We start from the raw sequence: 72,089 nt of genomic DNA, 5'->3' as shown, positions 1-72,089 counted from the left end.
GCTAACGTTGCACTTGCACAAGCAGCTCTTTTCCTCCTACCTCCCGCACTCTGTCCTCTGCTCGCTCATTAATTAGCACAGCCTTAGTAATCAGGGTGAACATGACACCACAGATGAGGGACAAGCCCAGTTCCTGCTCTCCACAAGAGACCCACAGGAGGTCAGTGCACAACACGCCAGCAGAACAAAGCTCCCCGTTTGTCCAAGTCACCGTTCCCATCCCTTCACTACATGCCCACTCCTCGAGCAACCCGAACAGCCCCAGAGCCCTGGCTCAGGGCACCCAGACACCACGGCCACGGGGCAGGATGAGGCCATCTGCAGCATCCCAGGGGAGCTGCTGCTGGCCGAGCAGAGCAGCCCGGGCTGGCAAGTGATGCCAGCTGCCCCCAGCTGCCCCCAGCTCCCACCTTTCAGAGACAGCAGAGCCCCTGCTGCTGCCACTTAGCCCATCTCCCATTTCCCAGGACCTCTGCTTTTCATCTGCAGTTAACACCAACAGAAATCACCTGCTCAAAGACACAGCTAGGCCTGTGCCCCACCTCGTTGATATACACTTTCTTCAAGGATCTTCAGAATTTAATTTTGTTCTTCACTCAAAGCCATGTAGACGTGGTCCTGGGAGATTCATTACCAGCTGAGATGGAGCCTTTACTGCACCCTGCCCTGCAAAATGTGGGTGAAGAACTTTGTTTTCAGTCCTGGCCCGACACCCAGGCTTGCTGGTGACACCTCACAAAGATGCAGAGCAGTGTTTGTTAGGATTATATTCTGGGGAATTGTCTCTATTTTTGTTTACTCATGCTTTTTAAACTCAAAAAGCCTTTTGAAATTTTAATATGATTCTCTGTTAATCACTGTTAGTTTTTTTCCCATCACCAGATATAAACATTTGTCTCTCTAGATAATGCATTTCTAAGCTTTTTCCTTCCTGTTGGCGTTTTCCAGGATTAGTTTCTATGGCATTCATGGTGGCACAAGGGCAGCACAGCCTCCCACACCATGGGGCACAATGTGTATGCCCCTCACACCAGCCCACAGTGGTTCTCGCCCCCCCATTTCTTACCCTTTGCTTCTCCATCCTGGGTCTACAACAGCCTTCATCTTCCATGCCTCAGAGCTCCTGGCACCTAAATGGAAACCCTCGTCTCATGTAGGTTTCTAAGCACACACACTTTAACATAGCAGGAGCTCACGGTAACACCAGTTTTCCAGCAGTGCCCTATGGCAGGGAGCATCCCCAGCTGGCGAGCAGCGGAGCTGCCCCCCGGTCCCCATGCCTACAAGCTGCAGGCACTGCTGCTCAAAGGCAGAGTGTTATAAGGATTTTTGGCTAATTAACACCCCCCAGCCACACGTAGGGTGTTTGTGCCAGGGGACAGAGGTGTCCACCCCTTCCTACGCATTCCGTGCTTGAAAGCAGATGGCATGACAGTGCCCAAAGACATTGCAATTTAAATATTTTTCCATTATTAATTTATGCTTTCATGCCCGCAGCACCCCATGCCATCTCAATAAAAGTATTTTAGATAACAGGAAGCTCAGAATTTCCTCAACAGATCTCTAGTGATTCAGTCTCTTAATGCCAGCATTTGCTTCACACTTCTGGCTTGGGTAAGTGTCATTTTGTCCAACACAGCACCTGCTGCCTTGTCAGATGGCCCTAAAATGGAAGAAGGAAGAAATATCACTTAAATGATAAAGTAATAAACTATAGTCTGTGCTGATTAGTTGTTGGGAGATTATATTTTTCAAATTTAGTAACGCTGAAAAAAATATCTACATCAGCATTAGGAAAACAGCAAGCAGAACCACAACTGGGGAAAAAAAAAAAAAAAAAAAAGTTCATGATAAGCAACACTATACTGACTGTTATTTAAGCAATGGTTTGTGCTTTGATTTCTCTTTTCCCATAAGCATAAAGACATGAATCAGTAAGAGGGAGCCTTAGCAGCACACTGAAAGCAGTGGGGTGTGGGAACGCCCCACGACATCCCACCCCATCCGCAGTGCATTAAGCTCTGTTCATCACAGACTGAAAATCTCCATCTTTGGTAAAATTCTGTGGTTGCATCCAGACTTGGTCCTGTCCCTGGAACCAGGCTCTGCATTTTCAGCTCTAACAAAGATTTGGCAAGTTCTCATCTTCCCAAACCCTGCTTCCTCAATCCGGTAGCTGCCATCCCAGCCCATCCTCTGTGCCCGTCACAGAACTAAAGGCTTCTCTTTCCACAGCAATCAATACCGAACATTTCATCATTTCATCAGTGCATACGTGCTGGTGTTCCTTTTTTTGGTCAAAATCATTACCTCTGTACTTCCACAGCTCAGAAATAACAGGAACTCTATGCTGGTTTGGTGTTTTTTCTTCGATTTCAAAATTACTTCTAAATTGTGACCTTGAATACCTAGATTTTGCCTAAAGCAAGGTTTTATGGCCATGTTATCAACTCCAGAAAATAAAACCCTCACATTATAAAATGTAACAGACCTTTAATTAACCATAATGATAGTTCTGGGTACCATTATCACACGTTTTAGCTACAATAAAAAGCTTTTAAGAGAGCCGACAGTAAGTTCAGCCCATATTTCTCTCTCCTTCCCCATGCCCAGACGTACGGAAGGAGGCAAGCTCTCAGCTCCCTCCACAAAAAGGAAAATTCGGAAACATCTCAGACAGCTGAGCAGTTGGGCTCTGAGTGCTCCATTAGACTTGCTCCTGCGCCGGGGGAAATGAGGGGCAGCTCCAAGGCTGGCGCTCCCGTGAGCCACGTGGCTTGAGGAAGGGCAGCCCCAGGCGAGCTCTCCTCCCCTCCACATCTTGGTTCTGTTTCCTCGTTAAGATTTTGCAGTAATTCCAGGCTTTATTTCATGTTCCTTGGAAAAATAGGTTGGGTAACAAGTCACAGCTCACGTCACCCTAGTTGCAGCAGACAAACCTCTTGAGAAACCCTTTTACTGGAAACCATTCCAACTTCCAAATGTCAGATTTTCACATAATGGGAGGAGGGAATTCCTTGCCACTGGCTTTCAGACTTTTCAGCTCCCAGGTTTGCAAGCCAGCCACAGAGCAGTTGGTTTCCCTCCTTCCTACACAAGTCTCGTAAGAGCACATTGGAAAGCATCAACCACGCAGCCAGGTTCCCACCTGAGAACACAGCACCCACCACACGCCGTGAAGGGTCTTCCCTTCACAAAAAAGCAAAGGCTGGCTGGGGTTGGAAGGGGTCACTGGCCCAATCCCATTCCTTGGGTTGGAGGAAATGGGCAGAAGAAACGCCCTCAGAATACATCCTGCAGAGAATAACACTTTTATCCACTGACATTTAAGAATATCAAACCATTATTTCTTCTGATTTCAGCCAACTCCATCTCAGGGTGCTGGGTAGCATCCCATCCATACCCACCTGTGTTATTTTCCAGGCACAGCATGCAGTGTCATGGTGACCTTCAAAACAGGAAGCAAATCTAACAGTTTGCCCCCAAAGGCAAAGCATTTTCTGATTTTTTTTTTGTTCTATCATCAAGATGGTTAGTCTGCAAATTATAATTTGTATCAACATTTTTGCCAGTTGCAATTACATGGCATGAAATGTATTTACATGCTGGTTTTACTGAAATTGCAGATCAGTCTCAGCTTTTAATTGGACGCAGTAAATTTAATGAATAAAAACTGAGAATCTGTCGTGGTTTAACCCGGCTGGCAGCTAAACACCACGCAGCCGTTCGCTCACCCTCCCCCCTCCCTCTCTGGGACGGGGGAGAGAAATGGAAAGTGAAGCCCGTGAGTTGAGATAAAGACAGTTTAATAAGACAGGAAAATAATAATAATAATAATAATAATACAATGATGATAATAGTACTACTAATAATAATATGTACAAACAAGTGATGCACAATGCAATTGCTCACCACCCGCTGACCGATGCCCAGCCTAACCCCGAGCAGTCCGGCCCCCTCCCCCCGGCTAGCCACCCCTATATATTGTTTAGCATGACGTCAGATGGTATGGAATACCCCTTTGGCTAGTTTGGGTCACCTGTCCTGGGTCTGTCCCCTCCCAGCTCTTACTGCACCCCCAGCCTGCCTGTTGGCAGGACAGAGCAAGAAGCTGAGATGTCCTTGGCTTGGTATAAGCACTGCTCTGCAACAATTAAAACATCGGGGTGTTATCAGCACTCTTCTCATCCTAAGCCAAAACACAGCATTCCACCAGCTACTAGGAAGAAAATTAATTCTTTTCTAACTGAAACCAGGACAGAATCACAACAGCAATATCTAGCACACAAAACTCAGTGTGCTATGGAAAGAGGAAGCACTGGGAAGGACTCTGTTGATGAAAATTTAACTGTGTGCAGTTAGAGCAGCACAGGACAGAGGAAGATCCAGTAATGTAAAACAACCTTTTAGTTTTGTGTCTCATTATCTGCACTTAGGAGCCGGCCCTCAGCTGGTCCACTGCTCTGCGGAGTTATCCTGGGTGGCTGATAAGTATCCCAGGTTTGGGGTCTCTGCCCCATGGACCTGCTTGCCCTGCTGCATGGCTCTGGGGGCTGCATTTTGCTGAGGCCATCCTCCACACATTGGTACTAGTGCAGGGTTTAAAACAAACATTTAATGGCCAAGCCCATTAAATCTATTTTTGGTTCTATTTGAGTTCTTAAGTTAGTTTGTCCCATTGGTGAGAAATCTTCCCAAAGAAATAATCTAAAATGAATGAGGGAGAGGGAAGAAAGCCAAGAAGTCATCTGGTCCTCTCTGTCCCACGCTTCCCTGAATCCTCCATCAGAGGAGGAGGCACATGGGACTCTTCTTACAGGTTTTTCCATACAGATTTTCTCCAAGATTTCTACATTCCTAAAATATAGTCAAATCTTTCAGTAAATGAATTCTAGCTGACAATGCTTTAACTTCTACTAAAAGTTGCCACAGAAGTCACACTGACTTTAAAAAGCATATCTTGTCCTTGTATCTGCACTTTCTGTGATTTTTGTGTTAAATAAAGGAAGCTTACCTTTGCCTCTGATAAAAAAAAAAAAAAAAGCGCAGCGAGAAACTACTTGTTCTCAATGATGTTAGAGATGTCTTTCACACCCTTATTGTTTATTTTTTATTTTTTTTAATAGAAAGGAAATATTCTGGCTTAGAAAACTGCTGCATATCTTGCTTCGATTTTCCTAAGCCACTCTATAGCAAGTAATACTGATTATTTATGTACTCTCCCACTCAGCTAGACAAACAATCTACACAATATCCAGGTAGGCAGTAGCTAGTAGGATTTTAGCCTGTACTGTTTTGGTGCTCCCCAAACGTAACAGCCCCATCCTGTGCCATGTAACAGCTTCACTGCAGTGCAGGACAGAGGTTGTGTTGTTACCCTGAGCCAGAGCTGCGTCGGAGCTAACCTCTCAGTAGCTATTATTGCTGTCATTAGAGTAAGCAACATCAGCAATAATTTATTTTCTTCATCAACCGCTTCCAAAATAGAAAGAATGAGATTAGATTTTTAGCACTCCGAGATTGTTTCAGTGTCAACAAGGAGAAAACCCCTGCTAGTCTTGAAATCAATGTTTTCATTCTCTAGCAACCCCGGCATCTTAGTCGGGGGAAATAACAGAGGTGTTAATATAAAATACAGTACTTGACCAGAAGGAAAGCATTTCAATATTATGTAGAAAAGTCTCTCAAAGGGCACACTGTGATAAAATATATATATATGGTTAAAAATGAATTGTGCTTTAATATGTTAACCAGAAACAGAAAAATCAATAACAGCAGTATAAGTTTGCAACCAAGAGAAAAAGACATGGCTGGGTGAATGTTCAGAGTGCTCCACTTGCTGCTCAGAGTGCTTCATTAGATATTTTTGTACGCTTGACTTAAATAGATATAAGATACAGGATTTGAAATTGATAGGAAGGACCCAGAGCTCTGATCAGCTTTGCTTAGCCCACGTATAGCTACACCACATTACTTCTGATAGTAAACGGTGTACCAGATGAGAAGCACTTTTGTTTGTATCCTTTTTTAATTTATTTTGATGCCACCTCATGTAAGCTCTTTAAAGAACTGGACATGTTTTGATGTTGTGTTTTATGCCTTTTTTTTAAAAGCCAATTAAAGAATTTGTAAATATTTCTGCTTTAAATTCAGAACATCAGTAAAGGCACTCAGCTTTCCCAGGGGACACTTAAGGTATATCACTGTAAGTGGCAAGCAGATTAATTGCCTTTCAACTTGTTGAGCCCTGTCACCCTAGGCAAAGAAATGTCTTCTCCTTGGGAACTATTGCCCATTCTCCTGCTTTCTCCAGCCCTCAGCTCGCTGGGTTCTCATTAGTGGTGTGCTCTCATATTCACCTCTCTGCGTTTCGTTGCCTTCCCCTACCCCTCGCTCTTTAACAGGGCTACTCGAGATGAATGCTAGCAGAGCAGCAGGATCTAAATTTGCCTTTGACTTTTGAACCCAGACTATAGTTAACGCATTCCATCAGAAAACAGACATAGATTTTTCTTGATATCCAACACATTGTTATTTTTTAAACAGGCTGAGAGTGCGTTGTATGAAGTCAGTTCTCCAAAGACGCCAACAGGAAAATAAAGACGGCGTTACTTTTCCATGGGTTAGGCAGGGAAGAGCCAATTCCTTTGTGACAGAATGGAAGGCTGTTTCCAAACCTTGCAGAATATAAAGAATGAAGAAAATATTTCTTCTAATTGAATAGCACGAGTGCCAGGCAATACAGAGACAGCCCAAAATAAATTCCTGCTAAGCAAGGTCATCGATTCTGACTCCAGAGAAAGCCAAATACTTGGAGAAGCCGCATGAAAGGTGGAGCCAATTTTCTTGTAAATGGTCATAAAACCAGGCCTCAAAGGTAAAGAACCCCCCTGGAAACAATTATTCCATGGTGCTTGATTCCACAGAGAGGCACAGCAATACCTGCTAGCTGGAAAGGGCAGGCCAACAAGGTGGAACAATCACGACTACGTTATTTGCTGAGTATCTTAGAAGTATGCAAGAGAGAGGGGTGACAAATTAACAATACTTGTACTTCAAGGCAAGGCCATTGCTTCCTTACTCCCAGCATTTTCTATTACCTTAGTTTTCCTCGGCTAAAGTAAGTGTTCTCCAAAAGCACTAATAAGAGACACGGTAACTTTCTTTATGCTGCTGTCATCCACTTTCAAAAGACTTGTTAAAGATTAAGCATTCTCCAACCATCTTTGCCTAGGAGCAAAAAGAGACTGTACTGATATTCTCTTTGATAACTTAAATGATCTTGATACGTTAAATCTGTTAAAAAAAAAAAAAAAGACAGAAGTTAACTGAGCACCAATTGCTGCAATGAAAGAAGAAGTTGCAGTGAGTTAGAGGAGGAGGGACAAGGTAAACTTTCTGGAAGTTATTGGGCTGGCTCTGAGTCAGTGATTTATTCTGTATTTTTTGGATTTTTACCAATATGAGTGGCAGCTTACACTGCCTGAAGACCTGCCCCTCATACTTAATGTGCATTACTATCTTTAAAATCTTTAAAGTGCTTGCTTCTCTGGTAGAGCAGAGGGCTACTCTTGCATGTCTCTGCTATTAAGAACTAAACAGTTTTTGTTTTCTTTTTTTTTGTTGTTGTTGTTTTTTAGAAGTAACTTTTTGCACTATGTGAAAACTTATTTTCCACTTTACTACTGACACAAATAATTCATTAGGACACAGCTAGGTCAATACATGATCCTCTGATGTCTGGCTGAAGTAGGTCTTTTCCTCCAGCACTTTTCCAGCCTTAAAATGCTCATGATGCAATGAATTTCCATAGAATTCAATGGTGAAGGCAAGCATTAGAAAAAGCAAAATGTCAGAAGGCCGTCAGTGAGCTTTTCTGTAATCAACAGCATATGCCAAAGCCAGGTTTTGCAGGGAAAATGATAAATAAACATCCCAGAAGCAGCTGAGGCGCCATAGGAAATAAAAGGCCAAGACTCGAGGAACGCTATAGTTTAAATACCCTTATGAAACAATGCTATGTTTTTTTAATGGTTTGGAGAAAAATATTCGTAATGAACAGCTATAAAACATTTAAGGAGGCACAAGGGAAGAAAGAGCATCACATGAAATGGACTGGATGAGGAGGAAATAATTACTGCTGCAATAACACGCCGTGTTCCAAAGCATCTTCCAGGTCTATTCATTCAGTGCGGCGTTTTCTTCTTTCTACTTGTCATTTGTACTTTTTTCTTCCTTTTTATCATATCACCTATATTATCATAACCCTCTGTGATACATGACTTGGTTTTACAAAAGTCTAGCTAACTAAATTAAAGAACGAATTACTATAGTATTTAACTATCCCTTCAGTAAGCCTTCTGGGCAATTAGGAAATAATGATCGTAAGTTGAATACTTGTCTAAGTACCATCCATCTCAAGAACTGCAGATTCAGCTACTAGGGTTAGATTTTTAAAAATACATTTTCTTATCTCTTAAAGGAGAAGGAAGCATCCAATTTCTAATGGAAATTCCCCAAGGTTACCCTACCTTCTTTTAGGAGAGGACTCTTCTCCAAACTGTTGTTCAGCTGATGTGCAGCTGTTCTGGGGTAATCAATGTGAGCAACCACTGCCCACAGCCTGACATGCTCCTCCTCTTCACAGTGTAAACTCCCCACAGAATGGATTAGATGCATCTCTCTGCCGCAGAAGCTACTTACTAAAACCTTTCATTCTCTGTTATTTACTCATGTTACTGACAATTATTCCTACCAATTACATGTCATGTTGACATCATGCACTGAGCAACAAGATATACATAAATATCTGCACATAAATAGCCTTTCATTTCCCTGAGGTAAAGTCAAACCATTGCAAGGAGACTCTAGATAACCTGGCCATGAATGACAAACACATCAACGTACCTGATTAACACTGAGGTCAACCTTCAGTATTTCCAACAAGGCAGCAGTTTTACAGCTGAAGGTGTCCCCCAGCAGCACAGCACCAGTAACACAACTTCAGTCCTTTGCTCACACCTACCAGGAGAAGAGATCCTGAACCACCGTACTTTAGTCTGTTGCAAATTCATTTCATTGCTGCTTTCTCTACAATTGCTTTTCTCCCCAGAGAAGTGAAGTTGCTGGTCAGAAGCAGTATCAACTCAAACCAAACTCTTCTTGATCCAAGCTTTCCTTTCTGAGTGAATTTGTCCAGCTGGGTGACATCTTTCCCAATTGTCCGTACAGTAGGAACAATAAAAATTAACTGATGTCAGCAAATGTGTACTCTGTAGTACTTCACCTCTACTTCTACAGTTTTACCCAGTTTAATAAATTGGGAGAAAAAATCATACAAAGACAACTCAATAATCCCTGACGGTGATCCAGACCTACAAAGTCTAAAGCAAACTGAAAATGATTTTATATACATTGGCAACAGCACAGTATATTCTGAGGATGGTTCTTACACTTGCATGTACAAATAATTATTGAAGAACCCAGATACGATGGTCACACAGAATTCAGTAATGAATTTTTACTTTGAAATGTATTAAGGAAAAATGTAAACCCCATTTATAGAATACCAAGGATCCCAAACTTTGTCTGCCTTTCACAGCCATATTACCAAAGTTCTTTGCTGCACACATCTTGACACTATCCATAGACTTATGAATCAAACTTAATTAGCATTTATTCTAAGAAGGAACAGGTGCTTTTCAACATATCACTTCAAGACCTCCCACGCTACAGAATTTGATGTAGGAAGAGTTAGATTTATTATGTGCTCAGGAATTATTCCACTATATTAACTACCAGTATCAAGTGATCTCGTTGGAGACTATTCTCATACAAGCACTTTAGCATCTGCATGATGCAACATATCCCATGCCCTTAGAGAGGTAAATAATTGATAGGAAACGACTCATTTTTCATCTTTGCAGCTTTTTCAAATCCTTTTTTAATGTACATCGGAGTATTCCTAGGACACCACAGTGCTAAAGGAGGCAACTTTTGTTCAGGCAACTTGCTAATCAGCACTGTAGCAAAAACTATATCACACCTTGGGTGTTTTGATGAGTGTTTAGCAACATGGTCAAAGCTAGTTTTATTATTAAAGTATTTTCCAGAATTACTATGTGCATTGTCAAAGCAGGAAGCTGAATATTGGGTACGTACACCAAATCAGGAAATTACATGCAAATCTCTTTGATGAGGGTAAGTCTACTGTTAACTAGGACACAGCATGAGTACCAGCATACAACGTACTGCAAAGGCAGGTCCTCTGATTAGGGGAAATATTGAGGTTTCAAAAGGTTTTCAGAGGTTTTTAAGAAAAAAAAAAAATGTGTATAGTCACAAAAATCAGGAGCTGGAAAGGTTTTCTTCTCTTCCTTTCCCATTGCATGGCTTCTTGGCATTCTTCTAATGTTTGGCTACTATGCAGTAAGTATTTGCAAAAATAAATAAGTAAATAAAAAGTAAAGAAAAATAGGTGAGAAAAGCAAAAGAAGTGAGAGGAGATTGCAGACCACATAACAGAAACAGAAGGAAGTGACTGATCAAATTTCCTCTGTAGTAATTTTCGTGAAGAAAGTATAGTGTTGTATAAAGGATCAACCAGACTATCTGCACTTCTGATCAACCTGCCCTTCAGAGAGACTACAAAAAAAAAATCATGCCATTAGCAATTCACTCTGTGCTCTGTAGGAAACCTAATTACACACACGGCTCTAAAGAAAGCTCTCTCCACCCATCATAACCAACGAGCACTGAATCTCCTCCTTGCACGCCGCACTTTCCAGAAAATGATGCATGTGGCATGATTTACAGTACATCCAGAGTGACTTCCCGTGGCCCTTTGAAATGCACATAAATCATACATCTCAGCTCTTTTTCCTCTTTTCTTGCTTCAACAATAAATCTACTCCTATAAAGTTCATAAAATCTAGTTGGGGGGAGGGAGGGAGGGAAAAGGGCACCTGCATCACCAAAGTGTTGGCTTCCTGAATGATAATTAGCGGCCTTGTTTGCATCCTAACACGCGCCTTGCCGGATACCTCGGTCTGATGCAGCTTTCACATTTCTGGTTCTCATCACCCTGCTCCTTTTCCTAATTCTCCCATTTCAGACTTTTTCCTGAGCCTCCCCTGGTGCTGTGCAGCAGATGGCAGGCCAATGAAGAGCCCCAGATCTCAGGTTCCCAGGAGGAACATTGCTTCTGCACGGCCCTTGACACCAAGGTTTTGAATTGCTAAGGGGCTGAGACACCTCAGCAATCTCCCCTGCCCAAGAGCTGCATGTTTCTGAGCAGAATGGATGCAGAAGGAGCCAAACCCCTTCTGGCAGGCCCCCAGCCCCTCCTGTCTGGTCCTACTGCTAAGTTGCAGCAACGCTCTCCCTCCTACAGCCCTTCCTGAGGAGGAGGATGTATGTGCAGACAGGGGCAAGCGTGTTTCTTGTTACTCTGCCCTTCTCTGACCAGGTAAGAAAAGTGTCTTAACCCTCACACCCCTGCAGATCTTCACAAATCTCCAAAAGAGAGAAACAAACCAGTAACAAACGAAAGGGTCAAACAGCAAAATTCCCCGAACTCACTGCTACCTTATTGTTTTGTCATTCATATCTGATATTCGTTTCCTTTGCAGATCTATTGCAAATCTTTTATCATGAATTACAAGCAAATGTGCATGGATCTCAGGAGTTACAGTAGCTCCCTACATCACTTTTCCTCAACTCAGAAGCTACATAGTTCTCCCCATCAATTAAGGGACAAGAGTGCATGACCTATTTTTGTATTTTCTTGAAGTTAGGGTTTTTAGCGCCTTTCAACAGAAAGGAAGAATAAATAAAACCAGAATTAAATCTCCCAGACTATTAGACAAATGAAATTTCTCTCTCTGCTGTCAGCTTCTCTGACCTTCCATCAAATATTGTCAAACACAGCAGCACGTCTTGCATGCCTGATGCAAAGCCCCCATCACTCGGATTGAACCCGAAACAACAGAGAAGGAAAGTGTTTAGTCTGGTTAAGACTGGTTCGTACAATTGCTGGGACTTCTGTACTCTACCATGAAGTCTAATCACATGTTCTCATCCCAAATGATAAATTATACATTTGTCAGCTTTATGAATCAAAGCTACCATAGATAATCTGTTTTGTTCCCACAATACATCTTTCTTCTAAATAAGAAACCATACATTAGTCTACCTCTAAAATCAGATCTACTTCTCTCTGTATTGGAGAAAGAAGACAGATTGCTCATAATGGTGTCTTGTATCCTATTACAAAAACCCCAGGAGATGTGAAATGAACAGAATTGTATGTAACCAAAGAACACATGGAGTACGTTCACTAAGTTGAAAAGAATTATAGAGAGGCTTCATGATTTATAAAACGATAGGAGTGTAAGGCAAAAGAAGACAGTTAAGTCATGAAAGAAAGATCCATCTACTTGGGATAAATTTAATTTAATTTTGCTGTCTTCTAATAATTGGGAATAATATATAAAAGTCTTAGATATGGATGATATTTCCATCCATCTAAGAAAATAAGATCGAAAGGAAATGCAAAACAGAAATAGGGAGAGAAAATCTAAATACACTGGGGTCAAGCACACGGTGACAAGAGATCACCTGCCCTGTGGGGAACACCCAGATCGACCAGTGGTAGCAGTTACAAGTGCAGAACAAGGTTTGCACTCACATCTCCAGATGCCTTTATTCACACACCTACGTACCACAAATACAATCAAAGAAGGTGAACTCATGGCCTTTCAGCAGTCAGTGGTAAAACTACCCATTTTAGTAACTATTCCAAGGCGAGATTCCATTAACTTGAATTTGTACCAGGTTCAGGCATGATGAGATTAGGATTCTTCTCGTATTTTTTCTTTTTAGTTCACTATAGCTTGTCCCTTGTTCCGTTATTTTGCTTGCAACCAAAAACAAGCTATTACCTATGCCTGCTCCTGTAAGGCAGAAGATATATTTGAATCCCTTCTGGGTATGAATCTGCAAACAGCAACAGCAGCTTGTGCAGAGGCATGAGCAGGATGCTGCTGGTCAAGGTAAGGCTGCATTTCAAGAGAGCAACAGTTAAGAGAAAAAATAATAGGAAGCAATCAAAGTTGCCTCTCAGGTACCTGACCTCAGCAGCCTATAAATGCAGTATGGAGAAAAAAGGAGAAAAAAAAAAAAAAAAAAAAAAAGGAAAATAAAAGAAAAAACAGGTGCTTTTCAAGCCGGACTAAATATAGCTTGCTCAATCTTCCTTCTAAAGCCTTTAAAGATAGGAAGTGACAGCAGAAATGAGAACTCAGGCTGTCCAAGCTCAAACCATAGAATGAATGAGGCTGGAACAGACCTGCAGAGATCACCTGGTCCAAATCACATCACAGTCATATTTCAGTCTATAACTCAAGCGAATGTTTATTTTCTCTTTTCCTTATATTACCACCTCCACTTTTGGATTGTATCAGCTAAGTTATTTCCCTCCCTTTACCCCCAATCCAGACACATGCTGACCTTTCTTTACATCTTACCCATAGGTGACTGGAGCTGTTTTCTAAGGCAATATAACATCTCAAGTTCTATTTATAGTTTAAAATCCTATATAATTTTCACAGCCTCTTTCCTTTCATTTACTGTGCTTTATTGTTCATTTATTATTGCAAGTTAAGCTTTCTAACATACATCTTCTAATACACAGCTAATTAATAAAGTCTTTACTATGACGCTGCACCTAAAAGCTCCCACCCCTACACCCCATGTCTTAAAAAAACAAATTTTGGAGGGCTTCTCCAAAGGTCTTTAATCACAAATGGGCAGTAGCTGGGCAGTTTTCTGCTACCAAAATGCAGAAGTTGGGATAAATCCCACAGCAACTCCAGCTCCACGTGCCGAATGGCATCACTTGAGATGTCGGGTCCTGCTTCGTGCCATGCAGGTGTGCTGTGCAGTCCCAGGGGTAGGTGGATTACAGCAGGTGCTATAATCCTTATCCTCTGTTAATGCAGTCTTTTATCACCAGAAAGACCAGGGAGAACTCTGACTGTGTATGCACAGCTTATCTCTGGAGCGCTGCTCTGCAATCCATCAGTTTACGTGCCATTAAAACAAATCATTGAACTGCAGAAGAGAATTAGGCATCCAGGAACAACACGAATCCTCCTTTGTAGCCCGCCTTCAGTCCCCAGATGATGATGGTTAATTCTCACCGACTGCAGCAGCCGCCAGCTCCGACAGCACCAGCATCACCCTGGGAGGGTCAGAGCGGGGTCCCGCACCCCTCCTGCACACCACGAGCCCTGAGGGAGCTACAAGGGATCTTTCTGAAGGAGGTGACCTACAGAGGAACCTGCTAAAGGTTCAATAGCTGTTGTCCAGAAAGGTTTGTGAAAAAGCAGCTCAGAAGCGATCTCCATAGTCCCAAACATCACACCCAAATCCACTGCGCACTGTGAGCACCAAAAAGCAGCTTTCCATTGCTCCTTTGGCTGTCAGGGAAAAAGTTTTTCCTTGATTTCAAGCTAAGCCAGCCCCAACTCCTAGAATTTACCAAAATCACCTGGACACCACATGAAACAAACCCATGACCTCCCCAGAGCCTTGCCCTGTCTGTGCCCCGTGCCAGGTCAGTGGGTTAGCACAGGGGGCTCGCAGCTGCCCATGCTCACCTCATCCACCATAACTCAAAGCCTTTAAGTGCTCACAGCCCTTAAAGGTTTCTGCTCAATTTTGCTTTCCAGTACTTTTTTTACCCAGGCGAGCATTAAGACCAGGGTACCCACTCAGTTCTGTTTCCTTCCACAGACAAATGCGATCGGATTTGTTTATTAACACAAAATGTTCTGTTTGCTTCCATTACGAGTACTCACTCACTGCAGTCGTAAGCACGCGGCAAAACAAACATGCCAGGAATCACTGCAGCTTCCAGGCTACTTTCAGCAAGTTGTCTAACACTGTTTCTTCTTTAAACATCTTCGTATTTTGGTACACTGATGAAATTCCCCCTCATTTACTCAGTCTTGTTGCATACATTCTGCTTTGTGCACTCCTGCATATTTGCGACTGTGCTAATCATCTCAGCCTGTTCTCCTTTAGGCCTGAATGAGATGTACTACATTAATCAGTTGATTGTTATTAACCCAGTTACATTGTATCTTTGCATAATTCCGCTCCATCTCTAAATCCATAGTCTAATCAGGTACTAAGACATTTAATTATACTACTTGTGTACTTCACAATAATCCTCTGATTAAGTGATCGGGGTTTTCTGGCTAAAGCCTTATGAAATTTCAGCAATCCAAAGCATAGCAAGGACGGTTTATGTGTCAGGATCAGGTGCTTAACAGGTAAGGCTGCTCTGTATTGCAAAAGAACACATGCATTGTGTTCCCAGAAGGCAGAAAAATACCTCTCCGTCACTCTTTATTGCTATTTTCAGTCCAAAACAAATAAATGTACGCTTTGATTCTGTTTAAAATAAACATCAGAGGTTACTCACAGCCAGATTAACACTGTCCGTGGTCAAAGACAAAGACAAAAACCACACGTTCACCTCCTCCACCTACCAGGAGACAAACAGGTCCCTGTGCCAGCAAACACGTGCTGTTTGCTGGAAAACACATCAGGCACTGGAGACAGAGGCAAAGCCCCAGGAGGCAAAGCCACAGGCAGGAGACCAGAGAAAAGCCCTGCAAACACACAGGCTGTGAGCTAGAAAGGGAGGGAATGCAACAGAAGTTCCCAAGAAGGGCACGGGGATGGCTGCAGTGCAGACACACTGTGCCCACCCACACCGAACTGCTGCTGGGTGAGGTGATGGGAGCAGTGGGCATGGGAAAAACAAGGGATGTCGTTCACTTGGATTTCAGCAACGCTTTCAAAACGCGTATACCAATAACCAGAGCTAAAACAAATCCCTGGAGAAGTGGGAAGATAGGCCACAATGATCACCAGCATGTGAGCCAGCAAGCGATGCCCTCCGGAAAATGATATTTATTGGAAATTAAAACATACAGCAAGAAAAATAACATATGGTGCGATTGACCACTGAGGGAGCAATAAAAGGTTCAGCCACAGATCAAGGCACCATCGTCTTCCCAGCTACACCATTGCCTAACTGCAATCCAGATCAAGTTGTATGCGTGTTATTCCTTCTCCTCTTTTATTTCAATTCTTATCTAATTATGTAAATTTTGAAGCACATAAGCAATTAGAGTCAAATGAACGCATCTTGATTGGGATGGTTGCTCCTCAGCATAAAGTTACACGTCTGTGTGCGAGTTTCTAGGATCACAGTCTTAAATAATTGATTATTTGAACCAGATAAGTGTTTTCCTATGCGTCTTCCCATCATATCCAGACGTACTTTCTGAAAAGCCCAAATTAAGGGCTTAATATTTTCATTCGCTTAGAAGTGCAGTGCTTAAAATATGCACGGCTGTTTGCAGGATTTGGGCATATACCGACAGCCATAAGCTAGTGCTACATTTGGGTATTTTATATTTATATACATTTTACCTCATATCACAGGGTAAGGGAAAATATCTCATCTCAATTTTCATTCTTCTTTTTTTGTTGGTTTTACAGTAGACAACCCACAAAGATCATTTACAGAAGCAGACTATTTTGTTAGTGGGTGCATTAAATATTTTGTTTTTCATTTTTATTGCCCGCAATTCTAATCAGACTTTTCATGGTGTAGAGTCTGATAACAAATAATTTAGCTACCAGACATCTTTATTCCCACAAAATGATTTTAGGAAAATGCACATCAAGTGACACATTAAAAAATGTAGTTTACAGAAGAATTATCTTTATGTGCTTTTCTGCAAAATATGCAATTGCTGTGAACACCCAAAAAAAAAAAAAAAAAAAAAAAAAACAAACAAAAGTGCTAAACTTGGAAAAAGGATTTGCAGTATCTACACCAACTTCCTCAGAATCATTAATGCATTTTAATAACCATCGCCACATTAACCAAAGGCACGCTATACAACATAGATGCTACTTAATTATTAACATGTTTACAACAGTGTTGCAGATAATAAGCTAATTACTACAGTTATGTGTTTTTCAACCGTCTGAAGCTGCTCAGCTCCTTTTTCTGCACGGAGGGCAGGTGCCCTTGCTGGCTGCATGCTCCCACCCCGAGCACAGACCGGGTGGTAGGATGCAGAGGGACACCCAGCCCAGGGTCCATGGGGATGGGCAGCAGGTGCTGCATGCTGCTGCACACCCGTGCAGCCGATGGGAGCTTCCTCACGTGCCTAGGGCAGCAGGCAGCTCCGCAGCATTCAAAAGCTGGTCTAAGCTGACGTCCAGTCCCTGCAAAAGCAGCATCAAAGGCTCCAAAGGCTGCTGTTTGTTTTTGCTGATCATTGATTTTCTGCCAGGATTTAGTAGGAATCTGTTTTAACTGATGGTCTCGTAGTTCATCCCCGCTTTAAATTATTAAGGAGCGTCGTGTCTCAGTCACCTGCTTGCAGTCCTGCAATGCCTCAGAAGCAACCGGCTCCAATACATAAATACCTCAACACCTGAACACGCAGACTGAAATTTTTCACTGCAGTGGCTCACTCTGAAACTTCTGCTACAGCTGCACTGCTGTACTACGAGGAAACCCTGGGCTGCTATAAATAAGCAAGATTTAGCACAGGTATACGTGGGTTTCCTACACTTCAAACTCTGCTACTTTGTCCTGCAGGCTGCTATTAAAAGGACCGAAGTCACAATTTTTTTGCATGGACTTAAAACTGTAATAATAAGACTAGACTTTAGGTAAGCCAGGTTTAAGAGATCCTCAGAAGCCTTAAAGAGAGGTGGAGGAGAGAGATTTGTTTCCCAAATAATCACGGTTACCCACTATTTACTATTAAGAAGTGCCAACCCCTGATGAGGAGGACAGTCAGGGCAAGGCGGACAAGAAACGTAACCAGGCCAACAGTAAAAAGCTTGAGCAGAAGGTGAAAGTCTGAGGGATGAGCATTAGTGAGACAGCCACCAGGATTTACTCTGTGATTGACCGAAGGAGATGCACATAAAAAGCCTTGAGCAGACGAGTGATGTAAGCAGCCCAGTAACATTTTATAACCTAGAAGAAACCGATCAATTAGAAATCCATATGAACGGAGAAGACAAGAATTGTTTGAGAGCATTAACATTAATGTGAGTAGGGTAGAGTCCTCTCGGACTGAGGGAGTTCAAAAATACAGATGAGGTGATGTTGGTCTGCTGGGATGAAAGTGTAGCCTTTTTGGTAACCCATTCCCAGAGAGCCAAACATTTTCCAAAGAAATTGATTAATGAGATACATAATATGAGGACATAAGGATACATCCTAGTTACAGTTTACCATTTTGAGGAAAATAAGTAAATGAAAAGTTGGATGTGATAAACGTTTGTTCTTGGAGGACATAATCAGTTTGAGAAGAGCAAGCAAGGACGAGTTTAGAAGTCACCTCCCTCCCTCCCTCCACAGCCTGTCCCTTCAGCAGCGATGGATCTGGAGATCAGCAGCATGGCCACGTGCCATTTATGCCACTGGAGGTGTGAGATGTGCCGGGCACCCCCAAAACTAGCATTTAATGACCAATTACTTTCTACTGCTGAGAAACTCATCATGCCCCTCAGGGAAAGAAAATTATCGGAGTTAGGTTAATGAAGTGTGATATAGTTTCATCTTGATGCAAGAAAAGGAGATCTTAAAATTTTGGAGAAAAAAAAAAAAAAAAAACTCATTGGTTTCTCATATAAAATTCGGGATACAATGAGAAGGGACAACTGCTGCTGGTGCACGGCTGTGCCAGCACCTACCACCGGGACCATCGGCCAGAACACTCAGTCCTCAGCTACAGGGTTGTTTCGGTGTCCACATGGCTCTGCAGGTTTCAGAGCAGCAGTTTGTGTCAGAAGATGCAGCAAACTGGATTAGGATCAGAAACTGTCATTAGGACCGTAAGGTTCAGTAGTAAAAGGCTATTTGCATGAACAATGCCCTTACCCACAAACCGAGGGTAATGACAACAATAAATGCAAGAACTAGGAAGTGGGGGTTTTGCCTAAGTAATTCTCTTATTATTTGAATTGTTTTTATTAAAAATACAGTTCAATTTAAAACCGAATTCTCATTACATTCTCTGGATCAATTCTTTGTAATGTTTAGGGCTAAATTCAGCAAATAGCCAGTAAATGGACTTGTTCATTCTGGTCAAGTTTAAAGCCAATAAATACAGTTTCATAATTCCAGAGAAATCTCTAAATTTTTATTTCAGATGAAAAGACAAAATCACCAGATCAGTGTGCTCATCTCTACAGATTCCCACACCGTAACCATTCACTAACACATCTTCAGATTCGCTCCTGAGCTGAACACAGGATCAATATTTTAGATTGCCTCCTCGTGTGAGTATTCCACATTTGCTGTATCTGCTCTGCACTTGCAGGATTGCGTTAGTACAGAAGATGCCGTGTGTGCCAGCCTGGTCCTCCCCCAGGCCTTCTCGACCCAAAGCTGTCCCCCTCCATCCTGACACGATGCCATAGGTCTGTCTAATGGTGTTTGTGTCTTGTTTCTGCTGTGCAAAAGGGAGGCTGTGAACCCATAGAGCACCTTTACACCCGTGCCTTCTCCTGTCCCAGAGGACAAGAGGTTGAGCCCCTGCAGCACTGCTGCACAGGATGGAGGCACAACCTGTAGGCTCCAACAAGCCAAGGCAACACGCACAGCCCAACCTCTGACTTCTCATGCGTCCAACGAAACCTTAAGGAAAGCAGAATCTCATTTTGGTTTCTCCAGCACATGAAGTGTGTAAGCCTGAAGGGCTCTGGTGACCCCAGAAGACATCAGGAGCCCTGAGCCCATTAGGGCTGGACAGACCCTGCACTGCCCAACACGGCTGGAGAGCGCAGCAGGAGGGTGGTGACTGGCTTCCCAGACACCGAGCAGAGCAGCAGGTCCTCAAGTTTGAAGGGAGACTATTTTCAAAACAAAACAAAACAAAAAAAAAAAAAAAAAAAAAAAAAAAAAAAGAGACTACAGAATTTCAAATTTTAATACTAGTTTTAATACTGATTCTGTAGATAAACACGCTTACCTTCATTCTTTGTCCATCAAACTCAGAATAAGCTATGGCAAGACACACTATTTAACAAGATCATTCATCAGCAAGCAGATGGCAGATCTGCAAACAGATTCTCACAGGTTCAGTAAAAAATATTGGGGCTTGAAACAAACACTGCCGAGCATTTTGTTAGTATGAAGTTTATTATGAGTCCTGTAATTTTCTGGGATACTGTGTTTTCTCTGGCTGGAGAAAGTCCTAGTACATGAAACAATTTGTCCCTAGGAACATTAATTGTTTAACATCAGATTTTAACGAGTTTTCAGCTTCAAAGAGAGACAAATTCCACCCCTGGCAGAAATAACTGTCTATTTACAGGAAATGCATATTGCCAGAAGAGAACACTGAAGGCTGAAATCGTATTTCCTTAAGCCAACGATTTTCTGAACTTTCTGAACACGGTGCACAAGAGGATTTTGGCTGCTGTTGGCTGTTTTGTTTTTGCACTTGGCCAGTGCACTGACATCCACTGTCCCCACGCAAGCTCTCGGTGCCAGCGCGCCAGCCGCTCTCCCTGCCCAGGGCACAAGCTGCCAGGCAGGGACACAGGCTCCAGCCTGGGAATGAGATCATGATTATTTCAGTGCATGTGCACCACGTTTCTGTTTTAAAGCATTCCAGAGAATCTGAAGTCTGCATTCATTCCTGTGCTTCATCCGAAACACGGCTGCAGTGCTGCACGGCCCTGCAGGCACAGGTGACACCAAAGTTCAGCCAGGAGGTAGGTGAGCGAAATCCAGATCTGTCACTTGGTGAAGAAACAAACAAGGCACTAAAATACCAGTTTTCCAACTAAAAGTACTGAAAAAATAAATAAATAATAATAAAAAAAAAAAAAGGTAACCCAGGAGTTACCATTGCCCGCTAGAGTCCATAGTGCCTAATTGTCTCATTAAACACACTTTGCACAGATAGGAAAACATGATTTAATCTGAGCTCTCAGGAGAACAGAGGAAACAGAGAATGCCTTGCACTACCAGGATGCTGTGTTTAAACCCCGTGTTTCTCTTTCATATTTTGCTTCTCCTGAGCATCAATGCCTACTGTATTGTATTTATGTTTTAAGAATTAAGGTTTCACTAATGTGAAATGACTTCTCCCTCATGCTGTTGGTTTCCTATCTCCCTTTTCTACTTCAGAAAGCCACGTCCCACTGATGCACACCACAGCTTCCCGCACACCACTCCTCGGATGCTTTAGCATGCAGATACAGCTCTTCCCTGGGGCTGGGAAAAACTTTTCAGGTGAAGATTGTTCTTTTGGAAAAAGTCATTTGAGGCGGGCAAACCTGTTTAAAAAACTCAAAATAGATTTTCAAATAGTTTTAAGCTAAAGAATTTGAGAACATTTCCTGAAAGACAGAAATTGTAGTGTTTGTTCTCAACGTGACTGGAAATGAATTCTGTATAAAAGTTAAGTGAGGGGAAAAAAGACACCTTTCAAGAAAAAACATTTTTTGAAAATTTCCATTTCAGGAATGAGATTGTGTTGCATTTGAACTGAAACTAATAAGGTCTCTGCTCAGTTATTTGGCTGTCCTACTGAACAAAACCAGCCTCTTATTCAGAAAGTTCTCTCTTTGCACTATCTTCACTGAACAGACACATTACGTTAAGCCAAGGACAAAAGGGATATGAAAAAGATGGCAGATGCCATCCAGATTCCAGACGCATTCCAGATATTTACCCTAATGATACATCAACCATTGCAAGCCTAGAATAGCTTTCCAAGCCATTCTCACACAAAAATTAAAGTGTAGACAGGCACCTCTGCACACAATGTTGATGCTTTGTTTTGTATCAGCACCTCTGAAATACTTCAAATGGAGGCCAAAAAAAACACACTACATTTCGTGCTCCCACCCACAGCTAGACAGGACATATCAGTTCCACTAATTCTAAAATGATGTATTAGTTTTATATGATTGCTTCATGGTTCAAAAACTGGAAGTATCACCCCAATTTCCACTGAATCTTCTAAGCTGCATGTGACTTTGCAGAGCTGAGTGCCCTAAACTCTTTTTTTAAAGAGATAATGGGTGCTCTCATTATGTGCTCATTACTTCCCAACAACATCACCCACATTTCAGGAGTTTCAGATGGGACTTTCTGAAGCAATGGTGTTCATGAACCTGATTCTCTTGACAAATAGTGTAGGAGCTTTTGCCACATTCAAATTTATGACTTATCTCATACAAAGTAATTCATTTGCCAAACTAAGAGACACTTCAACAATCCTCCCCTGTCCACAAACCAAATTATTTTTTTATTATAGCTTGACTTGATTCAAGAAATGAACAAGTTATTTTATAAAATAAGGGAACTTTACCATTGAAGATGTTAGATGTGCAACAGATCACATGCAAACAGTGATCTACCAGTGTGTAATATCCTCAGTGACTCCAGCAGCACTGTGTCACACTCCCTACAACCAGAGTAAGTGAGGACTGTCATCGTCCCCCTGTCTGAAGCCTGTCCATGCACACACTCCCACACTTGGTCCTCTTTCCTTGTCCCTGCACCCATCACAGAAGAAGGCTTTCTGTATTTCCATCTCCAGAGCTCTCTAGCAGGGAGCAGAAGTCCTTGTTTCTCTACGTTATGCCAAGTCACTTCACTCATCTTCAGTTTTCTTGCAAGGAGTCCCCGTATCCATTGTTGCTCCAATACAGCCAACCCACATTTCCAGTAAAATCCATGTATTTTTAACCAAAGGAGATATGAACCAATTGACATATATAATTTCTTCGGTTCCTCCACATGCTTAATGTGGTAAGAAAAAAACTTTGTACGATACCAGAGCTAAGCAACAACCCTGGGCAAAGAACACAAGCTGGCGCCACATGCAAAAATAGGGAAGTCTGTGGAAAAAGTCAGGAGAGCATTAACCCGGGCAAGAAGAGAACACAGCTTAAATCCCCTGGCTGGGCACAAGCCACACAACGTGTCACAGCCCATGAAAGCCATCGGCATGGTGGCAGCAGAGGCCTCGGGGCCCGGGGGTGGCTGCCAGCCTGCGCGGCCTCCATCCCCACAGCCCGAGCACAGCAGGGGCCAGACCTAGGTGGTGGGAAGAAGGGAGCAGGAGGCTGACGGGCAGCAGGACATGAAGTATCACGCAGCCTGATCCCACGTCCTGGCTTCGCTCGGTCTCACACCAAGACGGCCTCCCCCATGAGGCTGCCCGCCCGCAGCCATGGCCATGCATGGCCTGGGGATGGAAACACTCCGGGTTCCATCTGCTGAAACTGAATGCAAGATGGCCAAAAGCGCCAAGATACATTAAATATGGACATTCAGGAAGACAAGAAGTGAGAAGCTGACTTCGTCACCCTCTCAGCGCTGTGAAAGCGGCACCCTGCTGGCACGTTCAGACCACGGCATTCCCCAATGACACCCCGAGACCTGCACCTCCTCTGCTTATCGGGAGCCTCTCTCAGGACAAAGGAGAAATAATGCAAAGGACGACTGGGAAGGCTGATTTGTTCAAAAATGCCTCCAAAGGCATTTGATAAAGTTCCTACCCACCTGGAGGCTGCAAAGGAAACACGGTTACCACCGGGTGAACGATCAAGTCTTGTCATGGATTAAAGCAAGTTAAGAGATAGGAAAGAGAATGGAAATAAATGGCCAATTCTCAGCATGGAGAAAGGTTAATAGTGTAGTGCCCTAGGGATCAGTCTTCGGGCTGGTGTTTTTCAATATATTCATTAACAGCCTGCAAGAAGTGGTGAATAGCAAGGCAGCGAGAGCACCTGACAAAATTGTTTTAGGTCAACTGCAAGCAGGGGAAGCTGGGCAGACACAGAAGGGACAACAGCCAGCGCACACCAAGCCAGCTGTGCTCCGGTCCCTGAGCCCAGCAGTGGGAAAATAGGGCAGAGATGCCTGAGAGTGCCTGGGATTTCCAGATAGTTGTGAACACGTAAGAGAAGAAGAAAAGAAGTGCAAGAAATCGGTGCCACTGAGGAATTCCCTGAATCCCCTGGGAATTCACACAGGAACGCGTGCACACCCAGGGAGGTAATTTGCAGTAAAAGCCTCTTAGGTACTGGGGACAGAGGAGGTCAGATCATCCTCAATAACACTCATTCCGAAGAAAAAAATATAGCAAAACTATGCATGTACATGACCAATGCCTAGTTACCTACAGGGTGATTGATCTCTCCAAACACTTATGTACTCTCCATCAAAAATGCTTCATGCTTCAGCAAACATATGAGGAAGAAAACGTTGCTGGCCTTGTTAGGAAGGTGCCTACAGAAAGGAGTCGTGTACCCAAACACACGCAGGAGTTGTAGGCTGTGCAGCTCACACAATTCAGAGCTTTGCAGAGGTGTCCGAACAGGCTGCCAATAACCCAGTACAGGCTACGGGGAGTCAAAACAGTGAGATTTGTGCTTCATCCCTGCAGTAATCCCACTGCATTTCCATAGTGCTCCACCTGGGTTACTCATCCCCACAACCCATCCCTGCACCCTAAAGTCACTGTAAATGACAGCCAGCCTCAGAACTGCCCACACCCAGCCCCAGGACAACAAGGGATTGAGCAAAGACCCCAAAATGACACATTAAGATGTCCCAAGGAACTCCCAATCTGTAGCTTGCAAATGGCTTAAAAACACTTTCCCTGCAGCCCCTGGTGAGAGCAGCCAAATATCAGCTCCACAATTACTTGTTTGCCAATGCATCAGGGTATTATCAGTATCAAGATCTAGACGGCAATATTTTCATTATGAGCACATCCCCTATCTCTACCAGAATCACAGGTAACTTTTAAATACAAAAATAGAGTGAACTTTATGGACTGGTTCCACTAATACCTCTCTACCCTGCTACTCAGCAAAGCTGAATTAGGAAGAGAGAGATTTAGGGGAGAGGGGATGAACGTCAGCTTTGACAGGTCACTTCTTCAATTGGCTGCGATAATCTTTTAAAAGGGCACTGAAACTCTGAGCAGCACGTGCAAGTCATGTTCACCTGGAAACAAAGGGAAAGCTACTTAGTCAAAGCAGCCTGCATATCTGATGACTTATACAAGACAAACTCAGGAAGGCACAGGCCAGTTCAGGTGGTTTAGGAGTAATAAGATTGTTCTGACTTACTTATGGAAATTCATTGGAAATTTAACATGCTGTTGGCAACGAGATTAACTTTGAAGACAAAACATGCTGTGGGTTATTTTGTCATTATTTTCAAGTTTTTCATTACTTTGCTAGGTGGAATCCCTCAACCAAAAGCCGTACGGAGTCTCTCGGTGGGTTGCTGAGCAGGGGGAGCAGTCAGTGTGCTAGCTCTCGCTGAAGAGACTCGCAGCCCATTTTATAGACTGATTGCAAAGTCAATGGCAGCCTCTGCTGTTACATCCCTTACTGCAAGAAACCAGTGTCTTGCACAGTGCAAAAGCATATGAAGGTAGAGCAAAGCAAACAATGGTTGAGAAGAATGTAAATTATAGACCTTTATTTTTTTTCTTTTTCTAAATAAAAAAACATTTAAGCATTTATTTGCTTAAATGGAAGAATCAAAAAAATTATGTCCATACATGTAGAAGTGTGCATGTTTTAATTATCTTTTTTTTTTTTCCTCCACTTAAGAGGCTATCATGAAGCAATTCTGGTAAATTCATTGGGAACTATTCAGCTGAGCATAAAATTAAAGCCCTATGCATAAATATTTGCAGAACTAGGCCATTAACCCATCAAAGATCCCTTCCTGTGGGGTTTGAAAATTGTTGGCAATCATCTGATTCAGAGGATGTATCCTTTGCATGGCACCCTTCATCTGTAGGGGAGTTTTCTACCAGAATTTCTCTCAGTTAACATTCTCAGTGCAAACATGTAATTTGCCTAAAATGTTTTTTATTTGCATTGTCTCAATATCCTATAACTGTTCTTGATGTCAGTAAGATGCACCCGTTGTTTGTATGCAGCCTAAAACTTGCAGAGAATTAAGACGACACGGTTCATTTCATAACAATGTTGCAATTTTGTCTTCTTGGAAACTCGTCGTCTGTAATCTACTTTCTTGGTTGCTTTCAGAGGCTGTGGATGTGCGCAGAATGCTGACACCACCCAGCTTCTGTAAGAATAATATCGAAGAGAGCTTCCCAACACAAGCATCATCACCGTTGCGTCATCTAGAAAGATCAGCAGCTACACAACCAACACCAAGGCTGTCGTGCAAAATAATAAGCAGCTTATTAAGGAAACATCAAACAACTCAGCATATTTTGAATAATTTTTCTAAGGAGAGCTGCAGAAGCAGTCAGGGAAAGCCACAGACATCTGTAGGACAGAAACAATTCTAAACACATCTATATGCATGTTTTGAAAGCCACAGACCCTGCCCTTCCTCTCTGCATACTTCAAGAAGTATTTTAAAATTTATGTGTACGTAACCTTGAATGCTATAACCATTCTAATTCTGAGATCTGATGTATTTCTCACATAAAGGGAAACACCACTGAATTTTTGCTTTCTGTTGGTGTAAAAAGGAATTTCCCACTGTGTTTTTCTCATTAAACAACACCCTTACTGCCAGCGATACTTCCATTAACACATTTCACAAGACACTGCTCTGAGTGAAGGATGTTTCTCTGAACTCTTCACTCTCCCCAGTTCCTCCAGCGCACAGAAGGCTCCATCTAGCGTTGAACGTGTATAATCCAGGGGAAAAAAAATAAACGGGAAAAGAGACAGCTGGGAGAAGTAATTGACACAGGGCTTTCAGTTGTCGTAGCAAAACAACTGGACTTCCCTGCCATGTATGAGGAGTTCCCTGCTTGCCCAGTGGTTGCGGGGCTGTTGAGGATCACAGCTCTCCATCCAGAGATGACTAAAGATGGATTTTTTGTACCTTGAACCTGGTACAAAAAGTCACATCACAGGTAAAACATGACACAGCACCTCCTAACAAACGAGGGATTATAAAAATAAGTGTTTACGAACCAAGCCAGCTGAGGACCATACCCTACTGTCCTGACTCACATGCAGCACTAGTGTTTGGCCTTTTAATTTCACGTGAGTTTTCCCAGGTTGGAAGACAACATTGAGCCTCCCCCTCCTCCAGGAGAGGCCCTGGCACCACAGGGCTTCGAGCTGTCCCAGCTGCAGGGCTGCTCCCACCACTCGCCCAGGCTCTCGGGACCCCAACCCCGGGGCTCAGCACAGGGCCCCAGTTCCAACCCCTCCATTTCCATCACGCCTGCCCCCAGCTGCACACCGCTGCCCCGTTGTTTTCTGTTGTTTTCCTGAAGATTGATCTCATGACTACGGCAGTGGCTGGGATGAGATCGGGGAAAGGCACTGAGGGGCCGACTGCAGCATCTGCAGCCCCCCAAACACCCTGGTCTGAGCCTGCTCCAGCACAGGACACGCAGCTCTGCCTCCCAAGTCACTCAGGTCCAGGGCGCCTGTGCCACCACAAGGCGGGCCTGGAGCTCTGAGCCCACCTGAGTGGTTTTGGAGTTGACTGTACACGAGCCCCACTGCTGCCTTGCCTTGCTCAGTGTTCGTGCAGGACATGGGAGAAGTGTTGGAAATGTATTTTTTGACATAGGAGGCCCCAAGCACTAAGACACGGTCAGTCTGCAGCCTTTCACCACGTGAAGTGAAGCGGCGCCTTCCTCTGCACCTTTACAGGAGGCTGAGACAGTCTGTGAGCCATCCTTCCCTGTACCTTCACATCTTCTAAGGAGGGTCAAAGCTTAAACAGATCTCAATTTAAGATAGGAAATAAGATGGGAAACGGCTCAATGGGAGAGGCATTTTAAGAGATCGAAAGGCCATGAAGCAAAACCAGCCACTTACCTGCTCTGATGAGCCACAACCCACGTCCTACACTCAGATCAGCAGCGCCACAGCCACCTTCACCTCTGGCTCACACCAGGTGTGGCCCTTCCTGCACACTTTCTGTGGGGTTTTAAACACTCAGTACATGTGCAGTAGGGTTGGTAGAAGTGCCAGTGTGACCACAGGCACGCTCAGGCACGAGTGGTTCCTGTATAGTGGGGGAAGCACTCCCCCAACACACACAGCTCGCAACTACACTACAAGAGGACAGCATCCTCAGCTCCTGCTTTCCTTACAGGAGGGCAAGCACAGCACTTCTTAACTCCCTTATCAGCAGCACCATAGGTGTCAGTAAGTGTCCTTGGTGCTACCAGAGGCAGCTGTTGCTGCCTGTTCTCTGATCCTTTGCATCTGAAGGAGAAAAGGAGCTACAGCTGAGAGACACACGGCAGGAGGACCTACCCGCAGGTACCTGGGGATGGGACTTCTGCAAAGGAAGCAGTAAGGGCTGTACCAGCTCCTGCCTCCTCGCCCTCTGTGTCACGCTTGGCAGCACTTCTCTGGCTTGGAAAGGGACGCCGCTCAGCCTGACCACACACATCAGGACAGAGCAGACGAATACGGCCAGGAGAACGGGCAGACAGTACTTTCCTCTAAGCAAAGCTGGGCAAAAGTCATTACGCTCCTTGCTCACGCTGCAGCAGAGCAGGCTACAGCCACACCAGGAAAACAAAGTCCGGGTCAGAAATGGGCCGAAAGCAGGCTTGCAGGCTTGGTAACCCTGTGCTCACTGATTGCTCTCTGCGTAACTCAGTAGTCTCAACTGAATCAGCTGCCCAGAACTACAAAAGAAAAAAAAAAAAAAAAAAAAAAAAAAGAGAGAGAAAAAAAAAAAAAAAAAGCTTTAAGAAGCTCTAAGGTTTAAGAAAGCTTTTTTTCTAAGCTTTAAAAAAAAAAAAAAAAAAAAAAAAAAAGTTTTCCTCCACTTCTGCCTCAGTACTATGAGATACTGTATCTTTGTGATTACTTTAAATGAAATGCTCCGCCAATTAAAAATGTTAACTGCATCGCATTTCTCCTTGGGCTGTCTGAAGCCTTTAACCAACATTCACGTAGTTCCAGATTAATTTTTAATTTAAAAATGATATTGCATTACCTACCTCAGCTATATAGCATTTACCTTAAAAAAAATAAATCATAGCGTTTTCAAAGTATTTCTTATTCAAGTGCAGAAGAAGTGATGGGAAAGGAGCTTTCTAGTTACCAGACCTGTTGCAGATAGTTAATGCCATGCAGTAGGTAATTGCTGCAGCAGGACTCAGAGCTGGCACTCAGGGCAAGAGAAGCCCCGTTCTGCACTCTGTTCTCTAACACTCTTCACTATTCACTAGCACTCCACTGCTCTATCGTTAAAACCAGACTAATTTCGGCTGGAACAGACCCCGCAGGTCATCTAGCCTGACCCTCTGTCAAATTAGATCAGGTTGCTTGGGGACTTGTCTAGTTGAGTCCTGAACACCTCTGAAGAGCCCAAGCCTCTCAAGGCAACCCAAACTCATTTGACCATTATAATTTTTTGTTTTCGTTGTTTTGTTTTCTCCTTATCCCCTAGAAGGGAAGTGTAGGAAAGCAAGAATCTAGCTGAAATCTCTGGACAAGCAAGGGAAAGAAAGGGAAGAACGAGAAAATAAGCAGAATATAAGCTAGGTGATGTTAATCACTGCACCAAACATGGATAACAAATACTTTTCCACCAGTAAGTAATTAAATAAATAAATAAAAACATGCCTCTTTGGCAACCATGAAAAGTACAAGACCTCACTTACCTCAGCCCACCTGGAGGACTGTAGCTCCAACACTATTTCTCTACCACTTCTGTGCAAAACATGCATTTTTCCTTGGTGTCTCCCAGCTCAGTGACCCCGTGCCTCACTACGGCCACCTGCAGAAGCCTGGGAGTGCCCCCTGAACCGCACTGCCTAATTCAGCCCCATTTACAGAAAAACAGCCAAGGAGCTCAGTCGGTACTTTTCCATTAGGAGGTCAAAGGACCCAAAAGGCTGACTTTGAGAAGAGTAGCGAGAAATGTATTTGCAGAAGGCAACATATATACGTGTATACGCAGGAGGGCATAAACCTGCAATAAGAACCAGCACCTGAAGCAGTTTCAGGCACCTACCAGGGAACTCTCACTGGCACTGCTTAACCCTCAAACTGCTGCAGTCCTCAGTGCTAAATACCTCATCCCCATCTCACAGTGAGCGCAGACAAACTGCACGCCCACTGTAGGATATGTAATGGGATATGCATAAGGAACATTTGGTGTGGTTTTGCTGCTCTCCCCAAGCCAGGCGGGGATGCCAGGCCCGGCACATGAGCACGCCGTACACCTTCCCACCACCGAGAGGCAGCCTCCACCCACACATCCCTCCCTGAGCCCAGGAAGCTGAGACAGAAGCAGATCCTACCCAAAATTTCAGCTGCAGGAAAGCCCACATGCATGCTCAGTACAAACTCTTAAATTGCCCAGCTGCAGGGGTGTAACCACACCACACAGCAGTGCAAAAATACTGTCACTTTCTAATGCTTTTTAACTGCACCAGCACAAAATTCTGATGTGCTGATGCTTCACTCATGCCATAAAGCCACAGGAGGCTGATGCTCCAGTTGCCACAGTTAACACCCTGATCTGGAGCAGCCCTGCCCAAACCGGGCTCCTCGGTGATGCACGGGCACCCCCCAGCACCGCATCCAGGCACGGGCAGGACAGCCACTGAGAAAAGTGCTCCTTGGGAAAAGCACTTTTAAAAGTGCTTATTTCCAGAAAGTCTGGCTTTGTCTGAACAGCGTGACATTTTAACTTAAATTGAGTTACTTTACAATGAATTCTGATTTAAAAAAAAAAAAAAAAAATGGTACCACGTATTTCAAGTGTTGCTCATTGCCGAAGCACGGGCCCACAATGAGAAGCTGAGAGAACAATGCCAAAGAAAAAATAATCGCAGGTTTCTGAAGCAGCACAGTACTTTCACTTCAAGAATAAACGCTGTTTTGATGAAAGAAGCGTAGCACTGGATTATACGGAATATAGGAAGAAAATCTCAGAAAAACAACTGCTGTTCACTGCTGGCCTTTCACATGTCTAAATGTATTGCGAGGACTCTATAAATCCTGGGAAGTTAAATTCCACTGGAATTTGCAAGGAAAAGGCTTTTAAAAAGAAAAAAAGCTATTACATGAGAAATATAGTCTCATTTTTGTGTTTAGTCTCATTTTAGTTGAAGCTTCTAACTCCTAATTTGACCCTAAGGATGTTACTTTTTAAGGTTTTTGGGGTTTGTTTTTAAATAAAGTAGGTTATAATTACTGACAACTGCCTGGATGCATTTGCAATTCACTTTGAGACACTGATTAGAGCCTGTTCTCAAAAGCAGGGCAAGATTTTTTTCTAATAGATATTAAAATTGATTTAAAGTTGTAAGATATACTTTTAAAATGGTGACTAAAATTATTCTCACAAAGTTAATGCTTGAATTAAATACAGATCATTCTAACAATTATGTAACACAACTTTCTCAGTAGTTTGGGACTACATCTAAAAACACTTGCTTCAGGTTCCAGTTCCACTAGATTTAAATGGAATTTAAGCAACAAAGCCCAAACTTGTTTCCAAAACCTTCTTCCTCAGCTGCTGCCTAAAACCTCACACCACTGAATTCATCAGACACGTTTTGTACAGCGCGCATTCAGTCCTGACCCCTCCTAACAAGGGAGCAACTTTCCAGAAACATTTTTGGCCACAGATCTGAGCATACAGGTGTTTCTCTGCAAGCACAGTCAACACAACAGTGAGCAAGAGGCTTTCAGCAATACCTCTCTGCTCAGAATTTACTACTGGTGAGGTTTGGGCACTTCTCTGCTCGCCAGCATTTCATTTGCTGGGTTTTGTAAACAGAGCCTGCTCCTCTTCAGGTTCCAGACCTCTCTAAGAATATGGTGTCCTTGTCTTTATTGTATATGGCCGATGCACTCAGAACAGTTTATACCAGCATTTTGCAGCTGGAAATCTGTAGCAGCTGATATCGCTGTCACACACAGTGGTCTCTGTGTAACTCACTAGAAGTATTTCAGTATTTCACTGACAAAACCATCCTCTGCAATAAACAGCTCAATAATCTCAGCGCAGAGGCTAGGAACTCAGCCTGAAAGCAAGAGGTGCTTCCCTTGAAGAAAAATACCCTCCCCGTCAGCACTGCAGAAAACATGGACTGTGCTGTATTCTGATTTTTGAAGCTGTTTTGCTTTATTTTTCCCCCGAGGTAAAACATCCAGGACACACTTGAAAGTATACCTGTGCTGTAACTGGTTTGATGGTCAGCCTATTGTTAGAGCTCATTATATTTCTTAGTATTACCAGTACTGAAACAAAGATAAAAAAAAAAAATCCAGAAAAAAAGGATTTCTATATTAACATACAACTACAGAAGTTGTAGCCCAGAAACTACACCTTTCCTTCTAAATGAAGTAACACCGAATACATCAGAAGACTGGCCTAATCATTGCATTTATTGGCTCATTTCCACTAAAATTTAAACATGTCCAAAGAGCTACATTAAAATTGGACTAATATCTGAAATTAACAATTACTGTACCTGCTTAAATAATGAAGATGCACAGTATACAGCTGAAACTCATTAATAACGACTTCCTAATGGTGCACTGGATTAAGGTTTCAACAGCATTTTCTCACTCACGAGACATTAAAATAAATATTAACAGGGACAGAAAGTTATTACACTCCATACCACAGAGGTATTCCCATTAGTATTCTCCTAATGATAGCTGGGCCCCAGAAAGATGCAATTTAGTCCTATACAGTAGTGCAACACATTACTTGACTCTTGAACAGCTGGATGCAATGAATACATAGAAATACAAATAAAAACCCCAAACTTCTTCAGCATTGTATTTTAATTGAAGAACTTGACTTTTTTTTTTATCTTCAATGGAAATACATGTTCACATGTAACATGGTCTTGTGAAATACAGAGTACATAAGAAGCCTTTATTTACTTCTGATCAGTTCCACAGGGTTAAGTTGTATATTGCTCCAATATAATCTAGAAATGAGTAATAGTTCAAAGTACTTCAGTTCCCATTGCTGTCCGTTGACGTTAATTTTCTCCCTTCAGAATAGGCAACAGTTCACCACTTTCTTTTAGCTCCTGTAAAGAAATGTACAAAACAATTATTCTCTGTACATTTTGTGATTACACTAACACGATTTCAACAGGGACAGTTTACAGATCAATTCAGTGGCTATTAAGGGGATGAACTAGACGACCCACTAGAGGTCTCCCTTGACCAAGACTCTTTAAAGTTCATAATCTTGAATTCAAATTGTGTCTATCAAGTAAAAGAGTGCTTATTTAGGGAAAAGAAACCTTCAAAAGAATTGTTATCAACTTTAACAGGTAAACATCCCATGGAACATCTCCTTCTAGATACATCTAAGCATATACAAAATTTTACAGCATCCAAAATGGAAAAACATCACCCACTGTTTTAATGTGTGCTGGTAGCAAAATCTGTCAAATCAGACAATGAGATTTACAAGAGTTATAAATAAGAAGTACTTGCGTGTATTATCTTCATGGCTTAATTCAAATTTTGAGGCTTTAACTTACCAAACAGAGAAAACCAGGAAATGGTTTTAAAATAACATGTGTTGTGGAGTGTGTATTCTTTTCCCACATCTCAAGAGAAACAGCTCTATCTCAGTTTTATTTCATATTATGCTGTGTAATGGAATGCACTTTAAAGTCCTGACAACATTCATCTACCCATACAATTTACTGGGAACCGAATACAGCCTAACACAAATAGACAAATTATATTTAAATACCAGTGAGAGAAGTATTTTGTAGCATCTCTCCAATGCCCAAGACTATACTTACTGATCACTGAAGTAACCCACACACTTGTTAAATAAATAAAATTAAAGTAATCTATATAATTTAAGTAATACCAGTATTTTTAGAACTAAATGAGATTTATTGATTGCATCTTCCCAAGAGTTACAATGTCTGAGGAATTGGCTATAAAACATTCAGACAAGAATGGGCTCAAGAGTATTTGGGGTTTAGAACACTGTGCCTGCTGTTACAAAAATCAAAAACCACAGTAACAGATGCAGATCTATTTTTGTTGCTTCGGGGTCTGTTCAAACAACTACAATAAACCTTACTTTTTTCCAGGAATGAGACTCTTTGGTAGGAAAAAATGTCTCACCCACCTTATTTGAGAAAAGCAATGTCAGAAGTAAAACTAAGAAGAGAAACCTGTAAAAATACACCCACAGGGTAAAAGTGGTCTTTACAGTAACAGTAACTGACTGCTGTCAAGAAAATACATTTCACTGATAAATCTTGGCATATGAGAATGGTAGAGATTTAGAGCTCCTTTCAAGCGTATGTTGAACTAATGGAAGTCACACTAAAAACAACCAAGATGCTCAGTTTCAAGATCCGCGGCCACTACGTGGGCATTTCTGGATGTTATAGGCAGAAAACATTTCTCAAGTTTTAAAACAAGCGGTTAATTTACATTGATTCTCCCATTCTTACCTTAACGATATCCAAGCCTCCAACAAGTTCACCTTTCACATATAACTGAGGATACGTTGGCCAGTTGGAATAGGTTTTTAATCCTTGCCGCACCTAAGAAAAACAACCTGAACTGTAAACTTCAACTTTAGGAAGAGTAACGACAAACGCCAGTGATGGAAAGATTTAATTACCTCTTCATCCTCCAATATGTCGAATGTCTCATAATCAACACTAGAGAGGGAGAAAAAAAAAGGGGTTGTAATAATAAAGAAAAACATAAGCTTCGTAGGCATCAAGAACTAATCTAACAAATATCTAGTTTCATGGGAAACTCCTTACAATGCACAAATGAGAACATGATGTGATAAAAATTAAGCTGTATGGTTTATATTGTTATTGACCGAATGTGTTCAAAGCAATTCTGGTCAGTATTAGCTTTAAAAAAAAAAAGAGAAGACATACTTTGGAAGTTTTTACTACGGGATCATCCAGCTGCCACTTTTTTTTTGCAAGTAATACATGAAAACGCCCACAATAAAGTGCCAATGCAAATTTGAGTACTGGTTGATTCATATTTGTGTTGTGGTATGAAATTTCTTGCATCCAAAGATCTGTCAGCCTTCAGTGACTGGAAAGTACATAGATTCCTTCAAGGGGCAATGACAGGGAATAACAATTTGAATAATCGCTACTTATTTCCGAACTGTGTATTGATATTTACAGTCCTTCTCTAGTTGTCTGTCATCTAAGCCAATAAATCATTCTAACATTTAGTTATCGAGGCAACTGCTTAACCTCACACTAGCAGTACAAATGGCACCTGGGTTTATTCAAAGAAAGATGATACTCATCTCTCTCTCTCTCACTACAGAAGTAACTGCTTTGAAGATGAAAATTGAGACTACCTAACAAGAGGCTCCAAGATTAAGGAAGCTGATCAAGAGGGACCTCTAAGAGGAGCTGCTTATCAGAGTGGAAGGATTTCTTTAATGTCAACAGCAAAAAAATTACTGTTGCAATAACCTGTTCAATCAGAGCAAGACAATCACTATGCAGCAGAGCTAAAGCAGTGCAATATCAGACACACCACGTTTGACTTGGTATCAAATGAACGGAGTAGGGATTTACACTACTGGCTTTTATACAGGGATACTCAAACACTTTTGAGCAAAGAAAATGACATTCTGGGAAGTCTTCCACCATAAATAACGAGTTTGGAAAATATTCAACCGCAGTTGTTAAAACAGAACTGGCTTCCTAAATTACATAGACTTACATACCCAGTATTATTTATGATTTCTATAATTTGCTTGCTGAATCCACATTTTGCAGTCTAGAATGCAAAACACACAGACATTAGAACACATTTCTGCTGTATTTAATCCACAGAATTCCAGCTCCAAGTTACACTAAAGCTATTATCAATTTATTGCTAATGGCAACCTGACTGAATGAGCAATACTAATAATCCTTTTTTCATTCTTCTTTCCACTCTAAGCTTCAAACTCTACTGAAGATCTTTCTTTACATACTTGGAAGTAAATGAGAAGTCTGAGAATATTAACCACTTTCCTCAGCTGCGAAGTGACGCAAGGTGAATCTGTTTTCTAGGTTTGGTGGTATTATCTTGGAAACTAGTGGGGCTTCAGAGCTTTCTTAATGTCCAAAAAGCCAAAGTCATACATAGGTTGTGTATGCCTGGCATGCAGTTGTAAAACAGATTATTTGGAGACTTACTCCACCCTTTCCTTAACCCTTCTGGACAGAGTAGCACACTATGGGCAACCAATAAATATAAAAATACGTGTACAGCAACTCCCACTTCCAATTATTAAATCAAATTACATACTGCAAACTCTTTACATTGACAGTGTGAGGACGCAGAGCACCCATGGCTTTCAAAGCAGCTGTGAAAGTACAATAAAATCAGAAACTGAAAAGGACAGGACACCCAATCCAACCAGGTCACCAGAGGGAAACTTCAAAAAAAAAAAAAAAAAAAACTGTAGCCAAAGTTAAAGTGTCAGGTAATAGTCAAAGAGTACGCTTCAAGTAGGACAGACACCAGGGACAGCACTCAGTACACCAGAAGAAAACCTGTTATCTGCAAAGACAATCAATAAGCCAAGACCAAAACGACATGCACAGTTCTTCCATTCATTCCTGCACTGTAGATCAATTGACAGATGTCACTAAAATCGGAGTATTTCATGCTTGGTTTGTAACAATGCTATCAACATGTGAGCAATATATTTCAATCAGGTAAAACATAGACTGTTCTTTTATTACTCACAGAAGTACCAAATAAAAAGACATAACTTCCCAGAACCACCGATTTTTATTAAGCAAGGAAAAGAAGTAACTAGCTGTTTGAAAGTGTTGCAGAATATACTTTTTTTTTAAATCTTACCTGTTTGTTTCCCTTCATAAAAAGCATCACAGGAGCTTTGTTTATCAAGGCTTTAAGCCTACAGAAAGCAGGAAAAAAGACAAAACAGCTCAGTTATTTCCCAAGCTCTGTTTCAACAAGAAAATAAACGCAAGAAGTGGAAAGACAGCAACCTACAGCTTCAGCAAATGCATTTAAAGCAGCACTACAAGCAATTCCATTTATACTGTTTACAGTACTTTTAGTAAATGACATTGAACAATCCTGTTACTTTTAGAGCAACAATTTACTTTTCTAGATTGACCTCTAAGTATCAAGCAGCAAAAAATTTAGGAGAAACATCCTTTTTGGTTATTTTTCACACAGTATGTGTATTTACTCATATGTTGCTTTTCCATACACTGAATACAGTGTGATGTTTCTTGTTCTACATGCAAGGCAGTCTTGTGAAGAAAAGCCATTCCTAGAATCAGTCACAATCACTACAGACAAACCACTGCTGAAATTCAGGAATAGGTCCACTGTGCCCTGGCTGCTGGTTCACCCACAAAACCAGACAGTCCCCACCTTTCCCTCTCCATTTAGGAAAGCCTTTCTGTGACAACTGACGAAAAAGCAGAAGCTGCCATCCAACAGCTTCTTGCTAAAGGCATGTTACCCTCTGTGAAACACACGGCAGCTGGGCATTTTCTATGAGGTTTCACTCAATGCGAAGTAATCCTAGACTGAAGAATCCAGGGGCTTTGCAAAATACAGATGTTTTGCTGGTGACCTACAGCCTGTGCTACAAACCTAAAACCACCTATTTTTCCATCCAAGTCACCTCTAGGGTAAAAAGCAAGAGTTAAACTAACACTGCAGCAAGGATGAGCTACTGCAATCTCAGCTGGTTCCCCATGCTCCAGATCTGCCTCACTAGAGCAAGCTGATTTCCAGAGTCCGTTTTCCAGGCGATTTTCAAAAGATGACACAGTTCACTGATTAGAAGAGATCAAACACTGAGTAACAGAATCTAGTTAATGCCATCTTGTATTCCACTACCAATTTCCTTCACTTTCTTGAGTCTTAAGACATTTGAGCAGCTAGCCCGTAGGTGTTTCTTTTTTCTTATGAGCAACTGATATAGTGAGCACAGCTTGAAAGAGATGGAAGTTGCCCAAAAATTAAGCATGAGGTTAACTACAAAGAAAAACTAATACGTGTCAGAGTAAAAAACTTCCCTGGTGACAACAGAAAGCAGACCTCAGAAAAAAACTGTTGCACATTAACCTCATCAACTAGCACCTAACTTAAAGAGCAAGAATAAACTAGGCAACAAGAAGCATCTTGCGACTCATCCAGTTTGCCTTCACACCATTTCTGCAGCAAAATTGGATAGAATTGATAAAATTCATATGCCTGTTTATAAGATGCTGCTGCTCCTTTAGGGAGACATTTGCTATACCAATAATTTTGGTCTATTAAAGCCAAGTGTAGGACACTTCAAGTTGTCTTCTCTCCCTCAAACAGACCAGGCAAAGCAAAAAGTGATGTTTAAATTCAGGGAAGTAACAGGGTATGCAATTTTGCAAGAAGATTAACAAAAAGATTAAAGGAAGATTTCTAGAACAGATTTCTTGAAAGTAACATGGTCACAATCTCATTTTTAGATATAATTTAGTCTTAACCTGCAAGAGGTGAGGATTTTTGTGATCTCACTGAAACAATTTACAAGTTACCCTCCTGGAGTAACAATACATGAACTTCAAGCACAGTACAAGTGAAAAGGGAATTTATAACTACACAACTCTGAGAGCGTACTTTATCGCTGTTATCAAAATGGGTTTCATCAAATTAGTTCTCCACTGGGCTGAGAAACCAGAAGACCAGCACCAGTCTCACCCAGCGTTCCTTAAAACCTGCTCTTGCCATCCTCAGACAGCAAGTGGGAAATCTCTGCTTACAAATTTGCCTTCAAGGCACAGGCCACCTTGCCGGTAAATGAGCCTCAGTTTGCATGTCTTAGCGGCACTGCTCACGCAAACCAGAAAGGAGTGCCACACACCAGCATCTTCTCAAAGAGAACGACCTGTCAGATGTACGGAGCTTGACTGCCTGGGGCACGTCGGAATTTCAAACAGGAGTGAATCTTCAAACGGGAAGGTTAAAGGAGGACAAATTGGTTTCCAGACATTACCTCTGATTCAGGAAGCAGCGCTGCCTACTGATGCAGCATATGCTCATGTGGCCAAGGTGAAAGAAAAGAGGAACTGAAGGACAGGAGTAATCAAGAAAAATGAGCAGAAGCCTAAGTATTTTGCCTACAATAACATCATAGCTATGAAGCCTACGTCAAATAAAGGTAGCAGAAGTTACTAGCGTGTTCAGAAGGGGATTTTCTGTTACCTTTAAAGAATAAATTCTTGTTAAAAAAAAGACAAAAATCTATACACTCCTGCCATAATAAAAAATTAACCAATTATAAAGGTAATAAGCAAAGCCTGTACTAACAGTATGGCTTAGTAATTTTATATAAAGAAATGCTTACTGTATAGAAAACAGAACATGTTAATCAACTTGAATTAAAGATTATAGGATTTCTGTAATTGAAAGGAAATTTGGGGACCTTGAGCAACCTGATCTAGTGGAAGGTATCCCCCTGCCAAGGCAGGAAGGTTGGAACTAGGTGATCTTTAAAGATGACCTTGAGTCTTTACAACTTAAACCATTCCAACTTACTGATAAAGTCAAAGAACAGGAATTTAGGAAGTAAATATAGGTGTTTTGTAAAAATGAAAAGACAGGAAATCTCAAGAACAGACCTCCTTAAAATAATAACATAGTACCTCATACCTGTCCTCTAACTTCTGTGCCTTCGGACAGATTGTATCCAGTTCTCCAGAAGCCTCAAGTTCCTAGGGATTGGAGAAGAAAAATCAGATGTAAGAACAAAAACAAAACCCACATGCTTCTGACTATTACCAAGATTAAGAAATTTCTCATTATCTAACCTTGATAATATCAAGTCCACCTATAAGCTCTCCAGCTACATACAACTGTGGATAAGTTGGCCAATTAGAATATGTTTTCAGGCCCTGACGAACTTCTTCATCAGAAAAAATATCAAAACTGCTAAATGAAATACCATGTTTGTTCAGTATCTCCACCATTTGTTTGCTGAAACCTGCAAACAAGAAAATAAATATATGTAAGTTTAAGCACGGTATTGACATACCTGCATTAAGCTTCATTCAGTAAAAAATATGCAATTCTTCCATATAGGAAATTCCCAATAAGTTATAATGTGTTATATATTGCTCTATTGATATTCTCAAATAGTATAAAGGAGGAAAAAGCGTGTTTATTACTGGGAGTACAAGTACACAGACAGCTTGGTAAGCCTGGAGCTTCCCTACATGCAAAACTACACAGTAACCTTCAGATGCTTGCCTGTTGTTCCAACACACTGTTAAAGCTAAATGCACTCTTATTCTGTCTCCTCCAGCTCTTCTCCACGCAGCATTCATAAACACGAAGAGCTGCTCAGTAAGTGTAACAGCATCTTCAGCAGCCTTCATTTCATCCCTCCACTGGCATATCATTTTCTCTGCTGCTGTCATTTCTCTAGCTACTACTGACCTTCCTTCTGTTGCACCAAAACCAGTGGAAGTTGACAGTGCAGAACTGGGATTCAAACCCACTACTACGTCACTGATTTAACTGAGAAACTTGGCTTTAATGTTTGTTTCCTAATACTTTTATTTTACGTGTATGTCCTTTCCTACTTCAGGGTAAAAATGCAGATTCCTCCATTTTTTAAACTTCATGTTCCCATGAGTATATAATATTATTTAACCACCCTTGTGATACTTGCATACCATGCTTTGTTTCTCCGTTTATGACCAATTTTCATTGAGCCTTACTCAAACATTTTCTTCTGAAGGATATTAAGCAGTGAATATTACAGTGTAAACATCCAGATTTTATAAATTATGTGGCCAACCTCAGAAAAAAAAGTTACTCCCTTCTGTAACTAAGAATCTTCTTCCAAATAAAATCATCATGTCTTCTATAAGAAGTTGCATTTGTGAAAATTCTGGTATTACAGAACTTAACTAAATCTTCTTACACTAGGGGGAAACGCACATAAAATTTCATTTTCCAAACAATTCTCCTTCTTTTCTATTTTAAATTTGCCATTCTCTTTTATTAAAGTGAAACATGAAATTGATGTCTCCAAAAGAAAATTTTAAGACAATTACTCTCCACAGAAACTCTTTGAAATTACTTTAAAACCACAACCCCACACCCCAGGCCGTATCCTTCAAGTCAACAAGTCCATTCTTTACGGGCTAATCTGAAAAGAAACCTTAGCCTTTGATGCTCAATGTCACCTTCATCCATTTAACACTTCCACCAATGCGAAGGCACAAATGGTCCTCTGCAGAAGACAGCAGCCTACCACGTTTCACAGTCCAGCACAGATATTTAGTCTGTAAAGCAAATGGCTAGGAAGAGGTCTGCTGTACTTTATAGCATAAGGAAGGCAAGGACTGGATCATTAGAGCTAACGAGCAGGTCTCGATCCAGAACTCCACTGCTCCTCTACTTGCCCTGCTACAAAAATTAAGCTATTCAGAAGGAACTGCTAAAAACATAGCCACGCACTGAAAGATTCTGAAGTTTTGCTGCATTTTTAACACGCGTTCTTATCCCAAAGTATTTCAACACCTACTGCTGCTGTTTTAGTGAACAGCCCTTCTAATAAAATACAAACCCACTAGATCAGTGCCATGCACTTTGCAAAAGCAATCCCTGAGCATCTGCCCCTAACACCACGTGATCATGTCTTAGATCTTCTCCAACTCATTCTTGCATAGTCAAATGCCCTTGCAATCCTACTAATTCCTAAAAGAGCTCCAACACGCGCTGTGCAGACAGATGAAAACCTCTACACAAACGTTAAAAAAAAGATGATGCTTAAAGGCTTTAATAAAGGGAAAAAAGAAGCTTTAAATTAGAAAACGACTCGGAGTGCCATACAAGAATAACCTTTGATTTCAGCTTGCAAGACCACCTATTAGTTTTTGAAATATGGATTTTTACTACAGCTTTCTGCAGTTTTCACGATCTGCAATGTATTGAGATATGAAGTAGCAGTATTTATATGTATGGCATCTAAGTTGCTTTTCTTTCTACAACCGAAGTGTTAAGTTCATGTACAGCCTGAAGTAAAACACAGATTCTGAATTTTTCCATACATCTGGGAGTTCATTAGCAAACAGCTAAAGGCTGATTGCTGATGGTTATTCTATCACCAATACATTAGCTCATTTCTACTGTAAGAGGCAGTGGGGGGGGAAGCTTTATTTTAGCTGTAGGCAATTACATGCAAACTAGAAAGATTGATTGGCTGTGTTTCATTTTGAAGGGTTATGGTAGCAGTCTGCAAGTATTATGCTTAGGGATGAAGTGCCAGAACAGCTTCACTTTCATAACAAAAGATTTAGGTTGAATTTCTGAGGAAATACTATGCACACATTACATGGAATAATTAAACTGAACAAAACATTTTAAGCAATTATCTACAAAGTCACAAATGCCACTCAGCCTAAATAAATGGCTTCATCAATGAAGCAAATAAATGCTATGGCAGGCCGAAGGGATCTGATGAAATAACCCAATGACCACAGCAACCACCTACAGCTGCCAGGACCCACGCAGAGGGGACAGAGCTTTCCTTACCCTATGCTTTGCTGTTTTTTCCAATGGAGGAGCCACAAACTACAAAAAGATTTCAAGATTTTAACAAAAGGTTACCTTATTTCACCTCAAAAAAGGCTGTGTCCATTCAAGGATGTCCGACCCAGCTTACTAACACCTCCCAGCTACTGCCAGGAGCTATCAAAGCAAACAAAGTGCCTGCTTTAGGCTAACTACAAAATACGGAGCTGTCCATTCAGATGATGCTGGGTGTTGCACTACATTTTAATACATGCATCTATTTAGGTAAGCACCTCCTTTGTATTTTTCAGGGGGTACCAGGGGTCAAATACAGGAACTGAAAGTTTGAAGAAATACCTACTTGACCACATTAACACAAGCACATGAACCTGTGTTAGACTTTTAATTCACTTTCCATACTGGGTTTATGCCACTGTACCTAACTGTCCATAGGTTTGATGCCTCCACATGTCTTTTTGGTTTCTGTTTTTAAACAGCCTCTCCCATCAATGAAACACCCAGACATCCGTGAGGGGTCTTTTCCCTACATACCTTTAAATCTGCCCAGCAGCCTGCTCAGCACCCACAGAGGAGCTGTGCCGTGCCCATGCTTCCAGCTGGTGCTGCCCAGCCCCGCGGCTGCCTCAGGTGAAAGGAGAAGCCGGGCATGCAGCAGGTCAGGGCAGAGCTGCCCCTGCCTGCACAGTGCTCATGGGCTCACCGAGGACACAGCAAGAGCCGTGCCTCCCCTCGCAGCTCGCCACACGCCCGCCAAACTCACAGCACAAGCACAGCTCGCTACAGCACTGCCACGTCAGCAGCCAGCACAGCGAAACCTAAACACACAGCTCAACAACCTGCCCCAAGCAGGCACCCCAAGCACTCACCAACCGTCAGGGCTCGTCAGAACACTGCCCTACGACTTGGGGTTATTGCAGGATGTATGGCTGCACCTCACAGATCTACTTCGGAATAACCCAAAACTTTGTCAAGCACTGATCCAGGTAGCTGGGAACCACACACTCTAGATGGTGAGCAAGGATTAAAAGCATTAGGCTTAAGAAAAAGCATTTCCACCCTGGCAGAATCATACTACTGTCTTTCAATTTTACCAGCTAGAATGGCTTTATTTTCTTTTTCCAAAATGGCAACAGCAATGCCAGAGGTTAGTCAATTCTTATTATTCCTTGAATTGAACCATTCTCTTCAGACTATGTTACATTTTTAACACGTGTAACAAGGCACAAAATAAACAGCAACTGAACCTCAGGAAAAGCTTCCCAGTTCAGGGATAGCACTGCACGTGTTCTGTGGGAAGCACCTGTTCTGTCATTCCGTTTCCAAAATTTAAGCAAGGGAACAGCAGTGCTCTAGCTGCAGATAAGCAGTATGCTAACACCTTCATGTTTCTAAGCATGCAACACACTGTTGGGATGTAACTCCACACAACCGAGTAGTTCTGAAAAAACAGCCTGAAGCAAGCGTTGCCATATTGAACGTGAACTTCAGAAAATCCTTACCACAACGAGGCTCTTTCGGAGAGCCTTTCATGAACAGCATGCAAGGGGCAGCATTGATGAGTTTCTTCAGACGCGCAGTCAGATCTTCCTTTGCACTGTCGTTGGAGCCAGCAGACACGGAACTGCTGGACGCGTGGCGCTGGACTTTCTTGGTCAGCTCGGGGGCATGTGCACCATCCAACCTGTCAACTTTCTGAGAATTCTAGGGAAGCCAACACACAGGCTTGTGTTAAAGGATTAAATCCAGAATTTGTACCGTCATAAAAAATAGTAAAAACCACCATAAAAAATAGAGATTTTCAGATGCAGAGCGGATTACTGTATTGATCTTTCAGCCAATCTTTAGTTTGAGCTGACTCGAGACTCACACCATTCTGTTAGCCTGCTACTCTTAACACTAGCAAAGTTTGCTATTAAGAGAGTGATAAAGAAAATATTTTGAATTTTATCATCACAGGCAAATGTGCTCCATACACACTTGTCGTTTCTACCAAAAGATTATTTGCTCATTTACTTTGTCGTGCTGTAGTACTATAGCTAGGGAATATTACCAAAACATATGACCCAAGAAGGTATGACAGCTAAAATAAAACCTTTATAGGAAACCCAAAGCAATTAAGGAAGCTCTGAAATATTACACAGAATCATTTCTGTTTACTTTTTTAGGTTCGACTGGATGGAATAGATCAGACACGCAAATATTTCTTCATTGTGAGAGTTCTTACCAAGTTTCTGCTTTTCCAGTAGTAATAAAAAAAAGTATACATATTAGAAGCTCATTTTCTCTTAAACCCATTTTCTCTTACCTTAAAGAATAAGAAGGTTGGAACAGAACTAATTTCATATTTTTCAGACACTTCAGGCACAGCTTCAGCTTCCAGCTAAAAAACAAGAACAAGGAGAGAGAAAGATAGTTTTATTTTCATAATCTTCTTTAAAGCTCAATTGTGGATGTCAAACCTGCCTAAAATGTTCTTCAATACGTTTTATCCATTTTAAAAGGAATTTGATACCGAAGTTTGTGACATATTTGCATTTAAATGAGACTCACTGGGTTGGCGTGTCATCCACTGAGCCTACAGTGTCAAAACAGGTTCAGAGGTTTTTATTTTGTTGCACATTTCCAAAGATGCCTGGAGGCTGCGAATAAAATTTTTGGTGCACTGGTGACCTAGTAAATTTTCAATCATATGCAGCTACTACTATATTGAAATCCATAAATCATTGACCCCAGTTATGTCATGATCACAGTGCTTATTTTCTGCCCACAGCAATTCTTGCTGTTTGCTCTATTGACTAATTTCTAGGGGCTGTACATCACGACTGACTTTTGCAGCCTTCTGCAAATTATGAAGCAAAAAGGAGCATTTCTTCAATAAGCTATTGATGCCTACTAAATTTTATTTTTAACTCCTACAAGGCTACTAGGTGTTGAGTGCAAAGCTTGTTTAGATTATTGGTTCTAATCTTATTCAGCCTCCAAAGGCACACCTTGAAACTACACAATGTAGGAAATTATCAAGAAGATGCATCTTTTAATTGACTCAGATTTATGGTTTTCTATGCATGGGCTAAAAGATTACTTGAGGGACAGAAGTTACAGCGCGACTGTTTAAAACGCTAGCTCTACAGCAACTGCAGAGTTAATGGTAAAAAAAATTGCTAATAGATATGTTTCAAACAGAAGCCTGCGATCAAGAATACAGAAGAAAAAGCCTTTCAGAACCTTCTTCCCCAAACCACACGGTGACACTTCAGGAACAAGCACCGAGAGCTACTTAACAGCTTGCCCTCGCCCTCTTGTCCAAGCCTACTGCATTATTTCAGACATTACTGATCGCTCTCACTCAGCTGAAACGTAGCAAACCTCTGAATATTTTAACACTACAGCATGTTTTGATTTGCTCAAGCCATACAGGCTCTTGCTGAACACCAGAACAACCCAACAGAGTAACTCAGAACAGAGTTCATCTTTGCCTCTACTCCTGTAAATGCTCCAACAAGAACAGAGAAACTAAAGCTGTAAACTGAAACCTGGAAATAGATTTCAATTAGCTGGCCTCCTCCGAGGGGAAGATGATTAAATGACATATCCATATGAATTTTTCTTTTCCAGTAAAGTTTCCTGCTTACCTTATTGTTTATGTTCCACTCTGGTAAGGTTCACACACACAGAACAGATTTCATTTCTTATTCCAGTAACTTGCTCTTATCAAAACACTGTTTCTATTTCTCACCATAAAAACACTTCCATTTTAACCAAGGCAAGGATCTTAAAATTAGGATATGCAACAACTAACATGAGAAATTGCGTTTAAAATAACTTCAAGATTTACTGTCAGTGCTGAAGTTTATTTCACTATTCCTTAGCTCTGTCCCAGAATGCGACTGTTCAGGATTTGCACTGCGGTACACCACTCTGGGTCAGCCAGCTGTAACCATCTGGTGAGCTAAAAGGCCAAAGAAGATTCAGATTCTGGCTACTCTGGACCACAGACCAAAATCACACAGAGAACCTCCAAAAACCACACACATCCCCATGAGGAATTAAAAAAAGAAAATCCATAGCAAGAGAATTTACCCAAGACTTTCCGCAGAGTGCTTTCTCTAAAGCACTACAGGAGTTTTGGTGGGCTAAGGGGGCAGGTGCGATTGCCTCAGCTTTGCAACACGTGGCTAGAAAAGAAGGAAGTTTTCAAACTTTCTTGGAGCTATTAATAAAGCTAAAACAATGCCATAAAAACACGCATCTCCAATTTTCAAAATGTTGAAAATTAGTCCTTTGATGCTCTAGTCCATAAAATAACCCAATTAAAATAGTTCCATCCTCCTGTTTTACAGGAAGAAATACCAACCGAGAGAGGGATCATTAAAAAAAACACTAAAAGCTGTCATAAATCAAATGAAAATATTCACAAACAGCTGGCTGTTCCAGTACTCCCTGCCCCCACAATCAGAGGCATCTCATTAACAAGCATCAACGTTGTGTAAGCTTAAATTGTCTTTCCCATAAACCTCGTGAAAATTACAGTTCATCTTAAGTATCAGACAGAGAATCAACTCAGATATCCATATGAATCCTGGGATCTATGCAGCCAACTAGTAACATCGTGGGAACAAAAGAGACCTCCAGTAATTAAGAACCACCGTTCTTTTCAAATGGCATCTCAAAACCACGGGTAAAAAGTCACACTGCAAAAATACAGCTGTACACAGGAGGTACCAAGATGCTGCTGGCACAACTTTAAAGGCTGATTTGTTAGATGAAGTAGCTAATGAAAGAAACCTCTTCATTGTATCTTAGCAGACTGATATGATTCCTTTTTTTTTTTTCCATACCAAGATAAAATGAAGATGTTATTTAAGCTTGCAGTGTCATGTTTGGATGAAGTGAGACCTTATATCCCACAAAATTTTCGATATACCTCTTCCACACGTTCAACTCTTATCTTCAAGCACAAGAACAGCTGTACTTGTACTTCGTAGCACTCTGTTCCCTCATGTCAGAAAAACAGCTCTCCCCTGCTTAAAACAAGCCCAGCTCAGCTGCCTGGCCTTGGGGACTTACCGTCACGAAGGTGACATGCGTGTGCTCCTTGGCGAGCGTGGCCATGACCTCGTTCATCTGAGCACACTGAGGAGCCCATGGCGCCCAGAAGTGGACAACTACGAGGGACCTATTAAAAAAAAAAAATAACAGCATTTATTTTTACGTTAGAATTAGGCAGTATAAAAGTTGGATCTGCCACGCACACAAACGCACGTATCTTCCTGAGACAGAAATCAACAAGGCAAACTGAGAACATTTTCTATAGCTTGCGGGGAAGACAACCCCACTGCTTCTTCAGGAACTGCACCAAAACCCAACGCCACTGCTAAGGTGATGCACAGAAACTGTCATCGTGTGTTCTGATAGCTAAGGATCATCTGTGGGAACATCAGACAGCAAGCAGCAGCTGGAACAGTAGAGATCAAGTGAAATACCATGGGATGCAGCTCGGGAGATGATGAAGATGAAGCTCTCAGGCACCCCACATCTCTCCCCCGCCAGGTTTTGGGTTCAGAAGCCCTGGGAGCTGCAGGCCTGAGCCCGGCTCCTCTCCTAGGCACCACAACTGCCCCTTGCTCCTTATCTGGGAAACAATGTGGGAACTTTTCAAGTCAGCTAGGACTTTCATAAAAACTCCGTACCATAGCGACTGAAACACCCTATTCTGCTTTAACTTCTTACTCAACTTCAGCGTTTCCTTGAATGTTTGGTATTAATCAGACAGCATTTAAATGATTTATTCTTTACTTATAAATGGGATTTGATACAGACTCCTTGAGAGCCCTCAGGTCTCATGTGACCGCTCAATGTGACGCACTAATCCCAGAGCTTCATTCAGCAAATCCCACCAAACCGGGTACCACGAGGTAGCTCTCACAAGCTCAACCAAACAGCCTTTGATGACAACAGTGACAACAGATTTGCATTTTATTTTCAACTCCATTTTCCAGGTTTGCTTAAGTCAAAACCACTGGATAACAGGAGATGCAGAATAAAACCCATGCAGTGTAGTGTTTTTAATGTGCTTCGAAAAAGATGCAGAAGTCAACGCAACCATACCCTGGAAGCCATTTAGTGTCTTTCATCAGTAAATAAGGAAAGTTCACAATAAATTGTAATAGCCCTGTGGGCAGCACGACATCCATATCGGAACAGCAGCTGTGTTATCTGAGCACGTATTGTGAATACAAAGCTGAATTCAATTCAGCCACAGAACTATAGAGTTCATAAAGCTGATTTTCCAAAGCAATTCCAGGAAACCTTGGTAGAAATGCAGACTAATTAGGGCAGTCTTTTTTCCCCATTGTGCCACCAGTCAGAGCAAGGTTCTGCTCTGAAAGCTGATTAAAACTTGGCAGGACTTAGAGGCTAGCGACAGCTGAAGGCAAGGAACGGCAGGACAGCTCCGTTTTCCTGCAGCACCAGCCTCGCAGGCTTAGACCTGAGCACGGGGACAGCTCAGCACCTCCCGCGCTGCCATCTGCACAGATTCTTCCAGCACTTTCCTACGAGTCACCAACAGCACCGATCCCAAAGGCAAACAGTCTCTAATTACAAGAAAACAGCCGTGCTATTAACAAGAACTACAAGCTCTCCTACTAACTACGAGAACTCAGCTTTGGACTGACTTCACTGCCCACAGCTGACGCTAGATCTGAAATCCTCATTTAAATGATTTATTCTTTACTTATAGATGGGATTTGATAGACTCGTTGAGAAAGCTCAGGTCTTGTGCTCAAAGTAACACGTGAATCCCAGAGCTCTGCTCAGCACGCAGGTTTTGAAGCCAATGCTCGACTGAGCCCATCAACGGAGGGGAGACCAGGACAGGGGAGGAATCCTCCATCTGCACATGAGGGCCTGGGCACAGCAGAGAGAATTTTAAAACGCCAGAGGCAGCAGCAGGTCGGTATCTTGGGGAACAGACCATGCTCTGATGCAGAGTAATTGAGAAATTTGCTCCAGGGTTTGTTTTTCCTGTACCTGCCCATCACAACCTTCATGTGAAGTTCCGACCTGGAGGCCTCCTCCAGCACTGTTCTTCATGCACACGCTGCTTACTTACACCAGGAAGAGCTCAGGGAACTTGCTCCAAATGGACCAAAGCTGAACAAGTTATATTTTAAAAAAATCAAGTTTTACGATGTCACTGTAGTCATGACAAAACAGGCTGTTCTACCTTGGTCTCCTAAAGCTTCTAGGCTTAATAAAAGAGAACAAAGTGGATGCAGTTGTCAAGCTGTCACAGCAACTGTACAATGCCTGCATACGTAGGAAGAATTTGCATCTGCTGAACTGCAAGCAGGGCAAGGGATGCTGCCCGGGGCTAAAACCATGCAGGGGGAGAACGCGCAGAAGCAGTCTGTGGCTCCACATCAGGCCACAGCACCAGTAACATCACACCGATGTCTGCATGTGCCAAGCAGAGAGAAGGGACAATCACAGCTACTTAACGTTCACTTCCCCAGAACCTGGTGTTTCCTTACCCACATATAGCTGTGGTGCACTTCACAGAGATAAAAATTAAATATTTATTTTAAATTAATTTGCACCAAGGTTTTTGTTTTTGTTTTAAACAAAAGCTCACTCAAAGAAGCCTAAATTCTGTAATTACCCTCTCGGTACCTGAGCATTTTAAATGAAGCTTGAAAAACACAAAAGTAATTCAAAGGATTATTGTTAAAGAAGGAAAAAAAAATACGAGTTAACAAAATGAAGCAGATTAGTGATTCTAAACAACATATTTCCTATATTCAACCACACTATATCTAAAGTAAATTACCATTACCCACAAAACAGAATAGAAACAAAAAGGTTATATCATGCCCCAATGTTTCTCTTCCTGCATCATTCCGTATTTCACATTCTGGGGGTAAACTTTGGGCTCAAAAATTAAAATTCACTTCCTCCACCACTGACACTTTTCTTTACCTTGAGTAGCCACAGACAAGTTACAAGGATGTGTCACACATTCTGAAAGTCCTGTTTCTGCCTTACAGAAAAAAAAAATTGCTAGAGACAGACTCACAAAGCTCACCTTTAAAACAAAGAGTCTGTTGACTGTAGAACCGGATCAGTGAGATGTTCTCTACTTAGGAAATCTAGGAAATAATTGCTCCGTAATCCACCCACTTTTTAAGCCTATATGGCAAATGTTTAGTAAGTACTTATATTCTTTCTTTGACCAGCAGCCCAAATTACTTGGGTTTATACACTGACTTTTCTAAAATGTTAGGCTATGCAAAACAACAGACTACAAAACGATGAGAGAAGAGACTCAGAAACTTTGAAGACGCTGACTCAGTTCATCTTCTGAAACTCCAAAAATTTAAACGTTTTGGAAAAAAGTAAACCTTCAAATTTACACTTCTTCTGTAATACAGTGCTTACTAATAAGTTGATGCAAGAGATTAATTTTTCTGGAACAAGAACTCCTGAGAAATTAAGCGTCAATGTAAAGTGACGACATTTGCAAATGATTAGCGGCAATCCTATTAGCTTGGAAAAAGAACAATTCCTTTAAAAAAGCAAAGTTAGCAGTAAAATAGCATTAGGATGAACCTTAGAAGTTCTGTGTGTTTCTGATCTAAACACTTATCTCTAAAAAAAAATAAAATATTCCTTTAAGAAACTTTTGCCTTTCCCATTTCATTATTTCAGTGAGCATTTAAAATTGTTTTGACATTACTCACTTTCACATTCATTTTGTGAATCTAAATACAGAAAATAAGCTAAGCAAGCTAGGGTATATTTGCTGATTTATCACAATTCAGAAATGAGATCAGTTAAAATATATACATACACGATTTGGGGGAGCTGTGTGCTGTTAGCTCTGTGAGCGAAGCTTCGTTTGCTCTTTTTGGTTTCTTAGCAGTGAGGAAAATGAAGATAAAACACCAAAACCAAACACTTTCAAGTTCGTTGGGCCCCCCCCCCCTCAGGCCGCCCCCTGAGGCAGCGCCTGCCCCAGCGGCGGGCCAACCCCCCCCAGTACTCGATAACCCCCACCCCCCAATACCCGGCACCCCCTCCCCGGTGCCCGCTGCCCCTCCCCGGTGCCCGCTCACCCTCCGGGCTGCCTCAGGAGCTGCCCGAGCTGCTGGGCCGAGCCGGCCGCCGCCACCACCCCCGCCGCCGCCATGGCCGCCTGAGGAGGAGGAGGAGGAGGAAGGGGAGGAGGAGGAGCCCTCACGTGAGGGTCCCGTCACGTGGGGCGCCTCGCGGCGCTTCGCGGCGCGTCATAGGCGGGCGCAGCCCGCGCAGGCGCAGAGCCGCCCCGCGGCGCAGGCGCTGAGGGCGGGAAGGGCTGAGGGGGAGGATTGAGGGGGGAGTCCTGTAGTGGTGCCCGGCGGTGTCAGACGCTGTTGTGAAGGCTTTCCCGTTATGAAGGAACAAAACAGCCGCTTATCTCACAAGTCTTAGAGATATTTCAAAGTAAAATTAAAAAAAAAATCAGTCAGTGGTGTGTTCCTGAAGGGTTCATGTCTATAAATCACAGCGGTCACCAAAAAGCGGTCACCAAGTCAAGACCACTCATGTTCTGCAGAAGAATATCCATAAAAAGAATTAAGGATACCTAAATAAAGTCCGAGTATGGATTAACTTAACTACTTTTCCATAATCAACAGATTAAACAAGACCTAGAGTTTCTCTTCACCTTTACAAACGATTATTAATCAAGGCTTTCCTTACCGAAGTAATGCACCTTCTGTTTCTAGTGAAGCAAGGACTTAAAGATTTCAATCTAATGTAGTTTACACACTGAAGGAACCCAGAAGTTTACAGAATATAATACTTCACAAATGAGAACGCAAAGTTTGAAAAAGAAGTAATGCGGGTGTGAGAGACGTGTGTCTAAAGTCAACCCTGCGGTGTGTGAGGGCAGGCAGGCAGCCCGGCAGCATCCTTGGCTCTTGCCTTGTGGCCTCTTCAAAAGCAAGATCAGGGCAATAATATTTCCAAGCACCTTGACAGAGGAACATACACACCGGAAAATAATAGGTCATTTGATTACACTCTTAATAAAAGGTACAAAAGGAGAGGTTGTTTGTAGTTCCTGCCATTCATATCAGGTTGCCGTTCATAGACTAACAGAATCATTAGGGTTGGAAAAGACCCTTCAAGATCATCTGGGCCAACTGTACCCTTACCACCAATGTCACCACCAAACCATGTCCCCAGGCACCACATCCAACCATGCCTTGAACACCCCCAGGGATGGTGATGCCACCACCGCCCTGGGCAACCCATCCCATGGGCTGACAGCTCTTTCTGAGGAGAAATGTCTCCTCATTTCCAACCTGAACCTCCCCTGGTGCACCTTGAGGCCATTCCCTCTGGTCCTATCGCTAGTTACCTGTGAGAAGAGGCCAACCCCGGCTCCCCACACCTTCCTTGTTCAAGAGGGCAAAAAGGTCTCCCAAGCCTCCTCTTCTTCAAACTAAACAACCCCAGTTCCCTCAGCCGCTCCTCATAGGACTTGTGTCCCAGGCCCTTCACCAGCTTCATAGCCCTTCTCTGGACACACTCCAGGGCCTTGAAGTCCTTCTGGTAGTGAGGGGCCCAAAGCTGAACACAGCACTGGAGGTGCGGCCTCAGCAGAGCTGAGTACAAGGGGACGATCACCTCCCTGGCCCTGCTGGCAGCACTATTCCTGACACAACCAGGATGCTGTTGGCCTTGCTGGCCACCTGGGCACACTGCTGGCTCATGTCAGGCGAGCACTGACCAACATGCCCAGGTTCTTTTCCTCTTCACAGCTTTCCAGCCACCGTGCCCCAAGCCTGTAGCGCTGCATGGGGTTGTTGTGGCCAAAGTGCAGGACCTGGCACTGAGCTATGTTGAACCTCATCCCGTTGGCCTATGCCCATCGACCCAACATGTCCAGGTCCCTCTGCAGGGCCTTCCTGCCCTCTGGCAGATCAACACTTCCTCCAGCTTGGTGTCATCTGCAAACTTACTGAGGGTGCGCTCAATTCCCTCATCCAAGTCATCAGTAAAAATATTAAAGAGGATGGGCCCCAACATCGACCCCTGGGGAACACCACTGGTGACCGGTCACCAGCTGGATGTCACTCCGTTCACCACCACTCTCTGGGCCTGGCTGTCCAGCCAGTTGGTAACCCAGCACATGTCCAAGCCATGGGCTGCCGGGTTCTCCAGGAGAATACTGTGGGAGACAGTGTCAAAGGCCTTCAGGGCCTACCTGTTACCATTAAATTACAAAGGCCTATCACCATTACAAAGGCCTTCAGGGCCTACCTATTACCATTACCTACAAAGGCTGCCCAGGACCTACCTATTACCATTTTCCTTCCATTCCTTTGCCAAGATTCTCTCTTGAAAAGAATCCGACATAATGTCAACCTGAAATTAGATTTTCACTCCAAGCTTACTGCTTGTAAATATGCAGCTGCTACAATTCGTGCCACTGAAACCAGGATTACCACAGGTGAAGGAGAATCACATTGTGCAGAAGTGGAACAGGATGAGAGTGAATATTTTATTAGATTTTGTCTAATAATATTTTTATCCTTTTGATGCAGAAAGAGACAAAAAAAAATCCAAAATACTCTTATGCCTGTGCTGTGGAAAAGATGGTTATAAAGCATCCTGAAGAATTTTTACTGTTCTTATAAATTTAACATAAAGTCTTGATACACTGCTGGACAACGTTTTGTCTGAGATCTTAAAAAGCATAACAGAAATTAATCCAAAGTAAAATGTTTAGTCCATTGAGTTACTCTCTGTTCTCAAGTAGTACTTCTAAGAAAAAAAAAAATTAAAAAAAAAAAAAATATATATATATATATATAAGCATTTATAATGATAACAAAGAAAAAGTAAGGTGTAACTATATATGCTTTCCCGAAACAATCTTTAGTTGACATAAAGTACACTGCTGCCTCGTTACACTAATAGGGAAAGACCTGTGGGTTACACCACAACAGCTAAGAACAGATTGTTATCAGACCGCTCTAGATCTTCAACATTCGACAATGTTTCAACAACTTTTGAAAAGCAGCAAGTGAAGAATGTATCTGAAAATTTTGATCTGTTTTAAACTAAAGGGGAGTAGGTTATGACCAGACATTAGCAGGAAATTCTCCCCATGAGGGCGGTGAGGCCCTGCCCAGGCTGCCCCAGGAGCTGTGGGTGCCCCATCCCTGGCAGTGCCCCAGGGCTGGGGGCTTTGAGCAGCCTGGGCTGGGGCAGGGGGCTCACTGGGGGGGAAGGGAGGAAGGAAGAGGGTGGGAGGAAGGTGGGGGGAGGCAGGTGGTCTGTGGGGTCCCTGCCAAACCAAACCATTCCATGATCGTGAAGCAAGATCACCACAAGTTGTCTTAACAGTCATACGTTTATCTTAACTTCTGTCATGATGAAAGCAGAGATTCAAAGAGACTTTTCCCAGGCATGATTAGAACTATGAGAACTTGGTTCCATTTTCTGATCTCTGCGTCTCTTGTGATTTGAGAAGAAGGGAGGGCAACCAGTTCATTCTGTACATTTTCTCTTGACATTTTAACCTACCAGAAAATCAGTGACATAATCGGGAATTTTCAATAATAGAAAATCTTTGGGAAAGATGTATTTGGGATTTTACATCGCATTTTGCTTTTAAAAATTACTGATCCTTTCAGTCACCAAAGAAGCAAAAACTTGTAATTTTTTTCCCCATAAAATATTTATGCAGTTCAAAGAAAATAATTTTGCCTAAAATCCAAATTCCTTCTTGTGATAGAATAACATCAGACAGATTCCCTATTTCTATTTTAGATTTCAATTTGAAAAAAAATAAAATAAAATAAAAATCCTTCCCATATGAAATAATCTAGAACAGAAAGAACATAGTATGTAACCTCCACCTGCAGCTCTCATGACTGAGGAAAAGCATTAGACTGTGTAGAGTGGCACAGGCCGCAGGCCATGAGTAAAACTATGGTGTGTTATTTCACAGACAAATCTGTTCTCCAAGGGTAAACTCTTTCCCCTTTTGTTTCCCAGTGCCACAGAAAATGTGCGTTTTGGTTGCCCCAAGCTCAGGTCCCCTCCATTCAGCTCAGGGTCGTGCCCTGCCCGCTGCTCAGAGCTGCCCGCTGCGGAGCCCAGGGTTAAGGCGCTTTCTGGCCAAAGCTCCTCGTGAGAGCACCTCATCCTGCTTCAGCTGGATGTAACTTCTCAGAGTAAATATCTTCCTCTGTAGCCTGTGTCAGCTACAGCCACGTCCCCTAATTTAAAACTTCATTCTTCAATAAGGTTCACAAGACCTTCTCAAGGTTCATTTGGAAGGTAAAAGCAAGGATTGCTGTTAAAAACGTATAGGCCCACTGAGACGCAGGAGACCTAAATCTCCCTAACATGAGGCTATATTTCTGGGCATCCCATATGGAGCACTTGGCAGCACGGTCCCAGGGAAACCCAGGCCTTCAACGACTCCAGATTGAACAACGGGCAGCAGGCCAAATTAATCTGGCAAGCCTCCCGTAGTGCCCAGTTGATCTACTGCTCACCCCAAGCTGCAAAGGACCTGATTAGAGAGGCGATACCCCACGCTGGGTGAAACACCAGCTGAAGGAAGGTACAGCAGGCCTGAGTGGCACAGGCAGTCACGCCGGAGTGCCGCTCACGTCTTCTGGCCCTGCCTGAACCACGCAGTCAGCTTCTAAGACTTAAATAATTAGAAGACACGGGTTTTATTCTGTTGTATTCAAGCTGGGAATTCCCCATAAAATATCGAAGTGTTTTAACATGGTTCTAGTTCTAGCTCATCCCCGAATACACGATTTTATGTGTAGAGAAAAGTTACTGGTGTTTGATGCTATTTTCCTGAGCCATGCTTAGGCAAAGATATAACAGTAGAGAGACTTACGTAATTCTGGGTGGAAGAAATTAAAGTCCTGAAAGTTGCTCAGTATTCAGAATACACATAAGCTATGTTTTTTATACAAAACTATTATTAGTACATGTACAATAAAAAATAAAAATAAATAGTTTTAAAGTGTGCCTAAGCAACACCTTTTCTTTTTTTTTTATCTGGTTGCATCCTTCCTCTATACCGATCTGTACCATAATCTGGACTTCTGGGAATTTAGTCTCTCCTTGCTCTAAAAGAATTTTTTTATGCATTAATTTGGCATCTTATTTGTACAAAGTCATAAAGAATAGCAGGTTTTTGTTGACGCTTGTAAAAAACAAAGCTTTCTGGGTGTCTGAACTAGTGAGATTTACTAAACTGCACAAACTAAGCGTGTTCCTAGAAAAAAAAAAAAAAGAAAGAAAAAAAAAAAAAGTTAAAGGAAATGGGGTTGCATTCAAAGACAAAATGAAATATATATTAAAACAGATTACTTTTATTGATAAAGTATTTTATTTTTGAGATTTGGTTTCACCCTAGGGGCCTTGACTATGAGCCTTATACATTGAATGACATGGTTAACAAATAAGTTTCTTTTCTTTTTTTGGGTTTTGGTCATATCTCACCTCCCTTTTATTTCTAGTCCCTCAGTTCCCAAGATGTCTTGAAAAGGTTTGTAAATTATACATCCTCTACCTTAGTCACTAAACTCTTGAAATCTCGTTATTACGGCATTTGCATCTCTACTTCAGGCCACAAAGTGCTCACAGCGTAAGCAATTAATCACTTTACGAGACCGCCCTTTTTAATTTGTGTGACTATGATTTGCAACTTACTGAAGAGAGCTTTCCTACTTTTTACGGAGCTAAACTTTTCCTTATTCAGAAAAACATCCACGGAGGGAGAGAACTAATGGTAGTTCTGCTCGAGCAGGTACCACTTAACCCTGCGCTTTGCACCTCCGAAGATGCTTTCCTGATGCAACTGACATTTCCAAACCTCGCACCTGCAAAAAAAGGATCCCCTGATGTATGCTGACACATTTAGATGGATGCATCACAACGTGCTGGATTTTTATAGCACATCCTATGGTTCTAAACACGTGAATCTAACAGGGAAGCCAGTTCACAACGCTCGCTGTACTGGCAAGAAGCATAAGGAGACTCTGGGGGTGGAACGGGAAGGTTGTTTTGAAATAATTAAATAAATCTGAGTCGATGTGAATGGATTTGGGCTTGATTCGAGCTCAGAAATGAGTTATGCTTCAGATGCTCTGCAAACTGGATTACCCAGGTTTAGGGTTATTTTTCTATCCAGCATGTCAATTGCTAAATTAAAAAAAAAAAAAAAAAAAAAAAAAGAATCTATGGATTTCTTTGTTGTGATACACCCTCAGGCTCAAAGAACACGGTAGAGCATACAGTGTAAGTACAACTGGATCCCTGGTGAAGAATAAGCGCTGGAAGGAGTGCCAGGATAGACTGACGGTACGTGTGTGTGCCCTCCTGCGAAATAGCTGGATGGAGCAAAGCAGAAAAGACAAGCAGTGTGTTACGCCTGTGCTGGTCTCCAGGCCCTCCAGAAGTAAAAGCAAGGGCTCGAATTTTATCTGTGACACCCAGAGCCAGGGAGTGACGAGCACTAATGCTAAATTCTGTTGGGCCACACCTCCTGCCGTGCGTTGTGTCTTCTCCGTTTGGGTAGGAGACGGCTGGGGCAGAAGACACCTTTGCTTCTTTGAAGACGTGAGTCCTCCTCTAGCAAAGGATCTCCTGTTGACCATTTTCAGATTGAATCCCAAACAACGCTCTGCCTGTTTGGCACTGCCTGAGCAGTTTGAATGGCCACGTCCCCGCTCCAACTCTGTGCTAATGCTTTTGGTCTTCTGCCATCATGGGTGGGCATTTGCAGATGATCCTTGGAAGCTTCTGACCCATTCTGTTTGGAAATCAGACGTTTCAGTAGTGAAACTCGGGTACTTTCCTGCGACTTAATCTGAAATGATCACGGAAGTAAATGGTTTTTAAACTGTGTGTTCTTAACATGCATTAGAGGAGTACTCGTATAGCTAAAAGTGACTGTCACAGTAATGGCAAAGCCACCTCGGAGGAGCTTTTGATGGGGAGGACCCGGTGTTCTGCCAGGCAGGCACGCTGCAGAGGGAGGCAGAAGGGGTCCTTCAGTTCACAGCTGCCTGGATTATTGGTTAACACAAAAAAAAACGTGGTGTTGTCTGTGGTTATGTCCTCCCGTGTGCGCTGAAAAGCAGGGAAGAGGCAGAAAAGCTCAGGGGAAAAAAAAAAAAAAAAGAGAGAGAGAGAGAGAGAGAGAAAAGGAAAAAAAGAAAAAGAAAAGAAAAAGGAAGAGAAAAAGGAAGAGAAAAGAAAAAAAGAAAAGGAAACGAGAAAGAAAAAGAAAAAAAGAAAAAGAAAAAAAAAAGAAAAAGAAAAGTGAAACCTGGAGCATGCAGTTAGGCTGTGGAGCCCCTCGTGCTGTACGCCACAGCGTGGCTGAAGTTACCCAGCTGTGCTGGGCAGCCTGCAAGAGGCTGGCTGTAGGCTGCAAATAAACAGGGCAAGGCTTTTTAGTCCTCCCTGGGAAGTCTCCTTTTTTTATATTTTTTTATTTTCCCTCTCCACCATCAGCTCTCGAGCTCCCTGCTTTCAGCCCCAAGCCTCACTTCCCTGTGGCTTTTCTGCTTCAACGCCCCGGCAGCCCCACAGCTCGCAGGCATGGAAACTGGGCTGTGCATGCGAGAGGCTACGAAGGTCCCGGTGACATTTCCCCTTTCGCCTGAACCCTGAGGACACCCAAAGCGAAGAGCAAAGCGCTCGGCAGGGGCTGTGGCAGGAGTTATGACAGGAGTTGACAGGAGTTATGGCAGGAGCTGTGGCAGGAGCTGTGGCAGGAGCTGTGTCAGGAGCTGTGGCAGGCTTTATGGCAGGCTTTATGACAGTTCTTACGTCAGGCTTTACCAGGATCCCCTCATGCTGAAGGCCCAGCTGCCCTTTTTACCCAACTTTCACCCCAAAAACCCTTCCCCGCGGGGCCTGGCGGTGCCGAACGCCTCACGAGGGCGCCCGCCTCAGCCCCGGCCCCGGCTCCGCCCCGGCGGGCGGGCTGCAGCGCCCGGGGCCGCGGTGGCCATGGAGTCGCCGCCGCTGCTGCCGGGCCGCCGGGGGCCGCCGGGCGCTGCGGAGCCGGGGGAGCCGCCCAGAGTGAGTGGGGCCGGGGCCCAGGGGAGCCGGGGGGGGCACGGGGCTGGGCACGGTCCCTGCGAGTGCTGCAGCAGGGCTGTGGGACAGCGACAGGACCCGAGGGAACGGGGTGGGCGATGGGGATCACCGCGCTGCCACCGCTGTGCTTCCCATCGGGGTACCCAGGGGACACAAGCCGAGCTGGATGCAGACCCGTTTTCATGCCTGGAGGGCAGCTGTGTAGGAAACATAACACAGAAGCTAGTCAGGCTTTCAGAAATTTGTCAGACAACCCAGTCGTTGCTTGTGACAACTTTCTGAAAACCTCTTTAGCTGCGTTTAGGGCGGTTGTTTGTACACGGATGGGTTTTGCACAGCTTCGTTGTTTGCTTCTGTAAAGCAGCATCTCGCTGAGGCCTGGCTTTCTCCTTCCAGCAGCAGTGGAAACACCCGTGTGCTCGCAGGCCATGCCACCTGGAAGAGGGTTATGGGTTCTTCTCTGTGGGTAGAGCTCTTTTCTGCCTGTCCTGGGACATGACCTGAAGTGCTGCTGCTTGTCCTAAACTCTCTTTCCAAGCTGGAGATGCAGCCCAACACGCCCTAACATAATCAGTCATTTTGACAAAATCCTTGCTTGTCTTTTGCCTAGCTCGCTCGTTGATCCTTGTTAATCACGCGCACTAACCATGGTCTGTTCGCAGGCAGGACTGGTGCATTGATTGTTTCTTCCCTACAAGATAATTCCAGAGGGCGAAGCCTTCCCTGAAGCCAGCCTCTGCGAGAGACTTCCCCAAATTGTCTTGGCGTCGGTGCGATCAGCTTGTCAGGCAGCTCCTCTGTCTGCCGGATTCCTGTCACTGATGCTAAATATCTTAACCCCCCCCCCAAAACAGTACTTTGAATTTATTTTTAATAAGCCAAATTTCTTCTGATACGTGGCAGCACATCGTTTTTTCCTCCTCGCCTTCATCTCCCGCATCCCACCAGCTCTGCTGCTGTACCCCCGCGCCGTGGCTTTTAATAAAGGACGAGCTGTGCAGCAACAAAGGGAAGAGAATGTTTTCCCAGCGGAAGGCGGCCTGCCTTTAGAGGACCTTGTCAGACTTTTTGTCATTATATTATTCACTTTCTTAGTACAATACACATTTCACTTTCTGATTTGCATCCCATCCAAATATCCTCTATTCCTTGGCAGTGTTCTCGTTTCAACTGTTTTCCGCCGAGGGTCCCGCTGTATTGATCCATTTTATTTTTACATAACGTATTCAAATGTTAAATTCAGCTTCCATGCTTCAGTAGTCTGTTAGTTCTGTGGCAACGCAGCTCTTGCCTGTGGAATCACGTGCTCGTGCAAGGGATCGAATCTTGTTACTCCTTAAACAAAGTTTGTTCAGAAAGGCATTAGGAAAACATTTCAAACGCGTGCGCATCTCTGAGGAATTCAGGCAGAGTCGGGCCCGAGATGGCTGTGTCAGTTCTGGAGCTGCTCATTAGGCTGCTAATTTGCTGCCACGATTTTAGGAGCCCCCAGGAGTCGGGTTGTGCCCCCATTGCTGAGCTGAGGGCGCCCTTCTTGAGGTTTCCGATCGGGGCATCCCGCTCCTGGCATCTCAGCCCTCTCAGCCCCCAAATATCCTTCTGACGGAGCGGTGAACACCTTGCCCTGGGGTGCTGAGAGCTGTCCTAAAGACAGCCTGGCTCGGACAGCCCACTCCCGGCCGAGTGCTTCTGATGTGCAGGAAATCCCAAAATCACAGGGAATGGTCCAGGTGAGAAGCTGGAAAAGGGGGCAGTTGGCAGAAAGAGATGCAGAGAGCTCATTACAAATGATGTCTTCATAGCTGTCTGACTTGGCTTCGGGGTTTTCCTTCCGTTTCCTCAATTTAATTAGCCGTTTCACAGCACTTCCCATGATCTGCTCCTTTGATAAGCCCCATCCTAAATTATACATGACTGGAGGGTGACGTAGCCTCTCTTCCCAGTGGCATTTATCCCTGGTTTCTGAAGTTGAGTCGCGGAGATGTTTAGTGAGATCTGTCTATTTCCCTGCTCATCCAGCATGAAATGGTGTTAAATAGAAAGTTTTTGTGTTGACCTAGCCCCCGACAGGCTGCATTTTCCTGCCTTACTGTACTTACCCAGCCTCCAAATGAATGCAAGGTGCCTATCAGGCAGAAACAATAAAATCCTGCAGACTTGTATTCGAGGTCCTATGCCTTGCAAAGATATGTAAATATTGCTTTTGATTCTTTCAGAAGCGAGTGTGCAAGCTGTTAGAAACCCTTCCAAATGAGGCCGACGCTCGCCTCATTGACTGTGCTATGGAGCTGGATTCCAAACAGAAGCTCTCCTCTGGCTGCGGTCCGTGGGATGCAAAGACAAAGCCAAATTCTATGGTATGTTCACACCGGCAACAATACCTATTCCTAGAGCACGTTTAAAATACGTTTTATAGTCAAATTGCAAATAATTGCCTTTTTTTTATGGTTTTGTACGTGTTTTTGTTAATTAGGTTTTTGAAAACCAAGGAAGCAGAGGTACTGCCCAGCCGTGCCCGAGATGTATTGCTGGAGAATCTGTAAGTGTATTAACCTTCTTTCGGTGGCATGAAAGATGGACTTGTTCTTAAGCATTAGATCCATAAAACATAAAGTTAATAAAAACCACAATTACATTTCTCAGGAATAAAGCATGTAAATAAAAGAAGGCAGATTGATTTAGCATTTCTCAGGTATGCCAGCAGAGTACAAACTAATACGTTTGCAGCAGCAGTTGGAAAATACGGAGGCAGCAAACACATTTTTCAAATTCCCTCTAAAAAGCAGAGTTTAGGAAGTAACTGAAGCAAACAGCAGCGTACAACTTCCTCTACCCCACTTTTATATCTTCCTTGATATACTGAATCATAATAAAACACTCAGGAATCCCGTTCTGTGTCATATTTTTTCCTCTAATTGGATATTTCCTTTCCAAATAGTAGACCGACCTTGCCTGAAAGCATTGCCCTGTAGGTGTACTAGGCCTAGCTTTAAACAAGCTAGCTAAGGAGCAGTAGCCATCAGAGCTTGGTGCAGACAGCTTGACCTTCCTGAAAAACAATGCAAGTGTTTGGACAGCCGAATAGTGCTGCCTTCCGAGCTGTCTTGATACCCAAAGTCAGCTGGCCAAAACCAGCTGTGGTGTTTGTGTAGGCAGGAGCCACCGCTACGATTTGGCACAAGGAGCATGCTCTAACAGTGCACCAGGAGCACAAGGATCTCTCACCAAGAGATGATGGTGAGCATAAGCACTTTCTTTTTTACCACGCATAAACAACCAAACCCTGAAGAGAGGACGGCTGGGAGCAGTGACAGGGGTTACACCATTCCTGCAGCTTCAGTTTTCATGTAAATTTTCTAACCAAAGTTTCAGAAGTCTCTTAAGTGTACGGGAGCTACTCAGAAGTTGAGTAGCTTTTGATCACACAGGATTCCTTAGAGAGCCAAAAATAAGTCTGGGAGAGTGCCATGCATTTCTTCCAAAGGGCTGAACGTTCATAGCAGAATCTTCATTCTGATGGAACTGATGGCAAAGTTTCCACTGAATGCTGCGAGACTGAGCTTTCTGTCGTAAATCAGAAGTTGTAACTGAAAAGGCATTTACTGTGTTATCTTACTTCTGCTTGTCTTTTAAAAGAAAATAAAACCAGATCTAGGGCTGACTTTGGGAGTAATTATTATGAGAATAAACCAGTATGACCAAATATGTGAACTACTGTTTGAGCTTTTGAGGTACGTTACCTTCTTCGGGGTCACGGAGACCTTAAAGAAGGTGTTTTGGGATTAAAACCCAAACTGGCACATGAGAAGTCAGTTTTGTTACCTTACAGAACTACAGTGCCAACACCAGAGTTTGTAATGCTCTACTGTTAACCACCGAATTTTGGAAAATTATCACCACTTTCATGTAACATGAGTATAAACACTGTAATTCCAAATAAGCGCATTCCTGGTTTAAGTAGTAGCATGTCAGAGTAGCCTGACATGGTTTTTCTTCTGATGTAGTAATGAACTTGAAATCAAAAATACTCCCTAAGTTACCTGGGTTTGTGTAATTCACCTCTTCAACAAACATTCATAAGAATTTTCCTGCTAACTGTCCTGTGCTGGCAATAAAGCAGCTCAAGTTGGTGTTATTCAAATCTGGAGCCCTCGTGTAGCTGCTTGCTAGACTTCTTGCTAAATTAGCCTCGTCTCATTGAGTTGAAACAGAAACTGCTTTGCTTAAAGCAGGGTGATTTAAAATGTGACTGAATTTGATGAAATTCTGATTTCTGTGATTTTCCCTGTAGTGGGGACAAAGTTTATCCGTCTCTGTTGCATAATGTCAAATTCAAATTAGAGTTTAAGTAGTAAGATGCAGTGTTTGGTAACGGAATAAGCAAGTTAGCATATATATTCACTTCTTCATTATTTGAGTCATGGGCCTGGAACAATCTGCAGATGAAAGAAAAACCTGCCTGCTCTGCTCTGACAGCTTGCTTTTGCAGAGGGGGGGGATTCTTTCTGGCTCCCAGTTCCAGTCAGCAGAGTTTGGTGGTTTACACAGCGTGCCACACAAAGACAGGCCTAGAGCAGCTGGAGCTGTGTTAGTGCAGCTGAATTGACGTTGTGCTGAGCTCCTAACACCGTCCTGATCTGAGCTGGCTCACGTGAGTGTCCCTGCATTCACAGCACAGCTCGGCTCTAAGCCCTCTAGCTCCCGATGATGACCTGGCCGTATAGATCTGTTAGCTCTGTGCTCTTCAGATGATCCCTTACTGGTGGCCAGTGCCACAACGGATATTACCTTTATATTTTGTTAAATTTAGTGGGAATTACATTATTTAGTGGGAAATTATCTTTATTCTTAAAATAATAAAAAGCTTATATTATGAGTACAATGTGCAGTGATCTGATTTGAGCTCAGGTAACTTTCTTCAGAGTTAAAATTCACCTCCGGAAAATCACACGTGAAAATTTGTCATTTCAGGGACACTTCAATCATATCCTGGGCTTCTAGAGATTGAGAGACTGCAGCTCAGCAACACTTTCTAAATGCTAAAGCCACCCCTGTGAACACCGTACAGCTGGATATCTGTACCTGCCCTCACGGTGTGGGTTTGTGTGTGGTATGCAGCATACAGCACTTTGCTGGATGCGTTACTCTTCCCGTGTATGATTGCAACTGACATTGTTTTTACACTTGAAAAAATGCTTCTGCTTTTAAGGTAGCTCAGCAGGTACAAAAAATATATATTTGATTTAACTTTTTAGAGTAGGTAAGCTCATTGAGTCTTTGGCCCAGTCTTCACCCGGGACTGGATCAAAGATCATGCTGATACAAGATATTTTCCTGTCTCTCTTGCTCTGGTACTCTTGGGAGGTGGTCCTTGTGTTTACGTTGGTACAGGGCCTGCGTTTTTAGCTCAGCTCTGTGTAAGCAGGCAAAAATAGATGAAATCCAGTTTTAGACAGAGAGCTAATCAGCTTTGCAGCTCTGCGAAGGCCAGTAAAAATCCTACTGAAACTTAACGTTATGGTAAAATCCAAAGTATGCATCCAGTTCGGGAACCTTTCGTACACGCTAAACATCTACTTTGTAATGAGTACAGTTTGTGAATGGGACAGGTAAATATCTAACAGAAAAATCAGTATTATTGGAACAGCACTGTAATGCAAAGATGGATGGTATTTTAGATCTAGGCAGTTCTCTGAAAGCTGCTGAAGATGCCATTTGACACTTGGACTCCTCCTTTCCACTTATGGTAATATTAGAACAAATCTGTTTGAGAAGTTTGAGCTTGTTACCCAGCATGATTTTATTGGCTGGCCACAGATAATTTCCTCTGCATTTTGGCAGTATGCAGGACTGTAATTTTTAAACACATTCAGATTTTTAGTCTCTTAAGGTATCTGAGTTGTGCTGCTTGGATGTGACACCTCAGTGGCTGCTTCAGGTCCTAAATCTCAGAACCGAGCAGCAGCGTGTTAACCTTCTGCATTGGAGGGAAACTGCTGTGACCTGCCAAAGTTCATGCAGGAAGCAATCTCCGCTGTTGGAGAAGTGCTGAGCCATAGCCGTGCCCTGCTGCCACCGAGCCTGTGGGCAGAGTTCAGCCCAAAGCAGATATCGCAGGGAGAACAGCGTTTGGCCCCTCCTGTTTGGAAAGCAGACATTAGGCAGTGCAAATTAAAATGGTGGCTCCAAAGTTGCAAAGAGCTAGTGACAGGCTTTTAAACCTTCCTTTCCCAGTGGGGTTTATCATACTGTGAAATGCTTAGACGAAGCTTTTCACAGTCCTAGAGTGCTTCCCATGTTGTGTGTGGAGTTGTAGCTAGCGCTGAGTTGACTGTTATTAAGAAGATATTCTTCCTAAATACATGAATATCCTCTAAATAGTGAATTGAATTAAGTGATAAATGAGGAAATAAGTCTGTTAAGCAGAGCTGCAGTAAATTGGTATCCAAAGCGTTTTGTTAGGAAAGAATAAATTTCCTCCAAGCCAATATAAATTTTGATACGCTGAAAATAAATCTTTGCATAGTGCAAAGTTTTTCAAAAGCCTCAAAATCTTCTTCAGCCACAGTACAATCTGTTCAAAGAGCAAATCACTAAGAAGCACTAAGAAGTGGTTTTAAAAATTGTATTGGCCCTGTTTGTTGAAGGTAAGAGACTCATCTTGAACTCTGCAGCTCCCAGTACAGGTTGATAGAAGCAATAGTATCTATCCAAGCTGGAAAGGAACATGTTCTCACTTGAAACGATACAAGTGCATGAGCAAATTCCCATAAACTGTTATCAGAGTTGATCAACTAATGCAAAAAAGGAATACAAAATGTTTTCTAAAGACGCTGTTTGCTCTGAAATTACATGTTTGTTACTAAGATAACTACATCATATTTTGAGAGCAGTTAATTTTTACACAATTTTCCAATTCTTATTTTTAAAAATCCTGGTAATAATAGCAGCCAAGAAAAAAGCTGCCTAAGTATCAGTTTCTGTGCTGTAAAAGTTGAAATAGCTACCTAAAAGTTTAATCTCTGCAAAATGACTCAAAACCTATTATGCTTCATTGACTACATGTTTGGCAAGGAGCAATTAGCAGAACAGCGTACAGTCACAATTTAGGGTATCTGAAGACAAGAGTATCAGAAGTACACTTGGACTCTTGAATGGAAAAGTTTTCTGCTGGAATATAGAAGAGCAAATAGTTACACCAGCATGTTTAAAACACAGAGAATAGTTCTGTGTATCATCAAACCAGAGTGTTTTCTGTTTAAATAATTCAAATTTCATCATGTTAAGAATCATGGATACCAGTGCCTCTGTTTCTTCTGTTTGCTTTAAACTTAACTGTATTTTAATCTGCTATAGAATAAGGTAAAATGAGAACCAAGTGGTTTTCCTTGTGATCCTTGTAGTTTTTGTCATGCTCTTTTTAATTCCTCACCCTTCAGAGTGGCGGTCACTTGTTTTTTTGAAGTCTCACCATACATAAATCAGGGAATTGGTCATAGTTGCTGGCTGCATTACAGAGGCCTGATGAAGTCATACTACTGTTCGATTTTAATGTAATTTTTTCATATCAGCCTTCTCATCGTCGCTGTGCTCTGTACAGGTATTTTATTACGCTGTCCACAGTGACTCTCAGGTCTGTCCTTGGAGATTACTGCATCTGTACAGCTCTAGAAAATAGGAGGACTTTATACTTTATACTGCTTTTACTCTGTAACCTGCAGTGTGACCATGGCCACTTGTACTGTCTGTACACTGTTAGAAACATAATGCTGCAGTTCACATCAAATCTAATTGGTTAGGGGGTTTTGTTATGAGTACATTTTGAATCTCTAAATGCTACGCTATAGAAAGTAAACTTGAGTAAGATGTAGGGTCACAAACAGAGGGTTTTGTTTGTTGGTTTAACTATAGCCTTTTACATTCTCCAGGAGCACAACAATATGTCAGATCAATTCTCTAGTAACATTGAAACAAAATACAAAACTTTGTTGTCCTACCAATTTCATCTGTTTGGAGAATAAACTCCAAAAATAGATTTAGACGAAGACCACCTAGTGGAAACTCCCTTCATTTTCAGTCCATCCCAATTATCATTGTAGTTATACAGAGTGTTGTAAATAAAATGCATCAGTATTGAAAAGGAATGAAAAAACAGTTGGTTATTACCATCTGCTGCATTATAACACAGTTTGTAATGAAAGAATGAGTACAAAAAGTACTTTTTGATACAGAAATGTAATGCCTTCCTTCCGTAGCAAAGATTTATAAGAAAGCCTATCTGTATCTTTCTATTCCTTCAGATTTGACGAGTGTTTTAATCCTTGCTTCCTTACCATTTCAATTTCCAGGATAATTTTCCCTAGTTATTTAACTGCAGCAGCACCAGGCTGGGTCAGCTGGGAACACCCCGTTCAATCTCCTGTATGCTCCAGTGACTAGTAGCAGACAGCCACATGGGAAAGGTCTAAGAAACGGGGCATGTGCTGAATAGAAACACTTTTTACAAACAGAAAAACAGTGTTTTATGCCGTGTTCTGTTGTGGGCATTCTGTCTTGCCTCATAGCTAAGTCCTGAACATCAGGTATCACAAAAATTAGGAAAATGCTGATAGTTTCCAGGGGTATTTTTGTCCTCACGCTTGTTTATCAATACAAACGTGTGGCAGGCTTCAGGCGAATGTTCTACTTGACTTTTCCTTTCTCATTAAACATCGGTGGCTTCACTATTTAAGAAGTAATTCCTGTTTGACTTGAGTTTAAATGTTTTTGTGTAGTCAAATGTAATTTGTACAGTATAAGGATACTCTACCTAGTATTTGTTAAAAATAGCAGCTCCCTCTTTTCTGTTTTTCTTGAGTTTGCAGAGAATTTAAAAAATAAAAACAAACCTCTGGGAATTGCAGTTCAAGGTAGGATGCAGAAGGGTAATTGCACTGTCTTTTTTTTTTTTTTTACCAGTGTTCTGCATTCTTCCTTTTTGCGTGAGGCTATAAGTGCTAAAAAAAACCCTTGAGATTTTTGCTTACTTTTCTGAATGCTACTGTTGATAAAGTATTCTGGGTAGATGTAAATTTTAGTTATATGGTGTGTAAAGTATCCAGAAATGAAACAATAGACGTTGCTCACTTTGTGATGCTGATTTTTCTCTGCAAGCTCTTCACTGGGGGCAGAGCAGCACCTGCTGAATATCCTTGGGCCCAGCTCCTTTGGTCCCTGTAAAGTGGCTGCTAGGTTTATTCCTGCTGCACTGCTAACTGGTATTTCCAGCTGACTAGAAACATGGCAAGCTGTTCAGAAGCCTCATGGACATCCGTGGTTGTTTTCACAACTGAGCTGCCTACACTTCTGTGTAAACCCTAAGGAGAATCTTTAGGCCGGGATGTGATTCCTTCCTCCGTGCCTTCTGACGGGGTAGGGAATGCATTTATAAACCAGCCATGGTGAAACCAAGCTGCAATTGAAATACTTTGATATATTGAAGACTTGTAACAGCGTGGGAGGTTTTTGTTTGTTTGCTTGCTTTAGTAGATGTACTGTATTTGTAATTCATTTCAAGATTTGTTGTCAGAATCATGAAGTAATTGTAAGAGGTACAGCTGAATGCCATGAAGTTTGGGACAGGTAAATATTTCTATAAGGCAGATTTGTGTAAAATCTGCAGTAGAACCTCAAAACTATTTTTGTAAGACTTTCTTCACCTTGTATAACTGAAATTTTGTTTTATTGATAAATATTATATACTCTTTATATTTCTTAATGCTGTGGTTTGTACACAAGATAACTCAAGTGAAACTTTATTTACATGTATATAGTAAAATAAGCATATGGCCTTTTTAATTCAGATTAAAGATAGATTATATAATATTTTTATCTTTGTATTTTGTAATTTGTTACTCAGAAAAGCAGAAGCATTAAACACCACTTTGGCTACAGTATGAAACTGACTGATTTTGTTATTCCATCAATAATTGAATTGCGTTCTGCAGGCACTCAGGTATAAAGGTAAATAAAACCTGTTTGTGGTTTATTTTGTATGGAGTTTCCTTTGTGCAGCATAGCCCGCGTGGTTTTCCCCCCCTCACGGGCCAGATACATGAATGATATGCAGAATCAATATTTTGCAACAAGTAATTCCTCTACAGGCTTGGTTTAATGGGGAGTTAAACATTAATACTTTTCAACAGATCTTCTCCATCTGCGTTTCCAGATTTTGTTTTTCCTCAACTAATTGGAACACCTTAGGATCCTAAGTTCCTGTGGATTTGAGTCAAAACGTAGGTGCCTAGGTACCTTCGTGAGTCTAAGCTCTGATCTCCTTAGACTACCGCTGCTTTGGTTAGATTATCATTTTGCTTTGCAGTAGTGTGGTTTTGAAGCAAATCCCCCCCCACTGCCACTCGCTGTGCATTGGTTCAATTTTAGCTCTTGAAGTGGCTTCTTGCACAATCTCTTGCCCTGGGACCTCCGTCCTGGTGCACATCGCATTGCCCGCGTGGGCTCGGAGCCATGGGCTGCTCCTTGGGGCAGCTGTGCTCAGGGCAGCAGGCTACGTGTAGTCCAAAGTCAAACCTCCACACAACGTCCTGCATATGTGTCGGGCTGTAGCCCTTACTTTAACTTGCCCTTTCTGCAAAAATCTTCAAAGAAAATAAAACCTGTTTGCTAAATAAGCACACATCAACTTGCTTGCTTGCATTTAGTACAGTTCTAGAGAAAATGTTTTAACTGCCTTGCCTTGGAGAAGCGTAACCGTGTCCACACCGTGCAGTCCGACGGTCCTGGGAAAGCAGCAGCTGTACGTGGGAACAGCAACACTGTGAGCAAGGGGAGGGAGGGTGGAGAGAATTTTTGGCTTGCTTATCTTTTTTTCTCACCCACACCTGCATGTATTGAGGGGGGAGTTCCTCTCTTTATAGATGGACATGATTTTGGCAGGATAGCGTTGCACATCAGTTTGTATAAAGGGAAGATGAGAGCATTAAGCCTTGTAAGAAGGAGCCAAGAGTGAATATGAGTTGGTAGGATGAATGGATGGAAATAAAAAATACATTACCCATACTGTGCAATATTTTTGTACTGGATTTAGTTGGTTTAGGCCATGATACCAGCCTAATTCACTTATTATTTGCCTTGCCAGCGAGCCGAGGGCAGCAGGACTGGCCAGCTGCTCTGCCCTCCGCAGTCATTCCCATCTCATTCACAAGTAAGCAAGAAAAACACAGGCCAGCTTGCTTTTCTTTCCCCATAAAAATACCAATAATCAACCCAGGCAGATCAAATCATCATTCATTTATCTGAACCTCACCAGCCCTAAAAACCAGATTTGCCATTCCTTGACTACACACGTGTTAAGGCCTACAAGCTGCGATCAGATGTGAAAATGCTGCTCTGCTCTTTGCTGTAATAAACCAACCTGTGCTTCTGAATCTGAGTTTTCAAATAGCTTTTAGAAACCTAAACAACAACTTCCTTGATGTTGGACTGCCCCCTGGGACACGGTCCCTGCCAATATTAATGCGCACATGTTCAATACGTGATGGCTCTTATTTAGCACTGGATATATATTGTGCTAGCGCCTGAAGTTGATAGTATTTAATGCCATCTGCTTTGTAGAATCAGGTGTAGTGATATTTGTGTGCGATTATAGTGTTGTTACTGAAACAATATAGAAATCACTGCATGATATTTGCTTGCAACACAGGGTGTCATTCATGAGTTATACATAAATGGCAGCTTTACATATTTAAAAGGAACATGGACTGCTTCATATCTGAAGTATGTTTCCCAGGAGATAACACCACCATTTGATCTATTTTTGATTAAAATGTAAAAATTAAAAATTAAATCAAATGGTAGTATAATTCCTTTGGGAAAACATACTTCAGTTATGAAGTATTCCCCATAGTAACCTTGAGAATCTTACAGCTGTATTGTCTCATCTGTAGGTGGTCTTTTTATGTCTCACATAATTAAAATGAATTGCTGTTAGAGAACCCATACTACTGCATACAGATTTATGAACCTTGAGGCACCTCCATTCACAGACAAACAGTGATATCAAAAGCTCCCCGTGCAGATACGCTGCGCCGAGGCAGGTACTGGTAATCGAGATGCTTACTGGTGAGCGTTACTTACCTCTGTCTCGAAAGGGTAAACAAGGAGCATGCTGTAAAGCAATAACACATTTCCAATAAAGAATGGTTTCTAAAGAAAGATAACGTACGGCACAACCGCATTCTGCTACGTTTGCTTGTAGAACACTGGTTAAAATATTCAAAGAACATTTTATATACTAAAGAATGGCTAATGTGTCACCAGAAAAAAAG

General features: G+C 42.4%; 2 protein-coding genes across 2 annotated transcripts; one reads left to right on the top strand and one right to left on the bottom strand.

Annotated features, from left to right (window-relative positions):
* Positions 1-32,449: 32,449 nt before the first annotated feature.
* On the bottom strand, positions 32,450-51,853 carry GLRX3 (glutaredoxin 3). The gene is made up of 11 exons (XM_084290487.1): positions 51,741-51,853; positions 47,692-47,800; positions 44,930-45,004; positions 44,124-44,325; positions 39,891-40,063; positions 39,733-39,794; positions 36,922-36,979; positions 35,792-35,844; positions 34,703-34,742; positions 34,530-34,622; positions 32,450-33,128 (listed from the first exon to the last, which is right to left on the bottom strand). Exons 1-11 carry the CDS (start codon positions 51,812-51,814, stop codon positions 33,078-33,080), a joined length of 990 nt encoding a protein of 329 aa, XP_084146613.1. The 5' UTR covers positions 51,815-51,853; the 3' UTR covers positions 32,450-33,077.
* A 7,802-nt stretch (positions 51,854-59,655) lies between these two features.
* Positions 59,656-67,294, top strand: LOC311211393 (uncharacterized protein C10orf143). Its single transcript, XM_084290081.1, has 4 exons — positions 59,656-59,745; positions 61,980-62,120; positions 62,237-62,302; positions 64,735-67,294. The coding sequence occupies exons 1-4, from the start codon at positions 59,674-59,676 to the stop codon at positions 64,762-64,764; spliced, it is 309 nt and encodes a 102-aa protein (XP_084146207.1). The 5' UTR covers positions 59,656-59,673; the 3' UTR covers positions 64,765-67,294.
* Positions 67,295-72,089: the final 4,795 nt, after the last annotated feature.

The sequence above is a fragment of the Netta rufina genome, assembly GCF_964035555.1.
Source record: "Netta rufina genome assembly, chromosome: 7".
NCBI classification, from domain to species: domain Eukaryota; kingdom Metazoa; phylum Chordata; class Aves; order Anseriformes; family Anatidae; genus Netta; species Netta rufina.
Note: the sequence above shows the minus strand (reverse complement) of the source record. Positions and strands in the feature narration are given on the sequence as shown.

Bases quoted from the DNA above. Each gene is read 5' to 3' on its own strand.
- GLRX3 (XM_084290487.1), bottom strand. From the start codon at position 51,814: ATGGCGGCGGCGGGGGTGGTGGCGGCGGCCGGCTCGGCCCAGCAGCTC. The intron at 44,326-44,929 runs GTAAGAGAAAAT...TGGCTTCCCTAG, and splicing joins CAACCTTCTTATTCTTTAAG to AATTCTCAGAAAGTTGACAG. The intron at 33,129-34,529 runs GTAAGAATGGGA...ATTTCTTTACAG, and splicing joins GAGGCTTGGATATCGTTAAG to GAGCTAAAAGAAAGTGGTGA.
- LOC311211393 (XM_084290081.1), top strand. From the start codon at position 59,674: ATGGAGTCGCCGCCGCTGCTGCCGGGCCGCCGGGGGCCGCCGGGCGCT. The intron at 59,746-61,979 runs GTGAGTGGGGCC...TGATTCTTTCAG, and splicing joins AGCCGGGGGAGCCGCCCAGA to AAGCGAGTGTGCAAGCTGTT. The intron at 62,121-62,236 runs GTATGTTCACAC...TTTGTTAATTAG, and splicing joins AGACAAAGCCAAATTCTATG to GTTTTTGAAAACCAAGGAAG.